Source organism: Cololabis saira, chromosome 15 (assembly GCF_033807715.1).
Source record: "Cololabis saira isolate AMF1-May2022 chromosome 15, fColSai1.1, whole genome shotgun sequence".
NCBI lineage: Eukaryota > Metazoa > Chordata > Actinopteri > Beloniformes > Belonidae > Cololabis > Cololabis saira.
In genome coordinates this window covers 43650097-43722185 of record NC_084601.1, presented here as the reverse complement: position 1 = coordinate 43722185, position 72089 = coordinate 43650097, and the positions used below count along the sequence as shown (strand labels likewise).

The following is a 72089-nucleotide window of genomic DNA, read 5'->3' as shown; positions in this document are numbered from 1 at the left end:
AAGATAAATAGATAAATAAATACCGGTTATTTTCTCTTGGTTCTGTCCCATTTTAATCAGCAAAGTTGCTGCCGTGTTAAAAGACACTGTTAGGAAAGATCTATTTAGGTACAAACATGTACATCATTTACAGTTCAAAATCCTTCTGTACATGTAGTAAATATATAATCTAACAACAGAAATATCTGCGGCTAAATATCTTTTTTTTTTTTTTAAATAGAGCGGATGCGGCTTATAGTCCAGAAAATACGGTAACTACAAAACACACACAAGGTTTAAGGTAAAAGGTGTGGCCGGTTGGGAGAGGAGGAGGATGAGAGTCTGCAGCCCCGCCGGCGGCCATCTTGGATCCTTATGTATCAGATGGTACCAGGTTTCAGCCAATCACCGCCCAGGGCATGGAACCTTCCCACCAATAGGGCTTGGTCGGCAAGTTGCATTCTGGGACGTGGCAGCCATTTTGGCAGCGTTGTGAGTGTAAACAAACAGCAGTGTAGTAGCACCAAGTGAACAGACGGAACGCAAAAAAAAAATGTTAAAATGCTGGAAAGCAACTGGAATTGACCGGGATACCTTAAACAAGGAAGCCAGGGAGCAGTATATGGAGAAAATAATGATTATTAACGATTTGGGTCCATATGAAATCCCTATCAAAGAATGGAGCTCCTCGTCAGAGCGCCACTCTTTAGCAGGGATTTACTGCCGCAGTTCTGCACAACAGACATCTCCGGCTACCTTGTTTAGGAGTGTTTGGCAGCTGCTTTGGTAAATGTTTGACTCGCCATGTGTTTCAATAAATTAGTATAATAGTACAACATACAGTACATGTTTTGTATCCCTCTTACTTCTCTTTTCTCTCTTTTTGACTGCTATATTATGCTGAAGAGGCTCCGAGGCGTGAGCAATATTTTTGTTTTCCTCGTGAGATGATTTTTTTCCTCTGCAGCTACAAATAAGAGTTAATATTTTTTCCTTAACAAACTAGTTTTATCTGCAGATTGGGGTTAATCGCAGCGCAGAGAGCTGGCCAGCAACTGCGTTTAGCTGGAGAAGTGGGGAATAAAACCCGTGTTTTGATCCGACCCCGGTCTGTGTGAGTGTTTGTGGTATAATGTGGAAGGTTATGTTTGGTCGTTACAGCCGCGATCCAACCGAGCCGACGACTCTTTCACTCTTTTACTCTGTTATATCAGATACTTGGCGTCTGTGGTTCTGCCTCCGAGCAGGAAAGCGGTGAAAAGTTAAACCATTATTGATCTTTTCCCCACGCCACGTCTGTTATGTGGAGCTGCTGCAGCTACAACGCAGCAACGGGTTACCATGGTTACAGAATAACGGAAAGTAACAATTACAAGTAGCCTAAGACACAACGAAGAGGGAGCACGTCTGTACACAGTGGTCTGAAGAGCAGCTAAGCTAGCAGCTCAGGTAGCTTCCAACCAGTGGCGTCAATTCAGTCAAAGCTAAGATACGGCAAGGTTACGAGTCACAGAACTGAACTAGAGTATCAATCAACACGCCCAAATACTCATCACAGAAGTTTATGTAGCTGATCTGTGTGGTCAAGAAAACTGGAACTTTTTCAAATGCAGTCTCGCTCACTGCAAAAACTCAAAATCTTACCAGGAATATTTGTCTTATTTCTAGTTAAAATGTCTCATTTTTAGTCAGAAAATCTCATTACACTTAAAACAAGAGTCATCACCAGAAAAATAACTTGTTATTTGACCATTTTCACCTGTTTCAAGTACATTTTCAATTGAAATAAGTAGAAAAATCGGCCAGTGGGACAAGATTTATCTTCTCATTACAAGCAAAAAAAAAAGTTCTACTTTTTTTAAGTGAAAAGCTACTTGAAACAGGTGAAAATTGTTGTTTTTTGAGTTTTTGAGTCTTGTCTTAAGTGTAATGAGATTTTTTTTACTAAAAATTAGACATTTTAACTAGAAATAAGACAAATATTCTTAAGATTTTGAGTTTTTGCAGTGTAAAATAACGTGAAATCGATCATGTTGTTTTGATTTGCATTTGTAGTTATTTCATATGTATTAAGTAATAGAATAATCAATACAAATAGACAGAGTAATTCCATAAATGTATTTAAAAAACAAACATTTACATTTTCCCTTGAAGCAAAGGCGTGGCGGCTGCCGTACCTTCATACCCAATTGACGCCCCTGCTTCCAACATGGCGGCTCCGCCAAGTGATGATGTCAAGACGACCAAGCCCAGTGACCGCACGGCTGCGGCACACACCTACCTGCATATTAAAACTGACACACACCTATCTGCATATTCAAACTGACACAAGAAAAGCACAGGGCAAACACACACACACCAGACAGGCTAGTAAATATGACCACAGTCATCACAGCGAGCTGGTCGGGTGATCGGGATCCAAACGTGACTGGAACAGGAAGTTCCAGGAACTCCCTCCTCACGGGGATCAGGGGGATCAGATTAGACTCCAGTCAGACTCCAGGTGGACCCGATCTGCAGATCAGAGTTAGTTCCTCGTGTTTCACTGGTTCCTGAACAACAGCGGTGACTGTGTGAATCCCATAATAACCTCCGTCAGCTGACGGATGTTCCTCACATGCCGACCCCGAGGAGTCAGCTGTTGTTACATAACTCAGGGAGGAGGAGAAGAAGTGCTGCCGTCATGTGCTGCTCAGACGGAGGAGACGGGAACGGAGAGAACAGAGAGGTCGTGACCTCGGAGGCCCCCGTGGGATCGGGGGGGGCGAGACGTCCAATCAGACGGCTTCGTTAGCCGTCTGGAGTCTGGTGGTTTCTGTTTAAATAAAGGAAGTTGAGAATGCAAACAGAAGGCTGGTTCACATCACACTTCTCTGGTCACACTCAGTTCATTCAACTAAAGCCCCTGAAATCCATCCCCTCCTCCGTCACTTCTGGTGTGCCCCAGGGCTCTGACCTGGGGCCCCTACTCTTCATCATCTACCTCCTTCCCCTCGGCAATATCTTCCGCAAATTCAACATTCATTTCCACTGCTATGCTGATGACACCCATCTCTACCTCACCACCAAACCCTCTCTCCCGCCCACCTCCCTTACTGACTGCATTTCTGAAATTAAAACCTCATTCACCCAAAACTTCCTTAAATTAAACAGTAATAAAACAGAGGTTCTCCTCATTGGCACCAAATCCACTTTATCCAAAACCGACAGCTTTTCTCTTACCGTCGAGACTAAGAATACGAGGAGCCGGCTTCGGAAGACTAAGAAAGGGAGAGGCCGGCTTCGGGAGACTAATAATACGAGGGGTCGGCTTCGGGGAGACACCGGCTCCTATGCACTGGCTGAGGGGGAACCCGGGACCATCACAGGAGCAGGAATAGGGGCTGATGCGTCCAGGACCACCGTCGGAACCAGAGACGATGTGCCCGGGACCACGGCCGGAACAGGAACAAGCTGGGGCTGGCGCCGACGCCGTCCCCCCTGGGCTCGAACACACCTGGCCCCCTCGAGCCAGGCGTGTTCCCCGGAAGGGGGGCTCCTCCTCCTCCTCGACCCAGCGCATGTTCTTCTCCGCCTCCCGGCAGAAGAATTCAAGAAGGGTGAGGTGCTTTCCTGCTGGGTCCATACTGGCTGGGCCGTTCTGTCACGGAGTGGTTTGTTGAGGACCCAAACGCAGGAGAGCAGGAGGCAGGAGTTCCAAAAAGCAGGATTTATTCAACACCCAAAAACCAAAAACGCTTCTGAGCAGGATCAAGAAACCAAACAGGAACATAAACAAGAAAAGTGGGTAGAACTGACGAGGAGAAAACGGAGGGAGGAAACAGTCCGGACCAGCGAGGAGCAGGGAAAGACAAGACTAGATATACAATGAGACACAGGTGACGACAATCAGGGCAGATGGAAACAGGAGGGACAGAACTGAAACTGGGGGAAATGTCAAATCCTGACAACGTCTGCATCCTGGATATTAACCCGTCAGGGGAATTCAGCCGTAGCTACTCGTCTCTACTCGTCTCTACTCATCTCTACTCGTCTGGAACTAGCCTGAAACTAGCCTGGAACTAGCCTGAAACCAGCCTTAAACTAGCTTGAAACTAGCCTGGAACTAGCCTGAAACCAGCCTTAAACTAGCCTGAAACTAGCCTGAAACCAGCCTTAAACTAGCCTGAAACTAGCCTGGAACTAGCCTGGAACTAGCCTGAAACCAGCCTTAAACTAGCCTGAAACTAGCCTGAAACCAGCCTTAAACTAGCCTGAAACTAGCCTGGAACTAGCCTGAAACCAGCCTGAAACTAGCCTGGAACTAGCCTGAAACCAGCCTTAAATTAGCCTGAAACTAGCCTGGAACTAGCCTGAAACCAGCCTTAAACTAGCCTGAAACTAGCCTGGAACTAGCCTGAAACCAGCCTTAAACTAGCCTGAAACTAGCCTGAAACTAGCCTTAAACTAGCCTGAAACTAGCCTGGAACTAGCCTGAAACCAGCCTTAAACTAGCCTGAAACTAGCCTGAAACCAGCCTTAAACTAGCCTGAAACTAGCCTGGAACTAGCCTGAAACCAGCCTGAAACTAGCCTGGAACTAGCCTGAAACCAGCCTTAGACTAGCCTGAAACTAGCCTGGAACTAGCCTGAAACCAGCCTTAAACTAGCCTGAAACTAGCCTGGAACTAGCCTGAAACCAGCCTTAAACTAGCCTGAAACTAGCCTGAAACTAGCCTGAAACCAGCCTTAAACTAGCCTGAAACTAGCCTGAAACTAGCCTGAAACCAGCCTTAAACTAGCCTGGAACTAGCCTGGAACTAGCCTAAAACCAGCCTGAAACTAGCCTGAAACTAGCCTGGATATTAACCCGTCTGGGGAATTCAGCTGTAGCTACTCGTCTCTACTTGTCTAGAACTTCGTCTGCGACATTTCACAAGTTCACAAAAGAACACGAGCACAGACAAGTACACGAACACGGAAACGGCTGCTAGCCTAAAACACAGCAAGGGGCGCCGCTATTTTAATTTAATTTCATTTCTCATTTATTTGTTATAGAGGGACAATGTACATTAATGAACATTTAAAAAATGTTAATGCACCCAATTGTAGCCAAAAGGCTCGTTTCCATTGGCAGTCCCCCTGCCAGAAGGAACACAAGGCGTAGCAGTAATTGGGCCAAAGTGGTATTACCTCCGTTAGCGAGCTATCCGTTAGCGATTATTGTTCCGTCGGCTATTTACCGATGCTGTTTTATTAAGCAATAACTATGTTTGTTTAGTTATTTAAGTTTTTAAATGATGAACGATAAGTGGATGATAAGTTTTCTGATGAACTCTCAACACTCAGAGTCTCAGAGTAATCAATCGCTGTGCAATTAGTAATAATAATAACCACAATCATATGCTGTAACAATGCACCTTTCAATAACCATATCTACGTCATACTGCTGCACCTTTCACTTTCTATCTTTTATTGTATATATGTTAATAAGAGCTGTCATTTGTCTATTTACTACGGTGGCCGAGACCCGCCATTGCGGAAAATTAAAGAAACGCTGCAAATAAAAAGAAACGCTGCTGCAAATAAAAGAAACGCTGCTGCAAATAAAATTAACGCTTTGCAAATAAAAAAAACGCTGAACATAAAAACAAACGCTGCTGCAAATAAAAGAAACACTGCAAATATAAAGAAACGCCGCTGCAAATAAAATAAAAAAACGACGCAAATAAAAAAGCCACAATGGAAGTGAATTACCGGGGACTATTTTTGCTGATGCACCGGTGTTTTTTACGTGAGAGGAGAAGAAGAAGACGAAGAGGACGTAAGTGAAAAGGAAGAAATAAGAAGAGCGAGGAATAAGAAGAACAACGAACGAGAAAATAAGTGAAAAGGTTAGTGTTCAACGTCGCTACGTGTCATTTTTAATGTGCAACACCGGTGCATCGACAAAAATAGTCCCCGGTAATTCACTTCCGTTGTAGCTTTTTTATTTGCGTCGTTTTTTTATTTTATTTGCAGCGGGGTTTGTTTCTGTTTGCAGTGTTTCTTTAATTTGCAGCAGCGTTTGTTTCTGTTTGCAGCGTTACTTTTATTTTCAGCAATGGCGGGTCTCGACCACCGTAATTTACTGTACAGTGAGCGAAAATAAACGGCATCAAATTCCCTGTTTGACCAAACTTGGCCAATAAACCAGATTCTGATTCTAAATAATTGTATGTAATGTTCTTTTATGGATTTTATTTCTTTATTTTTATCTGTTTTTTTGTTTTCCTGAGGTGTGGCTCTTTATCTCCTCTAAAATTACCAGACCTTTCAGGTTATAAATGATGCTGTAAAATGATACGACTGTTATTGTTTGTCAGAACAATAGTTTTTAAGGGAACATTAAACAATAGTTTTTAATTCCACATCTATAAAAGACAAATGTTTGCTGTTATCGACCTCTCTGTGCTCAAAATAGCTGCTTGTGTCAACATTTATTCGTTATTAATCGTTTCTTCGACGTTTCTTTGGGGTATTTTGTGTCTAATAGAGATAAAAATGTTGATGAAGGTTTTTCTGTAACGTTCCACCGACCCCTGCTGGAAACCCCGGGGCATCGTCCCGCCTGACGTCACATCCGGACAGGAAGCCTCGTCCTCGGCCAGTTTGACGGGGCAAGATGGCGACGCGAGGACGTGAGAGCTCGGCGCTCGTTTTAAATCCTTCTCCATCCTTCATCTATGATCAACATCTCACTTTTCTGACGCCCCGGGTCGTTGGTAAAGAAGGTGAGTTGTGTTTTAAAGTCGGTTTTGATGAGTTTCTGTTCGTTTTTAAGCAGTTTCTGCGGGTTTCAGCAGGAGTCACGTGACCTCCAGGTACTGATTATTCTAACGATTATTCTTCTGTTATTAGATGAATAAAAACCATAATGTATCAAATCATTATGAAAAAATCTTTAAAACATAATTAATTTAATTTTTGTTGCACAGAAAAATAGACGTATAGAATAAAATTGTACAAAATAACGGTCTAAACAAAACTAAACAAAGTTTCAAAAGATAAAAAATTAATTCAGTGCATCAAAACACAGCTGTGCACAATGTTTTGTAAGGCACTGCATGTTATCCAAATGTGTTAAAGAACGTGTCCAAATGTTGTTCAATTAATAAAAACCATGATGTATCAAATAAATATTTAAAAAATCTTTAATAGTTTATTAAACACCGTTTTGCACACAAAAAGTAAAAATATAGAATAAAATTATACAAAAATAAAAGCCCTGCTTGTTTTACTCTTACAGTCCAACAAAAATCTGTCCTGTAAAAAAAATTACAAAAGATTTTTAAAAAAATTCAGCGCAGCAAAGTAGCCGTGCACAATGTTTTGCAATACACTTAATTACATATTATTATTATTCCATTAAATAAGTTGAATCACCAAGGAAATTTTTTTATGGCGGGTGGAACTAAAAAAAAAGTTGTTTCGATAGGAATCATTTTCAGGTGGCACTTGCTAACCAATAAAAAAAAAAAAATCATGTTGGTACAAACTAATCTCAAGAGTAAATACGGTTTTGCACACAAAATATAGAATAAAATCATAAAAAAAATAAAAGGCCTGCTCGTTTTGCTCTTAAAGCCCAACAAAAATAAAAGTCAAAAAAGAAATACAAAAGATTTAAAAAAAGAAATGCTGTGCACAATGTTTTGCAATGCACTGCATGTTATCCAAATGTGTTAAAAAAATAATATATATTGGGATAAATCAGCACTGTTTCACAATTAATTGCATATTTTTATTCGATTAAATAAGTTGAATCACCAAGGAAAGTTTTTTTTTTATGGCGGGTGGAACTAAAAGACAGTTGTTTTTGGTAGGAATCATTTTCAGGTGGCACTTGCTAACCAGTAAAAAAAAAAAAAAATCTTGTTGGTACGAACTAATCTAAGGAGTAAATACAGTTTTGCAAAAAAAATATAGGATAAAATCATACAAAAATAAAAGGCCTGCTTGTTTTGCTCTTACACTCCAAAAAAAAATCTGTAAAAAAAAAATACAAAAGATAAAAAAAAAATGCTGTGCACAATGTTTTGCAATGCACTGCATGTTATCCAAATAATATATTTGGATAAATCAGCACTGTTTCACACTTAATTACATATTTTTATTCCATTAAATAAGTTGAATCACCAAGGAAAGTTTTTTTTATGGCAGGTGGAACTTAAAAAAAAGTTGTTTTTGGTAGGAATCATTTACCGGTGACAGTTAGCTTCTGCTAACCGATGGTACAAACTACTCTAAGGATTAATTGGACAATTTTCTAATGCTTATTTTTCTGATGTTCAATTAATAAAAACTATAATGTATCAAATAAAAATAATCTTTAATCATCAACTATAACTCTAACTCTAAAAGGTGTTTGGGTCTGAATTTAAAGGATTCACACACTTTTGATGACTTAGGGATGTTTTTTTGGGCCTTTTTGCAGGAGTTTGTTGCAGTGAGGAGATTCAGATGTAGATTAATTATTAAACTGTTCTGTTCTGTTTCAGATGTGGATTCATCACCAGTGCCGTGAGTTGAGCCGTCTGGGCGTTTTTGCGTCTCTGTCTCCCTGAAGCTCCAGCCTTCAGCGTGGTCACGTTAACGGTAATTTCCCTCCGTTTCCTTCCCTCACGTGTACGTGGCTGGACTGCAGAGCTCCAGCGAGGCCCAGCCTGCCGTGGCTCCGCCCTTTCCTGACGCTTCTGCTACAGAGACGGGGGCCGTTTGAGGCCCCGCTGTGGCCCCTCACGGCGGGGTTATAGGTTGGCCCCCGACAACACTACTCTATGGAGTAATGGACGATTATTCCAACGATTATTTTTCTGTTCGAATAATAAAAACCATAATGTATCAAATAAATATAAAATATCGTTAATAATATAGTTTATTAAACACAGTTTTGCACACACAAAATAAAAATGTAGAATAAAATTGTACAAAAATAAAAGAGTTGTTTATTATCAGCCCAACAAAATTTTCTCCTGTAAAAAAAAAAAATGCAGAAGATTTAAAAAACGCAGTGCACAATGTTTTGTAATGCACAGCATATTATCCAAATGTGTTAAAAATAACATATTTGGATAGAACAAGCCACTGTTTCAAACTAAATTACATATTTTTATTGCATAAAAAAGTCTAATAACAAAAGGAACCTTTTTTTGGCAGGTGGAACAAAAAAAAAAAGTTGTTTTCTGTAGGAATCATTTTCTGGTGGCACTTTAACTTCTGATAACCGGTTAAAAAAAAAAAAACAACGGTGCATCCGAAATGCCGTACTAAAAAGTATATATTAAAAAGTACACTTAAATTCGGCACACTTTTGAGTAAATATCAGTAGTGTGCATTAATTCAGACGTACTATTAAGAGCGCACACGCGTCACTTCCTGACGTTGGGAGGGGGAGTTGTTACCATGCAGGGCTCCAGACTAACTTTTTTCACTAGGAGCACAGTAGCCCCTAACTGAAAATTTTTAGGGGCACAATCAGAAATTTTAGGAGCGCACATCGTTTATCGACACGCTAACCAAATTTTTACATTTCTACTACATTTCAGTGTATTAGTAATACGTATTTCATAATAGATTAATGAACTCAGGGATTAAAGCAAAAAAAATATTTTTGACTGAAAAATTTTTTTCAGGCCAGTTCATATTCCCCCTCCATCTCTGCGCTGCACCACACTTTAAGAATGGCCCCTTTTTTGCCGTGCGGTCGTTTCCCAAAGGTTTCAAGTAAAAAAGTTAAATGCTGTATTAGCCCTTCTGTTTTCTGTTTTTTATCACCATTTGATTCGATCCTATCCGATATTAATGTGGGTTAGTGTTATTAAAAATGTTTTTTGAGCTGTTGCCTGAATTATACGACTGTAAAATAACTAGTGAAATAATAATTTCACAATAATTATTGTGAAATAACTAAAAAATAAATAACTCAAATGGGTCTTTCAATATCCATTTAAAGTGCAAAAAAGAAGGAAATATCAACAGCTCATGCAGTAAACAAATAATTTTAGCTTGTCTAATTTATTCTGTCACCAGACACACAGCTTGCCATGAAGCATCAGGGATTTTTCAGGTATTTCATGACAAACTGTGTGTCCAATAACAGAAAAAAACAAACAAGCTATGAACTTCATTGAATTTATATAACATTTTGAAATTTAAGCTGAAATATCCAAAACACTGAACACTGGTTTTGCACGGGTGGGGGTGTGTCTGAGTGTGTATGAGTGTGTATGTGTGTATGTGTATGAGTGTGTACTTGTCCGTGTGTAACGTGCCTGGCGATTCAATGATCTGCAAGTTTTGCCCGCACACAGTTGACTGGACACGAAAAGATACATGTGAAAAAATATCATGTAGCCTTTAACGGCGACGTCTGTAGGTGTAATAATCATAATTTTGTATTACAGTACGACGCGCTCTCCTCACGTGGAGCGCGAGAGCGGGGTCTGTTTCTTAACGCAGCTGGTTGTCTGTGTGAGCGGACGTTAACGCATATGGCAGCATAAACACAGGCTCAAACAGTAATTTCCAGCATTAACAGTGCTGCTCAGCCCGCTGCCTGTCTGTACGGAGTAAACTTTGGTTCTGTATTTTCTGCGCTGGTTTCTCAGGCGGCCGCTTCCACATGTTTGTTTTCTTCACGAGGGCAGCGGGGGCGGGCGGGGGAAAGAAGCGCAGTGTCCCCGGCTCTTAGCGACCCTTTTTTCAGCATTTTTTTCAAAAGAAAACTTAATTTAGTTTGAGTTTTAAAAACCAGCGCTTTGTTAACGCTACCGCTACTCTTTGACGCCGTGTTCATTGTTTGATAGTTTCACACCACGCACATATGTGAATTAAATGACGTGACTACTGGTCCCCCAGTCTCTGACAAGTCGTCTTCCCTGAGGGACGGGGGCGAACCCGCCCTCCTCCGTTTCTGATTGGCTGGTACCAAGGCTCGGGCAGCTTTATTGGTTTACAACAGCGTCAGTTTAATGTCCAACATGATTTAATTGGATAGTCTAACGGCTGATTTATGGTTCCGCGTTACACCAACGCAGAGCCTACGGCGTTGGTGTAACGCTGGCAAATTTACTGGTCGCACGTGTGCGAGTGGACATGAAATTCAGTCGCACATACTCAAATTTTGGTCGCAAAATGCGAGCATTTGGTCGCAGTCTGGAGCCCTGCCATGGTAACCTGTCACAGTAGCAGCTCCGCTATTTCCCGTTTATTCTGGCCGAAACAAGATGACATTATATAATATTATTATATACGAATATTACACTTAGGACATATACGTATCACTTAGCAACCAAACGCCGCTGCATTGCATTGTGGGAAGTTTCTGCTCGGCTAGTGTCCATCAATCCACACTAATACATTTCTCCAGAATGAGTATGGATAGAAATACTATTGAGTACGTACTAATGTTTCAGACGCACTAAAAAATCTCGCACACTCATTTTGCTGCTCATTAGGAGGAAGTGTGTGATTTTGGACGCAGCCCAACAGTTTTTCATGTTGGTACGAACTAATCTATGGAGTAATTGGATGATTTTTCTAACGATTATTCTTCTGTTCGATAAATAAAAACCATAATGTATCAAATAAATATAAAAATCTTTAATAATATAGTTTATTAAACACAGTTTTGCACACAAAAAATAAAGATATAGAATAAAATTATACTTGTTTTACTCTTGCAGTCCAATAAAAATCTCTCCTATAAAAAAAATAATAATTTACAAAAGATTCAGCGCAACAAAACACAATTGTGTTTTGCATTGCATGTTATCCAAATGTGTTAAAAAATAATATATTTGGATAAATCAGCACTGATTCACACTTAATTACATATTTTTATTCCATTAAATGAGTTGAATCACCAAGGAAAGTTTTTTTTATGGCGGATGGAACTAAAAAAAAGTTGTTTTTGGTAGGAATCATTTACCGGTGACAGTTAGCTTCTGCTAACCGCTTATTTTTCTGTTCAAATAATAAAGACCATAATGTATCAAATAAATATAAAAAATATATAATAATGCTACTGGTATCAACTCAAAAAGGTGTTTGTGTCTGAATTTAAAGGATTCACACACTTTTGACGACTTAGGGATGTTTTTTTGGGCCTTTTTGCAGAACTTTGTTGCAGTGAGGAGATTGAGATGTGGATTAATTATTAAACTGTTCTGTTTCAGATGTGGATTCATCACCAGTGCCGTGACTTGAGGCGTGTGGGCGTTTTTGCGTCTCTGTCTCCCTGAAGCTCCAGCCTTCAGCGTGGTCACGTTAACGGTAATTTCCCTCCGTTTCCTTCCCTCACGTGTACGTGGCTGGACTGCAGAGCTCCAGCGAGGCCCAGCCTGCCGTGGCTCCGCCCTTTCCTGACGCTTCTGCTACAGAGACGGGGGCCGTTTGAGGCCCCGCTGTGGCCCCTCACGGCGGGGTTATAGGTTGGCCCCCGACATTGACATTTGTAGCCGATATCAGTCCTGCTGTAATAAATAACCAGGATGAAGATTAGAACAAATCCTGAGGGCAGTTCAGAGTCATCTTGTTTACATTCCACCAGGGAGATTGTGACCAGGAGCGGTCGGCCCAAGACCGCTCTGTCAAGGGCAGATTATAGAATCAGCAATTATTTTGAAAACAGGCAGCCTCAGTAATTTTCTGTCAGCCTTTCAGTCTCTGGTTCATCAGCGGCGACTCCAATCAGACGAATTGTGATCAATTCTGGCCAAGCTGAGCTCCCAACTTCTCCAGGTTGTTATCAATCTTGTACCATGGAAACGGCTGCTACTGCTGCTGTTACCATGGAAACGGCTGCTACTGCTGCTGTTACCATGGAAACGGCTGCTACTGCTGCTGTTACCATGGAAACGGCTGCTACTGCTGCTGTTACCATGGAAACGGCTGCTACTGCTGCTGTTACCATGGAAACGGCTGCTACTGCTGCTGTTACCATGGAAACGGCTGCTACTGCTGCTGTTACCATGGAAACGGCTGCTACTGCTGCTGTGACACGTCACTTCCTCCCAACGGCAGGAAGTGACGTGTGCGCTCTTAATAGTACGTCCAAATTAATGCACACTACTGATATTTACTCAAAAGTGTGCCAAATTTAAGTATATTTTTCAGTATATACTTTTTAGTCTGGCATTTCGGCCGCACCGTAAAAGTTTTTCATGTTGGTACGAACTAATCTCAGAAAGAAAAGATGAAAACAGAATTTGGTTTCAGTTTGGGCCGGTAGAAAAGTAGTATTGTCATTTAGAAAGGTTTACAATGACCAGAGGGGGTGGGGCACCGCAGGCAGGTGGAAGCAGCAGGGGGGGAGTAATTGGACGATTTTTCAAACGTTTATTCTTCTGTTCAATTAATAAAAACCATAATGTATCAGATAAACATAAAACATCTTTAACAATAGTTTATAATATAATAATAATTGTAAAACATTTAAAAAATGCACTGCAAATTATCCAAATTTGTTTAATACATTAAAATAACATATTCAGATAAAACAGGAAACTGTTTTACACTAAATTATATATTTTTATTACATAAAGTTTAATCACAAAAGGAACCTTTCTATGGTGGAAGGAACTTTAAAAACACTTGTTTCTGGTAGGAATCATTTCCCGGTGACACATTAGCTTCTGCTAACGATTAAACCCAGTGTTTGTGTTTTCCAGGTTTTTGGTGGCGGTAAACGGAGTTGTAGCAGAAAAGACGTCTGGGCGTTTTTGCGTCTCTGTCTCCCTGGAGCTCCAGCCTTCAGCGTGGTCACGTTAACGGTAATTTCCCTCCGTTTCCTTCCCTCACGTGTACGTGGCTGGACTGCAGAGCTCCAGCGAGGCCCAGCCTGCCGTGGCTCCGCCCTTTCCTGACGCTTCTGCTACAGAGACGGGGGCCGTTTGAGGCCCCGCTGTGGCCCCTCACGGCGGGGTTATAGGTTGGCCCCCGACAACATCTTATCTAAGGAGTCATTGGACGATTATTCCAACAATTATTTTTCTGTTCGAATAATAAAAACCATAATGTATCAAATAAATCAGTGGTTCCCAACCTACTTGTGTCTAAGACCAGCCAGGCCCCCCGAGCCGAACGTACTAGCCCCAAAATAGTATTTAATTGAAAAAAATTAACATTAATTATGTTTTTTTGATACATTTCTCTTTGGTTTACTCTGTATACATATGACTGTTTTTCTCCAATGTCACCAATGTATAAAATACGCACAAAAGGACATAAAAGGACATAAAAATATTTCTGAAAAGTGTCTCTCTTAATATGAGACCAACATTTTTTTAACATTTTTCCTTTAACAACCTGTCGGAGTAAATTAAATGTTGAGTAATGATATAATAATAAGGAATGAAATCATTTCCTGTGTTTGTCACCAGTGTATAAAAAACAAAAAATATTCAAGACATTCCTAAATTATTCCTAACAATGTCTTATGAATGATTCATTCTCAAATATAATTTTTACAACTGCATAATTTCAAAGCAGACAAAGTTTCGCCCACCCAGAGATCTCTGCCCGGACCCCAGGGGGGGGAGGACCCCAGGTTGGGAGACACTGAAATAAATAATAAACTGTTATTAGAGATTTTTTATAAACATCCAGTTTTGCACAGCAAAATAAAAATATAGAGAAAATTATACAAAATTCAAAGGCTGATTTAACAGTGTTTTGTTGGACTGTATATTATCCAAATGTGTTTAAAATAATTTTAATTTAATTTTAAAATGTCATTTTCAAGGCCTGGAAAGGTTTTGGAAACATAAGTTCACCTCCAACAGTTATTACAGTTATATTAGATTACTATAAAACATATACTACAACATATTGCTGGTATATCAGTGTTAGTTTAAACATGTTTATTTTGTATAAAACCATCCACTGTAGTGACTTTTTTTTTTACACAGTTTTATTCCTATATTTCATTCATACATTGATGTTTTAGAGGTCGTGTATAGTCATGGAAACTTGTTGGTTAAAATGTGTCTGAACCCTGGTATTTATATTCCATAAAGAAGTCTAATCACAAAAGGAACCTTTCTACGGTGGGTGGAACTAAAAAAAAAAACAACTAGTTTTCTGTAGGAATCATTTTCTGGTGGCACTTTAGCTTCTGCTAACCAATTTTTTTTTTTTGAAAAGCAAACAAAAAACATGTTTTTCTGCTGGTAAATGGAGTTCTGACCAGAAAACATCAAATGTAGGTGTTGATACAATGCCAAGAGGGAAAGACATCAGTAGCAGTTGTTTTCATAATTTCTCTAATACTGGGACCGATTACTGTCCGGGTCTGGATTCTGGCGTCAGAAACCTGAAACGTGTGTTTGTTCTTCTGCAGGTGGAGGTGAGACCTCTGGTGGTCATGTGACCAGGGATCATGTGACCAGGGATCATGTGACCAGGGATCATGTGACCAGTGTCGGGTCGTACGTGGAGAGGAAAGGAGCGGCGTCTCCTTGGGTCCGATGATTTCCTGCAGGTTTCATCCTCCAGAAAGACTTGGAGGAAAATGTTGAAGCTTGTACACTGCATTTGAAAATAAAATTCAAGTTATTTCTCATCCGTGATATTACTGTCGTCTGTTGGAGAAGTTTATTATCCTTAGATGAAAGCAAGATCAACTCATGGAGGAGAAAGACGTGTCCAGGTGAATTCTGGGACAGATCTGTGGTCTGATGGACAGATGAGTGAAATAATCTCCATATTTAGACAAATCTGTTGCACCAACTACGCCAAAACGAATTACGGTAATTGCGTGTGCAGTAATGGACTTGGAAATAAACAGTTTTTTTTCACGTCTCAAAAGAGTAGAAAAAACAAAAATGCAAGTAAAATAAGTCTAGACATTGCTTGTTATTTGTTATTCTAATTGAATAATTCCTCTCCTTTTCTATGCTCCATTATGTGAATTTAAAATCTAAATTTTTTTGTTATTCATATGCACCTTTTAATTCTTAGAGTGCCTTGTTTTTGTGTTTTTTGTATTTCTTACAAGAATCCCCATTTTAATTTTTATTTTCCTTTTAACTTTGAGAGTTTGTATATCCAATACATTTTTATTTAAAAAAAAAAAAGCTGCTCCAACTTTGAAAAGCTAAAAAAAAAACATTACAAAAGTACAAACTCAAAGCCTTTTCTGTTGACCCTTAAAACTATTTTTTCACTCCATTAACTCCCCTCGACATCTAAGACTAATTCACGACCTCAAAGTGAATTATTTAAATACCTTTTCCTTTGCATGACCATAAATAAATGAAAAAATATATATAACATTTAAAAAATATATTTTTATATGTTTTATTTTATATTATTATATCTTATATATTTAAATATATAAAATTTATATTTAAATATAAATATACTTTTATTTCTCTAGTAGAGATTACAGAAACTGCAGGATAATCTGCAGACGGAACAAACGGTTCTGCTAAAATCCATATTTAGGTCATTTTGTTTTCTTGATATAAAAACAAAACATTTTATAAAAATAATACGTTTTAGTACCAAAAAAACATCTGATCCTAAGTAGAAAAGTTAAATATATTTTAACCCCACCGTTAATTTTATCACGTGCCGTAAAAAGCGTTTTATTTTGAAGTGGAAAAGCCGGATGTGACGTCACCGGTCTACGCTCCGTGTCGCAGCAGCGTAAAAACAAACGTGTTGAAGTTTTAGTTTGAAGTCAAGAAAAGTGATTAAACGGTAAGTTTATTATTGATATTTCTCTTTATGTTTGTTGACGTGGATCGTCTGGACATTTTAGTAAAATTTCGGAGAGTTTTCTTCAGATTTGTGGGTGATTTTTACCTGAAACCTGAAAGACTCACCTGAGTTTTACCTGCGACGCAGCTGGACCTTTGATCTGATTTATTTATTCTGTACTTGTAACAATTAAACCTTTTCTGTCCAGTTCGGTCCAGAAAACCAGTTTAACTCGTAGATAAAACGATCTGCTTCCAACTTTCACCTGCTTTTGCTGTTTTAAAATAAGTAAAATAAAGAAAGTTCAATCTCAGCAGCTAAAAGGTGATTAAAGTAGAACCAATATCAAAATAAAATAGAACAGAAGTGTAAAACTACGTTTTTATCGTCAAAGATGCTGAAACATAACAAAAGTAAGTTAATATGATCAGTTTGACAGAATCCTGCTGTTCTCGAGTTAAAACCTCCAACATTTAAACTAATAACTTCTGGACCTTTTTTTATTTTATTTATTTTATTTTTTATTTTTTTAATATTTATTATTGAAATATCCCAAACTACAGGTATCAGTAACAAACAGCACATTGTTGACATAAAAGTATATAAATTACATCAGGGGTATTTATATATATTAAATAAAGGAAAGTCATTACAAGAGATGGTTTAAGAAAATATAAAAATAAATAAATAAGTAATACATAAATCGAGAGTACAAAAAAAAAATGAATAAATCAAACAGGCGTTTCAGGAAAAAACTTTTCATAATGGCTCAATAAGGTAGAACTTTTTTTATTATTTAATAAAATCAGAGATTTAATCAGATTTAAGCAAAGAGTTAAGTTCCAGGAGAAAAGGAGCTTAACAATCTTAGCTTTGCATAAAGGATAACAAAGTTTATCAGGTGTTCAAGAGCATAATCTTTTAGTAATTTTGTTTTCTTATTTACATGTATTTATTATTGATTATTGATTATTATTTTCACTACTGTTTCATGTTCGAAACAAAGTTTCAATTCAATGATAAACTTCACCACAAATGACTGAAGTATCAAAGTATCAACGTTTTAGTTTGAGAATCCAGTTTAGAGATTATAGATCTGGTATCGGAGGTATCCATATTCAAGTATTGATCCTTATTTTAATTTATTTTTATTCTAATTAGTTTAGTTTATTAAGAATCCCCATTAGCTGGTTCCGTAGTAACCGACTAGTCTTCCTGGGGTCCACAAAGAACAACAACAAGAATATAAAACAATCAATCACATCATCCACAATATATCATACAATTATAAATACAATTATGAAATATCTGATATTAAAACACTTAAGACAAACATTTAATAATTATATGAACCTAAAATTCATTTGCACTAAAACACACAAGGGAACCATTCGACATACAGCCAAGTCAACATTATAATCTAAAATCTAAAATAAGATTTAAGTTTCTTTTTAAATACGTGTTTACTTTCTATAAGACAGAGATAGTGAGGCAGATTATTCCAAAGGGTTATTGCTCTATAGATAAAAGATCGCGATAAGGCATTTGTTCTTGGGTGAGGCACCTCCAGCTGACCTTTGATTAGTTGGTGTTTTGCCGATATTAAAATTTATTTTTATTGTAATTAGTTGGTGTTTTGCCGATATTAAAATTTATTTTTATTCTAATTAGTTGGTGTTTTGCCGATATTAAAATTTATTTTTATTCTAATTAGTTGGTGTTTTGCCGATATTTAAATTTATTTTTATTCTAATTAGTTGGTGTTTTGCCGATATTTAAATTTATTTTTATTCTAATTAGTTGGTGTTTTGCCGATTATTTAAATTTATTTTTATTCTAATTAGTTGGTGTTTTGCCGATATTTTAATTTATTTTTATTCTAATTAGTTGGTGTTTTGCCGATATTTTAATGTATTTAGCTCTCTTGTTTGTATTTATCTGTTTTATAGAAGTGAACTGCTTGTTTCTCTCAGGTCATTCACTCAGAAAGTGGGCGTGGCTTGATTGTGATTGACAGCTGGATGCCCCGCCCCTGTTGGTTCTTGCCGATGGCGGCCTGCTCGGAGCTCCGCCCCCCGGCCCCGCCCCCCCGGCAGGTAAATCGGTGCTGGTTCTGACCCGGATCTGACCCGGTTCTGTAGCCGGTGCTGGTTCCTGGTTCTGACCAGAGGTGTTTAGTAATGAAGTACATGTACTTCCTTACACTACTTAAGTAGTTTTTTTTTGAGGATTTGTACTTCACTACATTTAAAAGTAAAAAAATATACTTTTACTTCGTTACTTTGACTTTTGCCACCTTGTTATTCGTTACCAATTAAAATAATTAAGCAATTACAGTAAATTTAGCAAGAAAGACAGTTTATTTTTGGTGTTGTTTTCTAAACCACATTTAATTCACCTGAAAGTGAAATAAAAAACAAGGGAAGGAACATTTTTGGTTTTGTTGCTTCTTTTCATGCGTACTATAAAATACTTGCACTTTTACTTTTGATACTTGAGTATATTTTTTAACAAGATACTTTAGATACTTAAGTACATTTAACGTGAGCTACTTTAAGACTTTTACTCAACTCATTTTCTTACGGGTGACTTTAACTTTTACCAAAGTCTTTTTCAGTTTATGGTATTTCTACTTTTACTTAGTTACTTTTTTCAAGTACTTTATAAACCTCTGGTTCTGACCCGGTTCCGGTTAGGGTTTCCACCCGTCCCTTGAAATACGGAATTGTTCCGTAATTGGGAATTAAATGTTGCGTTCCGTATTGAACCAATACAGACATTTATTATGCTCTTATTTATTGATGTCATAATATACAGATGAAGGTTGGAACATTTGAATATATTGCAAAACGTCATTCGTAGTAAATTTAACTAAAGGTGAAACAAATATATTATTTCCCACTACATTCAAAGTGATATTTCAAGTCTTTATTTGTTATAATTTTGGTGATTATGACTCACAGTTTATGAAAACCCTAGATAAAAAATCCCCCAAAAATTTGAATATGTTATGAAATCAAACAATTCAATAATCAAAATTATAACAAATAAAGGTTTAACATATCTTGCTTTTCATGTAATAAGACTATGTAATATATTAGTTATATTAGTCTTTTAAATTGAACTTTTACACCAAATTCTAGTTGAATTATTGAATTAAATGAACTTTTACACCATATTCTAGTTGAATTATTGAAATAAATGAACTTTTACACCATATTCTAGTTGAATTATTGAAATAAATGAACTTTTACACCATATTCTAGTTGAATTATTGAAATAAATTAACTTTTACACCATATTCTAGTTGAATTATTGAAATAAATTAACTTTTACACCATATTCTAGTTGGATTATTGAAATAAATTAATTTTTACACCATATTCTAGTTGAATTATTGAAATAAATTAACTTTTACACCATATTCTAGTTGAATTATAGAAATAAATTAACTTTTACACCATATTCTAGTTGAATTATTGAAATAAATTAACTTTTACACCATATTCTAGTTGAATTATAGAAATAAATTAACTTTTACACCTTATTCTAGTTGAATTATTGAAATAAATTAACTTTTACACCATATTCTAGTTGAATTATAGAAATAAATTAACTTTTACACCATATTCTAGTTGAATTATTGAAATAAATTAATTTTTACACCATATTCTAGTTGAATTATTGAAATAAATTAACTTTTACACCATATTCTACTTGAATTATAGAAATAAATTAACTTTTACACCATATTCTAGTTGAATTATTGAAATAAATTAACTTTTACACCATATTCTAGTTGAATTATTGAAATAAATGAACTTTTACACCATATTCTAGTTGAATTATTGAAATAAATTAACTTTTACACCATATTCTAGTTGAATTATTGAAATAAATTAATTTTTACACCATATTCTAGTTGAATTATAGAAATAAATTAACTTTTACACCATATTCTAGTTGAATTATTGAAATAAATTAACTTTTACACCATATTCTAGTTGAATTATTGAAATAAATTAACTTTTACACCATATTCTAGTTGAATTATTGAAATAAATGAACTTTTACACCATATTCTAGTTGGATTATTGAAATAAATGAACTTTTACACCATATTCTAGTTGGATTATTGAAATAAATGAACTTTTACACCATATTCTAGTTGAATTATTGAAATAAATGAACTTTTACACCATATTCTAGTTGAATTATTGAAATAAATTAACTTTTACACCATATTCTAGTTGAATTATTGAAATAAATTAACTTTTACACCATATTCTAGTTGAATTATTGAAATAAATTAACTTTTACACCATATTCTAGTTGAATTATAGAAATAAATTAACTTTTACACCATATTCTAGTTGAATTATTGAAATAAATGAACTTTTACACCATATTCTAGTTGAATTATTGAAATAAATTAACTTTTACACCTTATTCTAGTTGAATTATTGAAATAAATTAACTTTTACACCATATTCTAGTTGAATTATTGAAATAAATTAACTTTTACACCATATTCTAGTTGAATTATTGAAATAAATTAACTTTTACACCATATTGTAGTTGAATTATTGAAATAAATTAACTTTTACACCATATTCTAGTTGAATTATTGAAATAAATTAACTTTTACACCATATTCTTCACCTGTATGTATATTATACATCTGGGCTGATGTGGACATACAGAGCATAGGAGGTTATTTCAGTTGCTAGCATGGTTGTCTGTCTGTACAGTCATGCAAGTTCAATGCTATTAAAGCACTTTAAAATTTAAATCAAAACATCTGGTGTAGAATAAAATACAACATCTAAATATAACAGACAGAGTTCATGTATCCAGATATCTGAACATCTTATAACTAGGTAAACATCAGGCCAGCCGGCCGTCACACATGTCTGGTGATAAAAAGACAAAAACAAAGGCACCTCTTAGTTTCAGGATGGCTAAATTTTAAAGTTTGTGCAAGGTTATATTTTTTTTTTAAAGATTTAACACATTTAAAAAAAAGACTTACTCATAAATTAGAGTTCAATTCCTTATATCCTTGACATGGACAAAGGACAAGTCCACCCATAGATAATCGACAATAGATAGAAATCATTATATAGAAGCAAAACATGCAAATGATCAATAGGTAGATCCCCCCCCATGTGAAACCAAAATCAAAACATGATTAACTACTGTATTGATCATATGCAGGTAACCAGGAATCCCCTAATGTAGGTAAAACAGAAAAAAGAATACAAACAGGATACAAAAAAATGATGCAGACAAATTACTGAAAACATAGATCCATCCTAGTCAAATATGTGACTCTGAATATGAAACTCTACAATCATGGAATTGATTAACTGGTCTCTCAGCACAATTGACCAAATTTTTGCGACCAGAAGTCAGGGGGTAAGGGAGCCCTCCTGCCCCGATGGGACGTTTTTTGCTGGATACACAATGGATTCCTACAAATACTGGAAGCCTTTGTGTCTCAAGATTCTGTCTGTCGAGGACGTTGAAGATGCTTCATAGTTGGATTTATGATAGCAGGATTTCTTCTAATCGGAGGCGGGGGATTCCTAGTCTACCGACAAACGCGTAAGACGTCGACAGCTGTTTTGGCTCTTTCAGAGCTGCTGGACGTGGCTGAGGGGACAAGCAAGGCGATCAAAGCTCTGACTTTAACGTTTGGGGAGCAAAGCCGTAAGCTGGATGTGATTCTTGAACAGAATCGCAGGCTGGCGGCGTCTTTGAGCTCATTGGAAAGATGGGGAGGACCTTGGAGAAGTTGGAAGCTTGGCTTGGTGGGAATTGATCACTAATTCATCTGTTTGGAGTCGCCATTGATGAACCAGAGACTAAAGGCAGGACGGAAAATTACTGAGGCTGCCTGTTTTTGCAATATAATTGTCGATTCTATAATGTGGCCTTGACAGGGCGGTTTTTGGCCGATCGCTCTGGTCACAATCTCCCTGGTGGAATGTAAACAAGTGACTCTGCCCCCACTAGCCCTCCCCTCTCAGGAACATCTGTGGACCTGTTTCAGAACTGACCGAGCCGCCTGATAACATCAAGGACATTGGCTGAGAGCAGCTCTGGGCGAAGTTTACGGACTCATCGCTCACACACACACTTGCTGATAACCACACCTCCCTCATTCTCAACGCCTTCCTCGGCCCCTCCTCTTATCAGCCCCCCCCCCCCCCAACAGTCTCCAGGTTTCGAGCGCCACGAAGTCGCAGCGATCACTTGGATGTACTGTGCCGGGACTCCCCGAGGTGTTTTTTTTACCTTGATACTGTGTATTATACTCAGTGTGAAGATGTCCCCCCCCCCCCATCCCAGTGTTACCTTTGGAAAAACAGGCGCACAATACCATCGTGTCGCGCCGGTGTATCCGAAGTCAAAAACAGTTTTCTAAGCTGACCTAATAAACCAGATTCTGATGTTGTGCAACTCAGGTAGCTAAGCTGATCAGTTATTGAAGGCTTATTAATAATTGTATTCAAGAATTATTAATAATTAATAAAGTAAACTATTTATCAAATTGAATGACCAACATGATAAATAAAATCCTCGGGGCACCACCCCGGGGCCTTAGTCCAGGGAAAATGATAACTTAACAGCAGAATATCAGTCTCAAAGTAATTACTATACCCAGTTATTATGTTATGAAGGAGTGAAATCCGAACACTGGCTCTGCTCAAACAATCAAATGTGATCAAATTGCACGAAACAACAAAAAACCACTCATTAAAAATCAATCAGAATTTATTTACATACGGGTATCAAAACAGATGTAAATAAATACCCAATAAATCCTGATGGCACACTACATTATTATAAAACCATTAATTAACTAGAAAAACAACAATCAATAAAAATGAAATGAAAGTTAAATGCATGGAGTGAAAAAAAAGAATCAAATGTAATAATAAACATGGTATCAACGAACATCTACGGTTCAACAACGTGGGTGAAAGATGGCTGCAGTATTTAAAGATGGCGGGACTGTAACCACGCCAGGTGCCATTAGAACGGATGGTGATCCCGGTGTTTGACCGTGATCAACTGGCGAAACAGCGCTTTAAAACGTGAATGACTAGCAGAAAGTGGCGACGACAACATAATCGAACACAATAATGATAGCAATGATAGTGATGTATGCAGTAAACTCAGCTCTGAACACAGATTTAGCTCTGGAACGCTCTCAATTAAACTAGTACACTCAGACTCAAGACCTCACGCCTTCCGGTCGGGATCGGGAAGCTGCGGGTTCTGTCGGGGTTCCAGTCCGATGCGGCCTTGTTTCTCTCGGCTCCATCATGCGGCTCGGCTCGGCTCAGTCCTGTGGGACCTCACGGGCAGGACGATCCTGCAGGGGTTCCCCCAGCCGCTCAGCTTGCTCTCCACGTTCCTCCTTTGAAAAGAGATGCAGTCTTGCTGCGTCTCACAGCCGGGCAGGTCTCTCCGATCACGGAGCCTCTTGACGCGCCTCCAGGCGTGCGAGGACAGTCCACTGGAATCAGGGCCGTCGCCGTCTTTCACCAAGGCGCGGGCTCACGGACCTTGAAGAGTCTGGCTTCCGGGCTAAGGGAACTGAAGCAGAGAAAAGGTTAGGAGGAGCAGGAGGGACGGAGCGCTGCCTCGCTCCGAGACCGCAGCGGCTCTCCAGGCCAAGCTGGAGCGAGGGCATGCAGAGCATGGGCCGGCCGTGGAGCAACGCTCCGCGGGATCTTCTCTCCCCCCTCCCAGGGGGGGAGGAGGAGATGGGATCTTTGGCCCGCAGCCAAAGGTCCTGCTGCTCAGGAAGAGAGGTTGATCGGAAGAGAGCGAAGAAGGGGGCAACTGCAGGGTTTTGATCCTACGCGCGCTGCGGTGACGTCATCGGTGCCTCGTTTGTGATTGGATGCGCGCCGCTTGTAGGCGCCGCCCCCCCACGCAAGGCATGCTGGGATTGTAGTTCATGGCAAGGTGGCCATTTTAGGAGGCACATTAAAGCGGGTTTCAGGCTGGGGGGGGGGGGGGGGGTTGCTGGTATTTATAGGTTTTGGGTCTGTTCAAAGAGGCAGTACCCCCCTTTGAGGCCTGGTTTCCTGGGTTTTCGCTGTCCTGCTTTGATCTGGGCCATGCAGCAGGGGTCGTAAACGGACTATCTCGAGCCAGGCCGAGATAACCAGGAGGGCAGCAGGGGGTCATAAAACTGACTTCAGGAAGAAGGGCCAAAGTCTGGCTTTACTGGTCTTCATAATCCTGAAATTGTTCATATACATTTATAAGTTCAGAGTTCACATGGGCATATGGGCGACGCCCAACACTGATTCTGATGTGGAAGGGTAAATATCTGAAAAGCAAAATGTGCTGGAAACGTAACGACGGTTGATGCTAAATTCTAGAATGCTAGATTCTGCTTTTTGTTTTTAAATCACTGAATGGCTTGGCTCCCCAATACCTTACTGAACTTCTCCACTCTCACACACCAGCCAGAGCTCTGAGGTCGTCAAGTCAGTTGCTTTTAGACGTCCCGAAATCCAGGCTCAAAACTAGAGGTGACCGAGCTTTTGCGGTGGCCGGCCCTAAGCTGTGGATTTTATTGTTTCTACACTGTGTACTGTGTTTTTCTTTTGGTATTGTTTTATTTTCTTGTATGCTGTACAGCACTTTGGTCGACCTCGGTCGTTTTTAAATGTGCTATATAAATAAAATTGACATTGACATAAATAAATCTGCACTAGGAGATAAAGTCTCCTCTCTGGGTTTTCCTGGATCTCTGTTTTGAGACCAGAACCTGTTGAGATGTTGGACGTGTGTGACCTGTTTTACCCTCTGTTTCTGAAAGGTGGCAGTCCTAGTTCTGACCTGGTTCTGACCCGGTTCTGTTCTGTTTCCAGACAGATGTCCCGGTCGAGGCCACGGTTCACGTCCAGAACTTCCCCGACCCGGCGGCGGCGGTTCGACTCCTGCGGTCCCGCGGGTTTGAGGTGACTGAGTTGGACTGGGGTCTGGTCCGAGCCCCGGTCCTGGTCAGAGGTCACTTCCTGCAGCTGCGGGACGTGAAGGACGAGCTGGAGCAGCTGCTGCAAGCTCCGCCCCCCGACCTGCTTCCGCCCAACAAACGCATGTTCTTATTTATATTTTTGTTTATTTTGTTTTCTTATTTACATGTATGAATTATTAGGGCCCGAGCACTTGCAGTGCGAAGGCCCTATTGTATCTGTAGGAATTCTTCGCGTTATTATTATTTTTCTGACAAAAGGAAGGCCTTTTTGCCCCCCTAAACGTGCCCAAAAAGTCACCAAATTTTGCATTCAAGTCAGGCCTGGCGAAAAATTTGATATTTAATGGTTTGAATTAATGGGCGTGGCCTAATGGCTCAACAGCGCCCCCTAGAAAACTTTGTGTGTCACAAAGCATTACTTTTCTCTTTCAAAAGTGTTACCGTGGCGACGCTAGACGCGAAAAAGCGCGCGTCCCCTTCATCTGATTGGTCCATATTTGATAGTTCTCCAAAAGTCACCAAATTTTGCATGCAAGCCAGACTTGGCGATAAATTTGATATTTCATGGTTTGCATTAATGGGCGTGGCCTAACGGCTCAACAGCGCCCCCTAGAATACTATTATCTGCCATAACTTTTGAATGGTTTGACATAAAGAGTCGTGGGTGGTGTCATCGGACTCGGTATAAAGTCCTTGACCATAATTGGTGAAAATTAGCCCCGCCCCCTCTTCTGATTGGTTGTCCCTATTTCCTGCTATAACATTTGAATGTTTTGACATAGAGAGTCGTGGGTGGTGTCATGGGACTCTGTAATGAGTCCTTGACCTTCATTGGCCTGAACTAGCCCCGCCTCTTCTTCTGATTGGTTGTCCCTTTTTTCTGCTATAACTTTTGAATGGTTTGACATAGGAAGTTGTGGGTGGTGTCTTTTCTGATATGCTTATGGGGGGCGGTGGCCGTGAGTGCGAGGGCCCGTTCATCGCTGCTTGCAGCTTTAATTATTATTATTATTTTCCTGACAAAAGGAAGGCCTTTTTGCCCCCCTAAACGTTCCCCAAAAGTCACCAAATTTTGCACCAAGCCAGGCCTGGTGATAAATTTGATATTTCATGGTTTGCATTAATGGGCGTGGCCTAATGGCTCAACAGCGCCCCTAGAAAACTTTGTGCCTCAAGCCCCACAATACGGTTTGACGTACATGAATGAAAATCGCTACACACCTGTATCATGGCACAACTTAAAGAAAAGTCTCTTGGTGCAATGGCGGAAACCGAACAGGAAGTCGGCCATTTTGAATTAATTGTGTAATTTTGGCACAATTTATGCCATTCCTTCGGCAGTTAATACAGCCCGAACCGTAACGTGCACCCAGGTGTGTTATACACCAAAATGTGCGTCTCCATCCTCCGACACCACGCATTACTTTTCGCTTTCAAAAGCGTTACCTTGGCGACGCTAGACGCCAAAAAGCGCGCCCACCCTTCATCTGATTGGTCCATATTTGATGGTTCCTATTTTCTGTCATAACTTTTGAACGGTTTGATATAGAGAGTCGTGGGTGGTGTCATCGGACTCAGTTTTGAGTCCTTGATCTTTATTGATGAAAGTTGCACAAGCGAGGGCCCGTTTATCACTGCTGCAGCTTTAATTTATTTTGCTCTTTTGTTTTTATTTATTTGTCCCCTCTGCTTGTTATTCTCAGGTAATTCCCGCCACTCAGGAAGTGGGCGTGGCCCCGACGGGCCCCTCCCCCTCCTCGTGGACTCTGAGGTGTTCCTTTACGCCTTGCGGGTCATGGCGGGGAAGCTTAATACCCTGATGATCCTGCACGGAGCCAGCATGAGCTGGAAGAAGGAGGGGGAGGAGACCACGGCCGTCACCGTGGCAACGCCGGAGGTCCAGCGGCGGCTGCAGGTCATCCTGCAGGACCTGAGCCGGTCCCTGCGGGTCCAGGACCTCCGTCTGGGGGACCTGGACCAGGACATGCTGGGAATCATCCGGATGAACGGGGGCGTTAACGGGTCGGTTCTGGTCCAGTTCCTGGGGGACCGGGTCCGCCTGGTCGGCCCGTCAGAGGAGAGCTGGAAGCTGAAGCAGTGGCTGCTGGGAAACCCGGCCCGGGCACTGGGACTCGGACCCAGGAGGGGACCGGTCCAACGGTTCTGGGGGGTCGTACGGAAAACCTTCACTTTAAAAAAAAAAAAAACCCAGACGTTTAAAAAGCGGTAGAAGTAAAAATCTGAGCCAAAAAGACGATCCAGGTTTCACTGCTGTCGTCGTCAAGGAGATGATTGACAGGCGCAGTGTGGTGGCAAAAATTGTTGTTCGTTGAAAAAAGTGTTCAAAAATTAATGTCAGGAGACAATCAGCTGTCTTTCTGGAGTTTTAATAAAAACATTCATGAATGGAGTCACACGGAGCAGCTGATCAGACGAGCAGTCAGCCATGAAATCAACCAGAGATGTTTAGGGACACGCTATCTTATACTTTCAGCCAGGCTGGGAAAAACTAGACAAAATATCACCCTGGCAACCATGCTAGACTCTGTGTCAAAGGAGCATGACCTCGGCAGCATGGGAGTGTTCACTTGAAAACAGGATTTGTAACAAAATATATATGTTATACCAAAATCTCCCATTACATTCCACCCTTTTTAGCATTTTTATACTAAACCATAATAAAATAGGACATTTTGCAATGACCTACCCCGTGACCTTTATGCTCTGTCCCGCACCAGCCAAACGCTAGCACAAACGCTAGCACAAACGCTAGCACAAACGCTAGCACAAACACTAGCACAAACCCTAGCACAAACGCTAGCACAAACGCTAGCACAAACGCTAGCACAAACGCTAGCACAAACGCTAGCACAAACGCTAGCACAAACGCTAGCACAAACTAGGGTCGCCATCCGTCCCGTAAAATACGGAATTGTCCTTTATTTGAGAAAAAAATGTTGCGTCCCGTATTGAACTAATACGGGACACGATTTGTACCGTATTTTCATTAACTTTTACACCATATTCTAGTTGAATTATTGAAATAAGTTAACTTTTACACCATATTCTAGTTGAATTATTGAAATAAATTAACTTTTACACCATATTCTAGTTGAAATAAATTAACTTTTACACCATATTCTAGTTGAATTATTGAAATAAATTAACCTTTACACCATATTCTAGTTGAATTATTGAAATAAATTAACTTTTACACCATATTCTAGTTGAATTATAGAAATAAATTAACTTTTACACCATATTCTAGTTGAATTATTGAAATAAATTAACTTTTACACCATATTCTAGTTGAATTATTGAAATAAATTAACCTTTACACCATATTCTAGTTGAATTATTGAAATAAATTAACTTTTACACCATATTCTAGTTGAATTATTGAAATAAATTAACTTTTACACCATATTCTTCACCTGTATATTCTACATCTGGGCTGATGTGGACATACATACATACATACATACATACATACATACATACATACATACATACATACATACATACATACATACATACATACATACATACATACATACATACATACATACATACATACATACATACATACATAGGAGGATATTTCAGTTGCTAGTATGGTTGTCTGTCTATACAGTCATGCAAGTTCAATGCTATTAAAGCACTTTAAAATTTAAATCAAAGCATTTTATTTTTTCATATAAAATAAACACATTTTTATTCAGTTTAGAAGTTTTGGGGCTTTTTTTTTGGCTCCTGCGCTGCTGAAATCAGGGCGTCCCTTATTTCTATTTCTGAAAGGTGGAAACCCTAGCACAAACCCTAGCACAAACGCTAGCACAAACGCTAGCACAAACGCTAGCACAAACCCTAGCACAAACCCTAGCACAAACCCTAGCACAAACGCTAGCACAAACGCTAGCACAAACGCTAGCACAAACGCTAGCACAAACGCTAGCACAAACCCTAGCACAAACGCTAGCACAAACGCTAGCACAAACCCTAGCACAAACACTAGCACAAACGCTAGCACAAACCCTAGCACAAACGCTAGCACAAACCCTAGCACAAACGCTAGCACAAACGCTAGCACACCCAGTCTCCAACTTGGGAGTTAAAGACCCCGGCAGAGGATCACAGGTCACGGGTGCAGAAGAGCCAAAACCCCTCCCTCCTTTGACAAGAGGAGGGTAAAAGACTCATCCATCTAGCTAAACTGAAACTAAAAATAAAAGGGAAAAACCCCAATATGACGAGGAAAAAAGTCCCATAATGAAATATAAACTAATCTACTTTAAACAATAACAAAACAAATCACATTTAGCACAATAGTCCATGAAGGAAACAGAAATCAAAAGCACTGTGTGACCAAGCAGTAAGGATAAAATGTGAGGAAAATCATAAAAAAAGAAGTGATAAAATTCTCCATACGAAGTTGCTCCAGATCAAAAAACGATAAACGGGAAACGAGTCGTTATCCGTTTTTTTTTTTCATTATTCATTTGAGCATGAAATCTAAAATAATCACCTGTCTGGGTCTTTATTGTTGTTAAACTTAAACTTTGACACTACAGAAGAAGAAAAAGCTGCTACCTGCGTTAGCGTTAGCGTTAGCGTTGACGTGACACGTGACCAGAGACGGAACAAGGCATAAGTGAACTAAAATAAAAAATGTTATTGTTTAACTTAATATTTGATTTTTAAACAATTTCTGGTACCTTTGTTCATTTACATCTGTTTGTTTGATTTTATTAATTTATTGTATTTAATAATGTCTGTTTCTGTAAATTTGAATGTATTATTATATGGAGAACATGTTGACGAGGTTCTGTTTCTCTAAGTGGTTTTAATTATAGTTCTAGTTTTTGTACTACTTTGTTGTTGCAGTTTATTTAAAACCAAAAATAAAGTAGATAATGTGTTTAAAGTAAATAGTTTATAAATGATCTATTTGATTATTTTGTTTCTTTTATTCGGCCTACACTGTAGACGACACTCTATTTAGTACTAAATCACTTTAAATATTAAATCAACCCCAGCTCTTGTAGATGAATCTGCCCGAGCCTCCAGGGGGCCCTAGGGGGCCCTCTATTACTGCCAATAATCCTGATTATTGATCATTCACACACCCACTATAAACGTATTTCATGTTCTTCCCTGTCGTTACAAATACACTTGTAAAACTAGATGGAAGAACTTTTTTTTGTTTTTTTTGTGTTTTTTTGTTGTAGTTAGATTGTAATCCACAGGGATTAAGACCATGGAAACAGACTCGTTTGTTTTTAAACACCCAGATCAGAAGTATGAGGTTGGAGAAGCTGCTGAGACGTATTTGATTGTGTATCTAAACGAAGAAGACAACAACACTAAAGATGTAGAACCTGGAGGAGATGGTAGATGTGCTGCTGGATCTGGGGCTTGTGTTCCATATCAAGTTAAAACATGAGAGAGTGAGAGAAGCTTCAAGCGGCTTAGGCCTTACCCTAACCCTAAAACAACAACAGACTCAGTGATACATGGGAGGAAATTTTACTCTTACCCTCAAAAATCTCAATATGCAATAGCCTCAGAGAAATGCAGTATAATATTCTACAGAATGTCTATATATCTCCATATATATACAGTAAATATACAGCAGGGGCCTCTCCAAACTGTCAAAAATGTAAAACTAGATTAGGAACAAGATTGCACTGTGTTTGGGAAGGTTTCTGGCGGACTGTATGTGTGGAGGTTAGTGTGATAATAATAGAACAACAATTACAGCCAAACCCACTACTATGTCTACTGGGAAGTGTCCCTAAATCACTATCACGGCATTATAACACTTTACAAGTGGGTGGGAGAAGAACCTCAACCTCAGCACAGTTATGGAAGTCGTTGATAGCCGACTATATTTCACTGGAAAGACTGAGATTTGGAATTAAAGGTCAGAGGAGCCTTTTTGGAGCAACATTTGGGAAAGTGTTGGAGTACCTGGGAACTGCCTGAAATATTGGACTCACTGAGGACCTTGGGAATCTTTACTTTGTATGTATTCTGGATCTGCTACATATTTTAATTTTAAATTTATTTGTATATATACTGCACTGGACATGTATAATTTTGAAAATGTATAATAAAAAGAATGTTAAAAAAAAATAAATATATATAACATTTTAAAAATATATATATATTTTTTTTATTTAATATTTTTAATATTTAAATATATACAATTTTTATTTAAATATAAATATCCTTTTATTTCTCCCGTACTGTTTACAGAAGCTGCAGATCATCCGGATAATCTGCAGACGGAACAAACGGTTCTGCTTAAATCCATATATATTTTGTTTTCTTGAGATATAAAAACAAAACATTTTATAAAAAAAGACTTTTATTGAAAAGTTAAATATATTTTAACCCCACCATTAATTTTGCAAACTTGCAGTAAAAAGCGTTTTATTTTTAAGTGGAAAAGCCGGATGTGACGTCACCGCTCTCCGCTCCGTGTCGCAGCAGAGCAAAAACAAAAGTGTTGAAGTTTTAGTTTGAAGTCAAGAAAAGTGATTAAACGGTAAGTTATCATTTATATTTCTCTTTATGTTAGTTGACGTGGATATTCTGGACATTTTAATAAAGTTTCGGAGGGTTTTTCTCCAAGTTTGTGGCTGATTTTCACCTGAAACCTGAAAGACTCACCTGAGTTTTACCTGCGACGCAGCTGGACCTTTGATCTGATTTATTTATTCTGTACTTGTAAAAGACAATTAAACCTTTTCTGTCCGGTTTAACCAGTTTAACTCGTAGATAAAACGATCTGCTTCCAACTTTCACCTGCTTTTGCTGTTTTAAAATAAGTAAAATAAAGAAAGTTCATTCTCAGCAGATAGAATGTGATTAAAGTAGAACCGGTATTAAAATAAAATAGAACACAACTGTAAAACTAGGTTTTTATCGTCAAAGATGCTGAAACATAACAAAAGTAAATTAATATGATCAGTTTGACAGAATCCTGCTGTTCTCGAGTTAAAACCTCCAACATTTAAACTAATAACGTCTGGACCTTTTTTTTTAAAATATATTTATTATTGAAATCTACAAAACTACAGGTATCAGTAACAAACAGCACATTGTTGACATAAAAGTATATAAATTACATCAGGGGTATTTATATATATTAAATAAAAGTAAGTCATTACAAGAGATAGTTTAAGAAAATATAAAAATAAATAAATAAGTAATACATAAATCGAGAGTACAAAAAATAAATAAATAGATCAAACAGGCGTTTCAGGAAAAAACTTTTCATAATGGCTCAATAAGGTAGTACTTTTTTATTATTTAATAAAATCAGAGATTTAAGCAGAGTTAAGTTCCAGGAGAAAAGGAGCTTAACAATCTTAGCTAGTGATTTTGCAAATTTTTGTTTGTGAATAAAAAATGTTGATATAGGATAACAAAGTTTATCAGGTGTTCAAGAGCATAATCTTTTAGTAATTTAGTTTATTTTGTTTTCTTATTTACATTTATGTATCATTGATTATTATTTTGTTTTGTTTTCACTACTGTTTCATGTTCGAAACAAAGTTTCAATTCAATGATAAACTTCACCACAAATGACTGAAGTATCAAAGTATCAACGTTTTACTTTGAGAATCCAGTTTAGAGATTATAGATCTGGTATCGGAGGTATCCATATTCAAGTATTGATCCTTATTTTAATTTATTTTTATTCTAATTAATTGGTGTTTTGCTGATATTTTAATTTATTTTTATTTTAATTAGTTGGTGTTTTGCCGATATTTAAATTTATTTTTATTCTAATTAGTTGGTGTTTTGCCGATATTTTAATGTATTTATCTCTCTTGTTTGTATTCATCTGTTTTATAGAAGTGAACTGCTTGTTTCTCTCAGCTCATTCACTCAGAAAGTGGGCGTGGCTTGAGTGTGATTGACAGCTGGATGCCCCGCCCCCTGAAGGTTCCAGGTGATGGCGGCCTGCTCGGAGCTCCGCCCCCCAGCCCCGCCCCGCCGGCAGGTAAATCGGTGCTGGTTCCCAGCAGTGTTGTTTTTGGCAGCCATTTTGGATTTAGATTTATGCTGCGTCCGAACTTCCTCCCTAATGAGCAGCAAAATGAGTGTGCGAGATTTTTTAGTGTGTCCGAAACATTAGTACATACTCAATAGTATGTACTATCCATACTCAATCCGGATAAATGTATTAGTGTGGATTGATGGACACTAGCTAAGCAGAAACTTCCCACAATGCAATGCAGCGGCATTTGCTAAGTGATACATATGTCATAAGTATAATAATATTATTATATAATATTAATATTATAATATTGGTATATAATAATATCATATAATGTCATCTTGTTTTGGCCAGAATAAACGGGAAAGAGCGGTGCTGCTACGCTGCTGTGACAGGTTACCATGGTAACAACTCCCCCTCCCAACGACAGGAAGTGCCGTGTAGCTCTTAATAGTACGTCTGAATTATTGCACACTACTGATATTTACTCAAAAGTGTGCCGAACTTAAGTATACTTTTTAGTAGTGATGCACCGATTGTTCGGTAACCGAAATTGTTCGGCCGAAAATGGCAAAAAAACACTTTGGGTGTTCGGTGGAATAAGTGGGTAAAAAAAAACGAACAATTAATAACGGCGTTGTAAAATAAGGAAATAGACTGGCCGCTCCGTAACGGTTGCACCACAAACATAAATCGTTGGCCAACCAAAAACTAAACACATAAGAATTTTACCAACATTCACCAGGAGGTGGAACCAAAACAACAGAATGCTGGGAAATTAAAACATGTTCAGTTTTTTATGTTCAATAAATATTTTCTACCTTGTAATTTTGTAAAAGATTTTTTTCTTTGAAAAGCCTAAATCAAATTTATTTGATTTATGCAATGGTGAAAAAATTGGCAAAATAAATGAAAAACTGCAAAGAACTTTTTCTTTTCGGTGCATCACTACTTTTTAGTACGGGATTTCGGACGCACCGTTAGTCTTTTGGACGAAAATGCTTATTAGTTTTAGTCACATTTTAGTAATTTCTATATGTGATAGTTTTAGTCAAGTTTTAGTCGACGAAAACTCAAACAGGTTTTAGTCCAGTTTTAGTCAGTTATAGTTAAAACAAGAAAGTATTTTCACCAATATTTACAATAACAAATGTATATTGTGTTTTAGCCTAAAGCTAGCAGACTCTACGTATGATAAAGGTGCACAAATAACTGACCAGTTTAACATATCAATGTGCTGAAAGAACAAACACACACAGTGGACACACCGTCACTCGATGTAAACATGGTTAAACATGCTAACGCTAACGTTACAAAAACAGCCACGTGTGCTGTTCATTTAGACACGTGGGGAACAGCAACACGTCTCAAATGCTATACTTTCGTCTACGTTTCAGTCACTCAAACATGGGTCAATATGAACTTATTACCGTATTGGCCCGAATATAAGACGGCCCTGATTATAAGACGACCCTCTTTTTCAAGACTCAAGTTTGAAAAAAGACTTTTTGAACACCAAATTCAATTTTCATACAGAAAATAATTACAGTACATCTGAAACAAATGATTATAACAACATATTGGAGAGAAAAATCATGCCTTTTTTTTTTTTTTGCCTCATTCAAATCCTCATGTTGAAGTTTGCATCCTAACTTCTCAGCTGCCGGTTCACTTGCCGATCTTCCACCCACTTTTCTTGTTTCTCCATCTTCTGTTATCTCTAGGGATGGGAATTGATAAGATTTTTTCGATTCCGATTCCATTTTCGATTCTGCTTAACGATTCGATTCTTTATCGATTCTCTTATCGATTCTCATTTGGAAAAAAGGAGAAGAAACTATTTTAGTATCAACTTTGTTTTAATAAAACAAAGTTGATACTAAAATTGTTTCAAAGATATAAAACTTTTATATCTTTTGAACAAAAAAATATAATGAGGTCTTAAGATGCCCCCAGCCTTGGACTCCTCGATGGTGCCAGGGGGTCCCCACAAAATGATTTGTAATATACAGTAAAATATGTATTTAACAGTGGCGATTTTGGTCTGTAAATTTTGGTGGGGCCATGCTGGAAAATCTTATGCAATCAGTATCAAGTGAGAGAAGGGACCACAGCACCTTTGACCACAAAATTGCAGCTGAATAATGCCATCATCACACAAACAGTGCCAATCTAACAACATATATTATCATATCAATAGCGCTACTGTTTTGCCCTTAAATAGGGAAAAGTAGTGAGGGAAGAGGAATAAACGACAGACACAGCTCTCGCCTTCACTCGATTGTATTCAGTGAGGAAGAGGAGCGCTATTCCCCCTACTGGAACCCTGAGGTATTACCACTGGATTGACGCACAATTACCACAAACAATTACACTTTAAATGTATTTTCTACACAGTTATAACCGGAGCAACTTAGCAGAAATAACAAAAAAACGTATATTTTACAATACTCTGAAAAGGAATTAAATTATATTTTCTAAAAAAACGAAATAATTTGTTTTAATACTAAATACTCTCATCTGGCACACTACCAAATGGGCAGTTTCAACAGCTCATATCAAATACTCAAGATCGAAACAGCAACGTGACAACAATAAAAACACAATGCACAAGCACGACCGTGCACGAGCATGGCGTGTACGGCGCACATGCAATACACAGCAATTAATAAAGCCACCACACAGAGTATACCACAGCCAAACAGCCATTTCAGCACCACAGACAGGTAAACAGCTCCATCAGCGTCGGGGAGCCCACGTGAGCTTGTGTCCCCCCACACCCACACCCACACATGTATCGCCAGTTGCGCATTACACAAAGTCCACTATAATTCAAAGAATATAAGTACATGGTCAGTTCCACTATAAAAATCTGTTAGACTCACCATTGACGATCACTTCTTGAAGAGGAAGGATGCTCTGCGGTCCTTCATATGTGCAAACTTTTCCGTGACCTTGCTGTTAAAATCCAACAGTCCATGGATGAATTCATTTTCAATAGAAAGCATCGCCAAGGCGTTTAGTCTCTGCTGTCCCATTGTATTCCGTGTAAAAGTTTTTATTCTTTTGAGAGTGGATAAGTTTCTCTCAGATTCAGCGCTTGTCATCGGTGTGGTAATGATGATTTGCAGAAGTGACACTGTTTCGGACAAGACCTCCTGGAGGTTGTTTTCATGAATGGACTTCAGTAAAGAAAGTGCTGTATTGTTGTCATTGCTGAGCTCACTGTGCTGGTAGAGGGACTTCAACTCGGTTTTCAGCTTCACCTTGTTGGTTATTGGCCACAGTTTGAAAGCACATTCCAGTTCAGCCTCTGGAAAGGATTGCACAAATTTATGGAAAAGTGTGCAGTCAATGACTTTTGCTGCAATCAAATGGTCACTTTTAGTGAATCTGTCCTCCACTTGACTTAAGGCGATGTCACAGGCCTCTTTCATGACTGCAGCCGGGTTGGTTGTTTTCCTCCTTTTTTTCCCCTCCTCGCCACTTTCTTGCGCGATCACATCAGCTTGTTCCCTGAGTCGCCCCACGTTCTTCTGAAAGGCGTCCATGGCCCGGTTGATGCCAGCTGCGTCGATGTCTCTTTTTTGCAGGACGCTGTATAATATGTCCACTTCTGGCATGAGCTCAGAAAAAAACTCCAAGAAGCGCAGAAATCTCGGTTCCTGCAGGTGCATGGACAGACCATAGGCCTCGCTGATGGTCACCCTGTCCCATCCCTCTTGTGTGCGAATGTTGTTCAAACACTCCTTTATCTCCTGACGGCGTTCCCACACAGCATTGACTGTCCTGCTTTTGAAATTCCATCGCGTGGCCGGAGGTCTGGGGATGCGCCGATCTGACGTCTCGGCAAGAGCAGCTGTTCTCTTTGGTGAGTTGGAGAAAAATGTGGCGAATGCAGACAAATCAGCAAAAAATACCTTGAGCTCAGATATTCTTGCTGAGCAGATCTGCTGAAGTATGAGGTTCAGCTGATGTGCGTAACAGTGCACAAAATGCGCATTTGGATAGCGCTCCTTGACCAGAGTCTGAACCCCGCGCACACTTCCACTCATAACTGCCGCTCCATCATACGTTTGTGCGATGAGCTTGTTACCCAGGTTCAGGGGCTCAAGAGATGCTTTTATAGCATTTGATAAACCAGCAGCCGTTTTGTCCTTCACCTCAATAAACTCCCAAAATCTCTCTGTCACGGAGTTGTTTACCATGTAGCGCAGCACGATGACCATCTGTGACTTGCAGGACACATCCGTGGTCTCATCAGCCTGCACGGCGACAAAAGGTGCATTAGCCAACTGTTGAGCGATCTCATCTTTGTAGACACTGTACATGCAATCCAAAAGTTCATTTTGTATAATTGCTGAAGTCCCCTTGAAATACGGTTGAGCATCGTAGTGGTTCCTCAGCCTAGAGTCTCCCTCACACATCGTGTCAAAAATGCACCTGAAGATGCCGGGGTTTAAGGAGCCAGCAGACTCATCATGTCCACGTAGGGCAATTTCGCACTTGCCGCAAAGTTTAATACAGGTGATAATTCTCCCAAGAACATACCTGTTTTCTTCCGTCTGTGTGTTGTGCTGCTCAATGCCACGTCGGTATGCACTGTCAAGCTGAGATGCAATATTGGACTTCCCTAAAAGACCCAGCTTGATGGCATTATCCACATGAGATGCACAGCTTTCGTGTTTTACCAGCCTTTCTGATAGATGTTTCAGATCGCTAAATCCTGTGGTTGTCCAGACGGTTTCCCCTCCGAAGAGCAGACAAGGAAAGCAGTAGAGCGCCTTTTTTGACGAGCTCCCGGTTAACCAGAGTTTCCTTTTGAACCATTCCTTATTAAAAGTCCTCGTTTTGTCTTTTCCGGCTTGACAAATGGTTAAATCATCCGGTCGATGTGGTCCCAAACGTTTTATTTCTAACTTGATCTCAATTGCTAAAGTGCTAAATCGCACACTCACCAAATAGTCAACTTCATTCATTTTGAATGAATGAAACGTCACCTATCAATCAAAGTACGTAGCCGGCGTACGGCGCGCCGTGGGTTACGTAACCTACGCCGTAGGTTCTGCGTTGGTGTAACGCAGAACCATAAATCAGCCTTTATTCTGGCGCGGTTTGAAAAAGACAAGCGAGTGATTATGTACATTCACTGAGTGAATATTATGAAAGTAAAATATTTATTTCTCGCTAGAAATGCTTTTTTTTTTATTCAGTCCGCAAATGACGGCGAAAAGCATTCTGGGAAATTCTGGGAACAGCCAATCACAGAGTGAGCTGTTTGACCGCCGTCTGCTTCAGTTCAGAGCAGCCAATGAGAGGCTCTGGGGCCCTGAGCTCCCGGCCCCACGGTCGAAGCTAATGTGTGCGCTGTACACGCGCACGCGTGCGCAGCAGTTCACCAGTTAACATTACAGGCAGAGGGGACATCTCCGCCGTGCCCCACCGAGCGGAAACAGAGGAGGCTGGATCAGGCAGGGCGAACTATTTACACACAGTTACACTACAAAAAGTGTCAGCAGATGAAATTAAGTTGCATCAAATGAAACATTTCATTGGAGACAAATTTATTATGAACTTATGTTTAATGACACATAATCTTCCCCTGCGCAGCAGCGCACTCTGGTGCACTTTGTTGAAATGTCCACATTGCAAGAATTGTCGCCCTGTTGTCGTCCTTTTTGGTAAAATGTAACCAAACTTGCGAGCGTTTATGCCGCTTTGTCCCCGTGTTTTCCTGCTGGGCGCGAATGCGCACGTTGCGCAACGTGCTTGGTGACGTCATTCACGCCCACTGGAATCGATAAGGGAATCGTTTGCGAAAAAGGCAAACGATTCCAAGGAATTGAAACACTGGGAACCGGTTCTCAACAAGACCCGGTTCTGGATTCCCATCCCTAGTTATCTCATCTCTTATTTTCTTCTCTTTTCTTTCTTATACTATTTTTATTTTTCTTCTTGGTGACAGGGGTTGGCTTTGTCCTGGGGACTTAAGTTCAGCATTTACAGATATCTGGCTCCCTCTAGTGGTGTGATGGTATAACGTCTAGACCCTGAATGGAAGATGACCAACACTTTTTCAGTCTTATTTCAATGCAGAAAACCCTGTCTTATATTCAGGCTGATACTTATTACACTTGCAGTCCGACCAAAACCCCTTCATGTAGCTACTACACACAGGCTACCAGTAACACACACACAAGCTACTTTAGCTAAACTAAACTAACTTTAGCCTGGGTTAGCAGCGCAACCAAGCTAATTCTAGACTGAAGTCAGTAATTGATCACATGAAATTGATCACAAGCCGATTGTTGAGTAACATTGTAGCTATGATAGCTATGAAGTTATTTCCACCGACATTTATCTCCGTCTCCCTCTACGATGCATTCTGTTTTCTTTCTGCTTGATTATATTGAAAATATGTCCATATATCATCTGGTCGTTTCCAAACAAGGATAGATTGCAGCTGATATTTTTAAATTTTTTACAGACGTGTCAAATGCAGAAATGTTCTGCATTTTGAACGTCTGACCAGAGTTGGTAGTAACGAGTTACTTTTACTCCGTTACATTTACTTGAGTAAGTTTTGGGAAATGTTGTACTTTTAGGAGTAGTTTTGAATCACTATACTTTTACTTTTACTAGAGTAGATTTGTGAAGAAGAAACTGTTCCTCTTACTCCGCTACATTAGGCTACGTTGAGCTGTTACTTTTCTTTTATCCCTTTTATCCACGTACGTGTCAATCTCTCTCTCTCAGAGAGAGGGGCGCATTTATCGTCATGGAAAAAAGGTGTTTCAACGAAATAATTCGTCATCGTTGATGAAAACAACACTGGTTCTCAGGCCCGGTTCTGACCTGGTTCTGACCCGGTTCTGTTCTGCTGTTTCCAGACAGACATCCAGGTCGAGGCCACGGTCCACCTGCAGATCTTCCCCGACCCGGCGGCGGTGGTTCGAGTCCTGCGGTCCCGCGGGTTTGAGGTGACGGAGCTGGACGGGGGTCCGGTCCGGGTCAGAGGTCACTTCCTGCAGCTCCGGGACGTGAAGGACGAGCTGGAGCAGCTGCTTGAGGCGCCAGCGCCGCCCCGCCCCGGCGGGACCCTACGTGAGCATGTTAATTATGATGATGCATGTTTTTATTTATATTTCTGTTTATTAATGTATCTGTAGGAAATATTTTTCTCATTTTTCTTCCGATGAAAGGAGGGCCTTTTTTCCCCCTAAACGTTCCCCAAAAGTCACCAAATTTTGCACCAAGTCAGTCCTGGCGAAAAATTTGATATTTAATGGTTTGCATTAATGGGCGTGGCCTAACGGCTCAACAGCGCCCCCTAGAAAACTTTGTGTCTCAAGCCCCACAATACGGTTTGACGTACATGCACGAAAATCGGTACACACCTGTATCATGTCACAACTTAAAGAAAAGTCTCTTGGAGCCATGGCCCAAACCCAACAGGAAGTCGGCCATTTTGAATTAATTGTGTAATTTTGCCGCAATTTATGCCATTCCTTCGACCATTAATACGGCCCGAACCGTAACGTGCACCCAGGTGTGTTATACATCAAAATATGCGTCTCCATCCTGCGACAATGCGCATTACTTTTCTCAGTCAAAAGTGTTACCGTGGCGACACTAGACGCCAAAAAGCCCCTTCATCTGATTGGTCCATATTTGATAGTTCCTACTTTCTGCCATAACTTTTGAATGGTTTGACATAGAGAGTCGTGGGTGGAGTCATCGGACTTAGTTTTGAGTACTTGATCTTTATTGGTGAAAATTGCACGCGCGAGGGCCCGTTCATCGCTGCTTGCAGCTTTAATTATTAATATTATTATTGCCACGGGGCATGCGCCACGAGGCACTCCTCCTCCATAGCTGTGCAGCAATGGAGAGGAGTGAAGCCCCGAGGCATCTATTGTTATCCTGCATGTTTTTATTATCATTTTTTTTCATTTTCCAGACAGATTTCGGTTCGCTACTCCTCCTACAGATTTCAGACGACCGAGGCGCATCATATATCAAAACGTGCGGCTCGATCGGGAATAGTGTGCTATGACTTTTGGTGTTGAAATTCCCATTTTTCCCAAAGTTATTCCCAAAAAAACGGCCAAAAAAACCCATTCAAAGCGGATGGGAGGACGTAAAAAAAACCCGGAAAATTCACATTTCTTTCTGAGTCACCTAACTTTCTCATACTTGCACCTAGAAATGTCATTCAAACTTCAAAACGGAGGAAAACTTCTCTTCTCTCCAAACCCCAAACTGTTTTTTCCTAAGATGTACACTTTTCAAAATATGAGCACTCCAGCAAGGAAATCACTTTTTTGTCAAATCTAGAGTGCGGGTATCAGTAGGTAGAGTGTGAGAAACAGTAAAAAAATAACCCAAATTTTTATTTGTAACTTGAGATCACGGCCAAACCGTAAAAGCTTGACAAATAATTTTTTGTCAGAATGTAGACATAGGTGTTTGGATTCATAAAATGTGACTTTGACAGACGGGGTATGCACAAAATTTATACGGGGGGGGGGGGGGGGCTAAAGCGGCGCCAATACCGGTCTCAGTCCCCATTGACTGCAATGTAATTAAAAGTTGTCTTCAAAAGAATCTCACTCTGTCTTCGCACTGCCATTACTCACTCATTTTAAGGAATATCTGAATAAAATAAAGATTGTCAGAATCTGCCGGTTTCTGTGTCTCTCACGATGTTTTCGTTTTTTGCCTACGAGCTACGGTTTTCTCACAAATCGGAGTGATTTCAGAAGCCAAAATCTGGGTTTTTCTCACAGCCAAACCGGAAGGTTCTGAAGAGAGGTTCTTGTTGCCGGGGCAACCAGAATTCAGCTGCTGACTCATTCACTCTCTCCTCTGCTTGTTATTCTCAGGTCATTCACACCACTCAGGAAATGGGCGTGGCCCCGGTGGGCCCCTCCCCCTCCTGGTGGACTCTGACGTGTTCCTTTACGCCCGGCGGGTCAAGGGGGCGGAGCTTAAGGCGCTGATGACCCGGCACGGCTCCGCCCTCACCTGGGAGGAGGAGGGGGAGGAGACCACGGCCGTTACCGTGGCAACGACCGCCGTCGCCACGGCAACGCCGGCCCCCACGGAGGCCCGGCGCCGGCTGCAGGTTTTCCTGCAGGACCTGAGCCGGTCCCTGCGGGTCCAGGACCTCCGTCTGGGAGACCTGGACCAGAACCAGAACCAAGACCTGCTGGGAACCATCCGGAGGAACGGGGACGTGTCCGGGTCGGTTCTGGTCCGGTTCCCGGGGGACGGGAGGATCCGGCTGGTCGGCCCGTCAGAGGAGAGCTGGGAGCTGAAGCAGTGGCTGCTGGGAAACCCGGCTCCCTGGGGGGCGGGGCTTAGCGGGGGACCGGCCCACCGGGGGGCGGGGCTTAGCGGGGGACCGGGCCACCGGGGGGCGGGGCTTAGCGGGGGACCGGCCCGGGGGGCGGGGCTTAGCGGGGGACCGGCCCGGGGGGCGTGGCTTAGCGGGGGCCCGGCCCATCGGGGGGCGGGGCTTAGCGGGGGGCCGGCCCACCGGGCCTCCAGGGGGAGGAGCCGGGCTCTGCCGCCGCCCAGCAGGGACCCGGGACGAGGGGGCGGAGCTACGGTGGGCGGGGCCACTGGGGGCGGAGCTACGGGTGACGGACAGCAGGGCGGTTCCGCCGGTCTGGATGGGGGCGGGGCTCACCAGGTCCGGGACCAGACCCGGTCCGGGAAGGTTCTGCAGAGAAAGAAGAAGAAGAAGAAGCGCTGGCCGTGGTTGGAATTCGTACTGAAAATATTTAAAAAGTAAAAAACGGAGACAAAAACACGATCCAGGTTTTTCCAGGAGATGATAAAGATGTAGAACCTGGAGGAGATGATAGATAGATATATAGATGATAGATGTGCTGCTGGATCTGGGGCTCGTGTTCCATAAATTAAAAATGAGAGATAAAGAAGCTTCAAGAGGCGAGGATATTTTTGCAGTGCAGACGTCTGACCACACGAGGGCGACGCTGCAACACAAAGCTCTGGTGTCTCCTCCTCTCCTCTCTATTGAGATGATCCTGATTCTTCTACAGATGATCCTGATCTCCATCAGTTCCTGGATCTCTCTCCTCTACCAAGAGATAATAGGTGTGTCCTAATTCAGGGGCTGGTCCTTCTGAGGACCCGGTTTTCGTAGGCCACGAAGAAATGAAGTTTTTTTTTTTTGTTTTTTTAGTTTTTAATTTTGTTGGAGGAGGAAGAGAGGCGTGTCCGCCGCGCCGGTGGAAATAATATATTTTTCTGAAAAAATTTGAATCTGAAAATATTTTTCTGGAAATAAATATTTTTCTGACTGTAATGAATGTTGGGATATGGTGGTGGAGGAAACAACGATGGATCCTTCAAACAGCGGGAAAAGAAGCTGCATTTGGAGGACCTTCCAAATGCAGCCTTCGGCACTGTGACGTAATCGGCTTCAAATCCAGCAGTGGAAGGATGCAGCCCTGAACTGGGACACAGCTTGAGAGTCTACAGAGGTTACCTTACCCTAACCCTAACCCTTACAGAGCTAGGAACCTTCTAGAACCTTCTGTTCCTGCTGCTGAACCAGCTAGGTGATGACGTCACTCTGAGGGGGCGGGGCCAGTGCTGGAGGGGGCGGGGCCAGGGACAGGGAGGAGAAAAAAATATCAAGAAAAATACAGGGAAAAGTACGGAGCCCTGGAGGTGACATGGAAATTATTATTTTTATCTCGTGCGCACGACTTTTACTTACTGAAAAGTCGTGCGCACGACTTTTCAGTCAGTGAGAACAGAACAGTGGGATTGAATAGGAAGGAAGGCCGAAAGGAAACCCCCAGAAGTGACATATCCGCTCACTTCAACATATACAGCTATTGATGCCAAGCATTTATCTAGTCGTCGAAGTCCGATCTCGGGAAACTGGCTTCACAAACAACGTTTTAAAAGTGGAACTATTTCCAGAGGCGGAGTTGACACAAAATGTTATTATTATTGTAATAACATGTTATGTTATTATTGCAGGTTTAACATAGGTTTTGAGCATATGGGTATTATATTCCCATCATTAGGGAGAACCCCCTATTTCTAAAGACAGAATCATCACTGTCTAATGTTCTATCTAATGACAGAATTATCACTGTTTCAGCAGGTCTCTTAGGTTTATAATTCAGATTAATTTTCGTTTACATATAACATTGTTTGTAGTCATTTTAGTGCAATTTTAAAGCTTATTCCTACAAATAAAATCAGCACTGTAGGCAGCGATCTTGGACCAGCGGCCACTCTGATTGGTCCAGCACGCTCACGTGACAATGTCGAAGCACTTTGTGACAACTCCGCCTCTGGAAATAGTTCCACTTTTATAACGTCGTTTGTGAAGCCAGTTTCCCCAGATCGGACTTCGATGACTAGATAAATGCTTGGCATCAATAGCTGTATATATACAACATATACTTCAACATATATGTTGAAGTGAGCGGATATGTCACTTCTGGGGGTTTCCTTTCGGCCTTCCTTCCTATTCAATCCCACTGTTCTGTTCTCACTGACTAAAAAGTCGTGCGCACGACTTTTTATGTCGTGCGCACGAGATAAAAAGTCGTGCGCACGACTTTTTATGTCGTGCGCACGACATAAAAAGTCGTGCGCACGACTTTTTATGTCGTGCGCACGAGATAAAAAGTCGTGCGCACGAGATAAAAAGTCGTGCGCACGAGATAAAAAGTCGTGCGCACGAGATAAAAAGTCGTGCGCACGACATAAAAAGTCGTGCGCACGAGATAAAAATAATAATTTCCATGTCACCTCCAGGGCTCCGTAGAAAAGAGAACAAAAAAAGAAGAAAAAAAGGGGAAAAAGAGGGAAAAACGAGAAAAAAAGGAAAAAAGAGGGAAAAAAGGGAAAGAAAGAGGGGAAAAAAGAGAAAAAGAGGGAAAAAGGGAAATAAAGAGGGAAAAAAGGCGAAAAAAGGCGAAAAAAGGCGAAAAGAGGGAAAAATTTCAAAAAAAGGGAAAAAAAAGAGGGAAAAAAGGAAAAAAAGAGAGAGGGAAAAAGGGAAATAAAGAGGGGAAAAAAGGCAAAAAAAGGGGGAAAAGGCGAAAAGAGGGAAAAAAGTCAAAAAAAGAAAAAAAGGAGAAAAAAAGAGGGGAAAAGGGGAAAGAAAGAGGGGGAAAAAGGTGAAAAGAGGGAAAAAAGGAAAAAAAAGAGAAAAAAAGGAGAAAAAAAAGGCATCCCCTGAATTGGGACACAGCTATTGTTGATGTTGATCATCATCAGTTCCTGGAAACCGCTGGAACTGAACTAAACAGCAAACCCTTGGGATTAATGCCGCGCAGTAATATAATATATTAACTTATTCTACTGTAAATAATCGTTTTAGCAAAGATTTCACACTTCAGGAGAATATTTCACTAAATTGTTATTAAAGATGTTGTTTATTTTAGATGTAATGAAGTTATTTAAGATGTTTATCATCATCATGGTATTAAGTATTTGTCATTCAGGTAAATTAATGTTGGTATGAGGTGCAATATTCTACTTTGATGCAGTTTTTTTCCAATATTGATGTTTTTATTAGAAAGAATTACAGAATGATGATGATGATGATGAAGGTTTATTTCAGTCCTCCGTCTTGACGTTAAAACTCTAAACTCTAATCTTCCTCTGAACTTTGAAACTTGAGTTTTGGAGGAAAAATTTAATGAAGGAGAAAGTTGTTAATTTCAGAAACTTGTTTTTATGTGTTAATTAAAATATGAATGAGTGAAAAACTCACATGAGTAAATAATGAAGAATAAAACTATTTCTGTAAAAACGACTTCAATTAAAGTTTCTTTAGTAAATTTATACATCAATTATTACATAAACAATGGCAGGTAAAAAATAACTCCCCTTTAGGAGGGAAGAGACCAGGACCTGGACCTGGACCTGGTCCTGGTTTAACCCCCTGGTGGTCGCTACAGGAACTGCAGGTTCTGGTTCTGGCCTCGGTGGTTCCGTGAGACCAGAACTTTCTCCTGGTTCAGCTGAAGTTTCTCCGTGTTTGTGACCCAGATGGAGCAGAAACACGGAGGAGGAAGAGGAAGTTCTGGAGATGCCACAGCAGAGAAGTGGACCAGTCCTGGTCCGGGTTCGGGGGGTTCAGGTCCAGCAGGTCCAGTAGGAACCTGGTACCAGGTTCCTACTGGACCTGCTGGACCTGAACCCCCCGAACCTGGTACCAGGTTCGGGGGGTTCAGGTCCATCCTGGTAAAGTCCCTCCTCCTCCACTTCCAGTCAGAGTTGGTGTAAACGACGTCACTGATGAATCAGACTGTAGCGGCTAAGCCTAAAACTTAAAGCCACTGAGGGGCTGCATAGACACGCTTGCTGCTCTACTGAACTTTGTGTCTGATGAAACAAATGACCTTTAGGATTCACTTCTTTAGTGATGTTCATTTATTGATCACCTTTTCACCACTACCAAACAGAGTGGAGCGTAGCGTAGCGGTCAAAAAACTATATGCTCCTCCGCAGAGGTGTCAAGTAATGTTAACGTTACCTTACTTAAGTATAAATTTTGGTCATCTATACTTCACTGGAGTAATTATTTTTCAGACGACTTTTTACTTTTACTCCTTACATTTTCAGGCAATTATCTGTACTTTTTACTCCTTACATTTTAAAAACAGCCTCGTTACTCTATTAAATAAAAACTATCCAGTTAAATTGCTCCATCCGGATAGAGTGAATTTGGTTGTGGTTGTTTCAGATGTTCTTGTCCAGTTTTGTTCTTACATCCGTTCCCTCAGATTCCTGCAACTAAACTTGGATGTACATTCCAATAAAGGTTAGGATAAATGATAACATGAACATGAACGTTTGACTTTTTGCACCATTACAATACTTATAGACAACTAGTCATCATATCTGCTGCTCTCTGAAACACATGTTAATGCTCAATAGTACACATATATGCTTCTTTAATATATTTATATTAACACATGTTAATGCTCAATAGTACACATATATGCTTCTTTAATATATTTATATTAACACATGTTAATGCTCAATAGTACACATATATGCTTCTTTAATATATTTGCATTATATTAAGATACATTCATTTTCAATGGCTTTTTTCCCCCTTACATTACTTTTACTTTTATACTTTAAGTAGTTTTGAAACCAGTACTTTTATACTTTTACTTGAGTAAAAAACTTGAGTAGATACTTCAACTTCTACAGGAGTATCTTTAAACTCTAGTATCTATACTTCTACCTGAGTAACTGATGAGAATACTGAAGACACCTCTGATCCTCCGTCTAGCAACACCTGCCAGCTGATTGCAAGCTCTCACCTTTATACTAATTACAATTGAGACAGTGAGGACACCTACTGGCCCAATTTGGTATCATACAAAACACACCCCCACATAGAAATGGCTCCTACACAAACCTTCATGTTGATTAAAGTAGATGAAATTAGTTTAATGAGACGTGTTTCTGCAGATTTCAGGTCTGCCCCCCCCCCTGGTTCTGGTCCCGGTTCACGTCCTCGTCTCCTCAGAAAACTGTAAATGATGCATAAAATAACAAACTCAAATAAATGAAAACTCACCAAACTCACGTCTCAAATTGCATCTTGAAACTCAACTCAGGGACAGTTTCTTCCCCAAACCTGTGAACTTTCTGAACCAATAAGCTCCTCATACTGTACAATACTCTTTACTCATTTATGTGCATTATTATTCTCTCATTCACTCATTTTCATAGTGTATATATTTGTTTCCTGTTTCTCATTTTGTTGTTTCCAGTCTTTGTTTCCAGAGTCTTTGCATGTGTGCACTTTTACGGAGCTGCTGCCTGATCTGATTGTACCAGTAGAATGATAATAAAGGCTTTCTATTTCTATTCCACGTCTTCAGAACAGCTTTTAATGTGTGATTTGTTTCTTATCCTTGATCTTATCTTTTATGTCTTATCTTTTTATCCTGTGGTTTTTAATTTTCTTGAACTCTATGTTTTATCTTTGTGTCTGTGAAGCGTCTTTGAGATTTTTTAAAAGCGCTCTATAAATAAAATTGATTTTTTTTTAAGAAAGCTTATAGCTAAATATATTTTTTATATGCTCTGTTTTTAAATATATAAAAAAATGTTCATGTTTTATTTTTCTGCTCTGTAGCACTTTGAGATTACTATTATTATTATTATTATTATTATTATTATTATTATTATTATTATTATTATTATTATCATTATTATCATTATTATTATTATTATTATTATTATTATTAAATAACATAAATATGTCCCACATGTCCAACACATCCTCAACATTACACCAGTAAAAATACTCTTTCCATTCATTGTATATAAATCCCAGTGAAAAACTACATTTCCCATGATGCTTTGCCCGGGGCGGCTCGGTGGCGGCGCTTCAAAGGAACGGTTGAAAACGATGCGACGCAAAACTTTTCAGGTAAAAACGTCTTTTTAGAACTTTTAGACAAACTTTTAGAAGCTAGATAAGATAGAATTATGAGATAGAAAGTCATAACTATGAGATAAAAAATCGAAATCATGACTTTCTATCTCATAATTTCGACTTTCTATCTCATAATTCATTTTCTTTTTATGTCATAATTATGACTTACCATGGGGATATTTTTATTTTTAAGGCTAAGATTTCATCTTATTTTTTTTTTTTACTGGCGGAAATGAGCTTCCATAGTTTTTTTTAGTGTAAGAGCTGAAGTGAGACGTTTCACCAGAGTTTCACTCAGGAAACTTTCCCGTTGCTCATCATGAGAAGAAGCAGAAAAGTGCTGAGTCACGCCGGCGCTGAGTCATGCTCCGAGCTATCAACCCTTGCTCCCGGTGATCCATAAATCAGCCTTCGCTGATTTATGGATCCGCGTGACACCAACGCAGAACCTACGGCGTCGTTTTAACGCAGAACCATAAATCAAGCGAAGCTGCAGTCTGTCAGCGGTGACACTGACACATCGGGTCGGAGAGGATTTGGTCATGATGTTTAACCTGTGTTTTGTGATTAATGCCGCGTTCCATTTGTCCTCGGAAGTGGGGATTTCCCAGTTCCCAGTTGGATTTTTCAACTGGAACGCCCCTCGAAGTGGGATTTCCCACTGGGAAAGTGGGAGAGTCTTCACCACCCCCGAGTTCACATTCCAAGATGGCTGCCCCGGTTGTAAACAGTAGAAGAGAGCTCTGTAAAAATCCGTAGCACTTCATTCTAGTTTTGGTCACACTAAATCAGTCGTATACAAGTATTGTTCGGCATATATATGCTGCTATAGTGTAATTTACATTTTTCATGTGGTATATGCGAACTACAAACTTGTTTACCTACTTTGTAACTGGAACGCTGATAACTCGGCTGTGACGTCATTCCCAGTTCCCAGTTCCCACTTCCGAGGTAAATGGAACGCAGCATAATAAACACGGTTTTTAATGATTTTGCGTTGGATCAATGTAGCAAATAAAATTGTTGGAACCATACAGCTCCTCAACCATCAGATACATGATCAGTTCAGGTAAAAACGGCAGTTAAATCAGCAAAAATGTCATTTTGCTGGATGAAATATATTAATTCCTGATAAAATAAGTGTGTTAGTGACAGCTCTGCTCCTGTACGCATGTGAATGAGTGAAAGTTTGTACATAAAAGTACAATCTGCATTGAGGCTTCAGGAATCCCGGTCTATGATTGGACGCTGCCTCGGCGTCACCGCTGCTCATTTGCATAAACTTGAGATTTTTCAACTTCAAATTGACGCTCTGGACGTCTCCAACGCCTCCGTGGCCTCTCGGGCTCAACAGTTTCACCCTCGGGGGCCGTTTCTTTAAAACCCCAGAGAAAGGAGGAAGAGGAGGAAGAGGAGGAAGTTCTGCGGTTGCTCAAGCAGCAGCAGCAGAGAAGACGAGAGGAAATGTTGTCACTGTTGAGGTTTTGTTTCCCTGTTCGGGGGAAAAACGTCCCCGACGTTTCTGACGAGAACCTGACAGATAATTAACCGAAGATAAAAACCAGACGGATAATTAACCCAAGATAAAAACCTGACGGATAATTAACCGAAGCTAAAAACCTGACGGATAATTAACCGAAGATAAAAACCAGACGGAACATAATCGTGTTTATTTGAGAGAAACTGTGACTCAGTGTGTTTACATGGGAGGTTTAATTCCTCTTTAATTCAGAAATTAAAATTAAATCCGATTTAAAATGAGTAAAAATTACCATGTAAACATAATTCTGAATGAAAATGACCGTTCTGAATTAAACTTAAATCCGAAATGGCTGGTTTATTCTGATTTTAAATCCAAATAGAATAATTCCATGGTCATGTATACACTCATTCAAAAAAAGAAAAATAAATAAATACAAATTAAACAAAAGAAAAAATAAATAAAAGAAAATAAAAAAGAAGAAAAGAAAAATAAATGAAAAAAATAAATAGATAAATAAAAAAAAGAAAATGAAAAATAAAATAAATTAAAAAAATAAATAAAAAGAACAAAATAAAATTAATAAAAAAGAAAATAAATAAATAAAAAATAAAAGAAAAAAATGTATAAACTCATTCAAAAAAGAAAAATAAATAAAAATTAAACAAAAGAAAAAATAAATAAAAGAAAGGAAAAAAGAAGACAAGAATATAAATTCAAAAAATAAATAGATAAATAAAAAAAAGTAAAAATGAAAAATAAAATAAATTAAAAAAAAATAAATAAAAAGAACAAAATAAAATTAATAAAAAAGAAAATAAATTAATAAAGAATAAAAGAAAAAAAATGTATACACTCATTCCGCTTTAAATTAATTCCGGTTTCTTTTGTTTCCTTTTTTCTCCTTTTTTATGTTTATTGTGATTCTATTAGCCTATTGATTTTAAATGGAAATATTAAGTGAATGTATTGTTATTAGGGTATTTTGAAATATTGATATTTTTATACAATACTGTGATTTTGATGTTATATTGTTATTGTTTATGTTGTCATTTGTATTGGTTTAACACCGGGACGATCAGCCGACTCACAATTCCGTTTTTTTATTTCTTCTTTCAGAATGAATGATTTTCTAAAATACGTCACCCTATGAGTCAATTATGAGTCAGCTCAGCTCTGTGGGCGGAACATATTTTAAAATGCCAGGAAAAGTGACGACATCCAGGTATTGGTCGTCCCAGCTGTCAATCAAAAAGTCTGTGCTTTTATTATGAATGTATTATGCTTTTAACATGAATTTAAACATGAATTTTAATATGAATTTGGGTCTTTGTACAATTTTATCCGATGAGGTGCAAAAAAAAAAGTTCCCCGGTACAGTTGTCATGGTTACGACGTGATTGACAGGAGGTGGGCGTGGCCCCGTCTAAGTGACGACATCCAGCTATTGGTCGTCCCAGCTGTCAATCAAAGTTCTGTGCTTTTATTAGGATTTTAACATGAGTCTAAATTGTCCAGCTCTTCTTACACAGTCCGGGTCCGTTATATTCCTGCTGGGTCCAAATGAGAGGAAATGCCAGGATCCCCGGTGGAGATAACGGTCGTTTCTCTGGCCCTCGTGGGCGTTGGTTGAACCCTGGGCGGTTTCCACGGCAACGGTAATGTTTAAACCCCCAAAAAAAGGCAAGGCAAGTTTATCTGTAAAGCACAATTAAACACAAGGTCATTCAAAGTGTTTTACATCAACATTAAAAGCAGCAAGACACAATTAAAACATAAATAACCAATAAAATGATGAGAAAAGAGGTAAATTAATAGAAAGCAGCAGTAGAAAAATCTGCCAGTGGAACAAGATTTATCTTCTTATTACAAGCAAAAAAAAATCTTGTTCCACTGGCAGATTTTTCTACTTATTTTAAGTGAAAATCTACTTGAAACTGGTGAAAATTGTTGTTTTTTCCAGTGATGAGTCTTGTTTTAAGTGTAATGAGATTTTTTTTTACTAAAATGAGACATTTTAACTAGAAATAAGACAAATATTCCTGTTAAGATTTTGAGTTTTTGCAGTGTATTTCCATAACTTAGCGCGGTTTTCGCACAACTGATGAGAATTACGTTTGTATTCGGTCAAAACGTACAAAGACCGGGTCAAATACAGGATTAGAAAGTATTTAATTTAAGAGAGCGCTTAAATAACAAATAAAATGATAAGAAAAGAGGTAAAATAATAAAAAGCACAAGTTGTTAGACGCGAAGATTTTATTTTATTGTGCACTTCGAAAAAAAAGTCGAAATGTCAAGAAATGGTCGAAATGTGGAGATTAATGCTGAAATACAATTTTGAGAATGAAGTCAAAATTATAGAATAAAGTAGAAAATTCGAGAATAATGTTGAAATACAATTTCGTGAATAAACGCAAAATTTCGAGAATAAAGATAAGATAATATAAGATAAGATAAGATAAGATAAGATAAACCTTTAATAGTCCCACAGAGGGGAAATTTGCAGTTTACAGCAGCAAAGAGGACAGTGCAAAAACAATAGGCATCAATAGAAATAGTAATAACACACTATAAACAGTAAACTGGTATATACAATAATAATAATAATAATAACAATAATAATAATAATAATAATAACAATAATAATAATAATAATGATAATGATAATAATAATAATAATAATAATAATAATAATAATAATAATAATAATAATAATAATAATAAGAAAAATAAATAATAAGAAATACTAGTATATAAAGTCGAAATTTCGTGAAGAGATTTTTTTTTACTAAAAATGAGTCATTTTAACTAGAAATCTCAGTGTATTTCCATAACTTTAATTCACCGATTCCTGCGGTGAATTAAATTGAAGAATTTAATTTAAGAGAACGCTTAAATAACAAATAAAATGATAAGAAAAGAGGTAAAATAATAAAAAGCACAAGTTGTAAGAAGAAGTTACTTCTTGTAAGAAGTTACAAGAAGTAAGGGCAGTAGAGTCCAGCGAGTAAGTATTTAATTTAGGAGTAAAAAGAGGATGCAGCTCCGGTTTGAGTGGCAGCAGCAGCTCGGGGTGGAGGATGAGGAAGTGGTTCTGGTTCTGGTTCTGAGATAATTCTCAGCTCTTTATACGTTGGGGGTGAAGGGTTTGAGGATGAGGAAGTGGTTCTGGTTCTGAGATAATTCTCTTCCTACGGAGGCGGTGCTGCAGTGACAGGGCTGACGTGCTGCAGCCTGCAAACCACAAACAATCTGCTGCAACATCAGGCCGCGCCCCCGAGAGTCACACAGGGCCGGCGTCGGCTTCACTTCTTCTTCTCCTTCTTCTTCTTCTGGTGTCGGTGCCGGCGGCGGCGGCGGGGAAGGATGGCGGAGCTGGAGGGTTTGGAGTTCGGCAAGTCGGACTTCGTTCTGCTGGACGAGGTGACGATGGAGCAGTTCATGGAGAACCTGAAGCTGAGGTGAGGCCCTGCTGGGGGGGGCTGGGGGGGCCCCGGGGCCCCGGGGGGGCCGCGGCTCCTACCGGAGGAGCAGAAGAAGAAGAAGTTACTCCCAGGGGCTGATTAACGGCTGCCGGGCCTCGGAGGAGACATGAGAGGAAGAGAGAAGCGTTTCCCGCCCAGATCTCAGTTCCTGACTCGCTCGTCTCTGGACACGCCCACGTTTCCGTGGTAACGCCCACGTCTCCGTGGTAACGCCCACGTCTCCGTGGTAACGCCCACGTCTCCGTGGTTACGGGGGGGGCTGGACCGGGTCCCGGGTCCCAGACTCGTCTGGGCGAGCTCGTACCTGCCCTGATCCTGGTGATGTCACACCTGCACCCGGAGGAGACGGCTCCAGGTTCCAGGTCAGGTCAGGTCAGGTGAGCCGGCGGACGGATCTGATTGGCCGTCAGGATTCCACTGAGGTGTCAATCAAGCTCACCTGTCAGGTCGTTGCTAGGATACGTCCTCGTAGATCCAAACAAACCAAAACAGACACATTTGAAAGAAAGAAATAAGTTTAGTGAGACATGAAAGTGATTCTTCTTCTTGGTGTCTGGCCGTCCTCTATTCCATGTACTTCCAGTGGGGGGCGCAGGCGAGTGCAGCGGCGTTGGGTTCGGCCAGGTACAGGTACCTGGTACAGGTACCTGGTACCAGGTACCTGTACCAGCGTGCGTTTTGCGTGCGTTTTGCGTGCGTTTTGCGTGCGAGCGTGTGTTTTGCGTGCAAGCGTGTGTTTTGCGTGCGTTTTGCGTGCGTTTTGCGTCGTTTTGCGTGCGTTTTGCGTGCGAGCGTGTGTTTTGCGTGCGTTTTGCGTGTGTTTTGCGTCGTTTTGCGTGCGTTTTGCGTGCGAGCGTGTGTTTTGCGTGCGTTTTGCGTGTGTTTTGCGTCGTTTTGCGTGCGTTTTGCGTGCGAGCGTGTGTTTTGCGTGCGTTTTGCGTGCAAGCGTTTTGCGTGCGTTTTGCGTGCGTTTTGCGTGCGTTTTGCGTGCGTTTTGCGTGCGTTTTGCGTGCGTTTTGCGTGCGTTTTGCGTGCGTTTTGCGTGCGTTTTGCGTGCGAGCGTGTGTTTTGCGTGCAAGCGTGTGTTTTGCGTGCGTTTTGCGTGTGTTTTGCGTCGTTTTGCGTCGTTTTGCATGCGTTTTGCGTGCGAGCGTGTGTTTTGCGTGCAAGCGTTTTGCGTGCGTTTTGTGTGCGTTTTGCGTGCGTTTTGCGTGCGTTTTGCGTGCGTTTTGCGTGCGAGCGTGCGTTTTTTCCTGCGTTTTCGCCATTTCGACTTTTTCTCAAAATTTCAACTTTTTTCTCGACTTTTTTCTCAAAAATTTGACTTTTTCATCAAAAATTTCAACTTTTTTCTCTAAATTTCAACTTTTCTCTCAACTTTTTTATCAAAATTTAAACTTTTTCATCCAAATTTAACTTTTTTATCAAAACTTCAACTTTTTCATCCAAATTTCAACTTTTTCATCCAAATTTAACTTTTTTCTCAAAATTTCACCTTTTTCTCAAAATTTCAACTTTTTCATCAAAATTTCAACATTTTTCTCAAAATTTCAACTTTTTCATCAAAAACTAAACTTTTTTCTCAAAATTTTGACTTTTTTCTCAACATTTCAACTATTTCATCAAAATTTCGACTTTTTCTCGACATTTTGACATTTCTCAGTTCTGGAGTGGTCCCCAGTTCTGCTGCTTCTGGACGTGAGCCGTTTCTGGGGGTGAGGTGTTGGTGCAGTGAGTGCCGGTTGTCGTGGGCCTGCTTGCTGCTCTGCTCTGGCCCTGACTGCTCTGCGGATGTCCGGGGGTGCGATGCCTGAGAGAGGGCGTAGAGGCAGAGGTGGAGGTGTTGGGGGTGGTTGTGATTCAGAGGTGGAGGTGTGTGTGGATCTAGATCCAGATCCTAGTGAACTAGATCTGGATCTGGACCTGGTCCTGGTCTCTAAGACTCTAAGAGGGACCCGAACAGAAACCGTTAACAACAGAAACCTCGTCAGGTTTCAGGTTTCAGGTTTCAGCCCAAAACCCCCGGAGTAACGAGAAACTGCGACGCCTCCAACCACAAGTTTCATTTCCTGCCGGGGTGTCACTTCCTGCTCGTGTCACTTCCTGCCGGGTCCTCGTGTCGTCATTCTGTTACTGAAACCTGCAGGTTTGGGCGGTTCCTCGGGGGCCCGGGGACCCGGGGAACCGGGGGGGCCCAGATTCTGATTACTGGAAGACCTGATTATTACTGGTACCCCTTTTCCCTCAAACCGGTTCCAGGCTGGTCCAGGTCCAGGTCCAGGTCCAGCTGATCCAGAATGCAGCAGCACGAGTGCTGACAGGAATCAGCAGGAGAGACCACGTCTCTCCAGTGTTGGCGTCGCTCCATTGGCTACCTGTAAAATTCAGAATTCAATTTAAAGTTTTATTACTTGCATATAAAGCCCAAAACGGCTTAGCTCTGCATTATTTGCAAGACCTGATAGAGCCTTATGTTCCTGGCAGAGCTCTCCGCTCTCAGAGTGCAGGTTTACTCGTAGTTCCTAGAGTAGTGGGGCCACTCCCACCTCATGTGAATCACGTCGTAACCATGACAGAAGAAGAAGAGGCGGGGCTAATTTGTGGTGACACCACCCACGAGTCTTTATACCAAACCATTCAAAAGTTATGGCAGGAAATAGGAACTATCAAATATGGACCAATCAGATGAAGGGGGGGGCGCGCTTTTTGGCGTCTATCGTAACGGTAACGCTTTTGACTGAGAAAAGTAATGCGGAGCGTCTCAGGATGGAGACACACATTTTGATGTATAACACACCTGGGTGCACGTTACGGTTCTGGCCGTATTAACTGCCGAAGAAATGGCATAAATTGAGCCAAAATGACACGATTAATTCAAAATGTCTGACTTCCTGTTCGGTTTCGGCCATGGCTCCAAGAGACTTTTCTTTAAGTTGCGACATGATACAGGTGTGTACCGATTTTCGTGCATGTACCTCAAACCGTATTGTGGGGCTTGAGGCACAAAGTTTTCCGGGGGGCGCTGTTGAGCCGTTAGGCCACGCCCATTAATTTAACCATTAAATATCAAATTTATCACCAGGCCTGGCTTGGTGATAAATTTGGTGACTTTTGGGGCACGTTTTTTGCAAGACCTGATAGTGCCTTATGTTCCTGGCAGAGCTCTCCGCTCTCAGAGTGCAGAGTAGTTAGTGTTTAGTAAACCTCTAGCTGGTGTTGGTAAATCTCTAGGTAGTGTAAACTCTAGTGTGTTAGAGTCAGTAGTCATAGTTGCAGCTATAGAACAAGACTATAATAGTTAGTCTCAAATATAGCTTGGTGGTAGATATGCTGCTATAGGCTTATGCTGCAGGGGGCACCGACATGATCCGCTGGGCGGTGCCTCTCACCCTTCTTCTCCTCTCCTCTTCCCTGCCTCTCTTCTCCATTACCATTTTATTTATTATAAATGTCTCATAGCTATCGTTTTTGTCCATCGTTCCTGTAGTTTCTTGTGCCGGCCCCCCTTTTCTTCTTCTCTTTTTTCTCTTTTGTACATGGTGCACAACACCGGATCCTGCAGCGTGGGAGTTCATGTCAGTTCTTGTCATGTAGAGTTCACAGGGGCCCGTGTGTCTAACAGGGTCTCTTGTCCCCCAGGTTCGAGAAGGGGCGGATCTACACGTACATCGGGGAGGTGGTGGTCTCCGTGAACCCGTACCGGGAGATGGACATCTACGGGGGCCCCGCCATCGAGGCGTACCGGGGCCGCGAGCTGTACGAGAACCCGCCGCACCTTTACGCCGTCTCCGACGCCGCCTACAAGGCCATGAAGAGACGCAGCAAGGACACCTGCATCGTCATCTCAGGTGAGTGTCCGCGGGGCCGCAGGGGGACTCTGGGGGCCCCTGTACATGGCCCTAGAGGCCCTTGGGGGCCCGGGAAAAGGGTCTGGAGACCCTGGGGGCCCCTGGACACGGCCCTAGAGGCCCTTGGGGGCCCGGGAAAAGGGTCTGGAGACCCTGGGGGTCCGTGGATACGGCTCTACAGGCCCCTGGGGGCCCGCTGGGTCCCTAGACAAGGCCCTCGTGTCCCCCGGGGGCCCTGAACATGGGTCTGGGGGCCCCTGGACCCCCTCGTCACCAGGTGCCTCTGTTGCAGGTGAGAGCGGCGCGGGGAAGACGGAGGCCAGTAAATACATCATGCAGTACATCGCCGCCATCACCAACCCGGGCCAGAGGGCCGAGGTGGAGAGGTGAGTCCTGCGTCCTGGTGGGGGCCCCTGGTGGCCCCAGGGCCCCCCGAGTCTCACTGTCAAGTACAACTTTGAGAAAAAAGTCGAAATGTCAAGAAAAAAGTAAAGATTTCGTGAATAAAGTTGAAATGTTTAGAAAAAGCCCCAGGGGCCCCCGAGTCTGACTGTCCTCTCCTCCCCATGTGGGGCCCCTGGGGGCCCCCAGCGTGAAGAACGTGCTGCTGCAGTCCAACTGCGTCCTGGAATCCTTCGGAAACGCCAAGACGAACCGCAACGACAACAGTAGCCGCTTCGGCAAATACATGGACATCAACTTCAACTTCAACGGGGAGCCGACCGGGGGCCACATCAACAACTACCTGCTGGAGAAGGTGAGGGGCCCCCAGGGGCCCGGGGAGAGGGGGGGGTCCCCAGGGGCCCGGGGAGAGGGGGGGGTCCCCAGGGGCCACATCAATAACTACCTGCTGGAGAAGGTGAGGGGCCCCCAGGGGGGCCCAGGGCTCAAGACTGCGACCAATTGGTCGCATTTTGCAACCTTTTCTGGAGGCCGTGCAACATATTTTTTAACTAGGAGTACCAGCGCGACTTGCAAATCCACCTCTCCATCATTTTCTTTTTTTTCATAATTTGGTGGAGTGGAAGCAAGTGTCTCTGTGTGTGTGTATGTGCCTGTCATGTGTGTGTGTGTGTGTGTGTGTGCAGCTCTTTTCCTGGTGTCATGCAGCTCTTTGCCCGGTGTAATACGGCTCTTTTCCTGGTGTCATGCAGCTCTTTTCCTGGTGTCATGCGGCTCTTTTCCTGGTGTCATGCGGCTCTTTGCCCGGTGTCATGCGGCTCTTTTCCTGGTGCCATGCAGCTCTTTGCCTGGTGTCATACGGCTCTTTTCCTGGTGTCATGCAGCTCTTTGCCTGGTGTCATGCGACTCTTTTCCTGGTGTCATGCAGCTCTTTTCCTGGTGTCATGCAGCTCTTTTCCTGGTGTCATGCAGCTCTTTTCCTGGTGTCATACGGCTCTTTTCCTGGTGTCATGTGGCTCTTTTCCTGGTGTCATGCAGCTCTTTTCCTGGTGTCATGCAGCTCTTTTCCTGGTGTCATGTGGCTCTTTTCCTGGTGTCATGCAGCTCTTTTCCTGGTGTCATGTGACTCTTTTCCTGGTGTCATGCAGCTCTTTTCCTGGTGTCATACAGCTCTTTTCCTGGTGTCATGCGGCTCTTTTCCTGGTGTCATGCGGCTCTTTTCCTGGTGTCATGCAGCTCTTTTCCTGGTGTCATGCCGCTCTTTGCCCGGTGTCATGCTGCTCTTTTCCTGGTGTCATGCAGCTCTTTTCCTGGTGTCATGCAGCTCTTTTCCTGGTGTCATGCGGCTCTTTTCCTGGTGTCATGCAGCTCTTTTCCTGGTGTCATACAGCTCTTTTCCTGGTGTCATGCTGCTCTTTTCCTGGTGTCATGCAGCTCTTTTCCTGGTGTCATGCTGCTCTTTTCCTGGTGTCATGCAGCTCTTTTCCTGGTGTCATGCAGCTCTTTTCCTGGTGTCATGCTGCTCTTTTCCTGGTGTCATGCAGCTCTTTTCCTGGTGTCATGTGGCTCTTTTCCTGGTGTCATGTGGCTCTTTTCCTGGTGTCATGCAGCTCTTTTCCTGGTGTCATGCAGCTCTTTTCCTGGTGTCATGCAGCTCTTTTCCTGGTGTCATGCTGCTCTTTTCCTGGTGTCATACAGCTCTTTTCCTGGTGTCATGTGGCTCTTTTCCTGGTGTCATACAGCTCTTTTCCTGGTGTCATGTGGCTCTTTTCCTGGTGTCATACGGCTCTTTTCCTGGTGTCATACAGCTCTTTTCCTGGTGTCATGTGGCTCTTTTCCTGGTGTCATGCGGCTCTTTTCCTGGTGTCATGCTGCTCTTTTCCTGGTGTCATGCAGCTCTTTTCCTGGTGTCATGCTGCTCTTTTCCTGGTGTCATGCAGCTCTTTTCCTGGTGTCATGCAGCTCTTTGCGGCTCTTTTCCTGGTGTCATGCAGCTCTTTTCCTGGTGTCATGCAGCTCTTTTCCTGGTGTCATGCAGCTCTTTTCCTGGTGTCATGCGGCTCTTTGCAGCTCTTTTCCTGGTGTCATGCGGCTCTTTTCCTGGTGTCATGCGGCTCTTTTCCTGGTGTCATGCGGCTCTTTTCCTGGTGTCATGCGGCTCTTTTCCTGGTGTCATACGGCTCTTTTCCTGGTGTCATACAGCTCTTTTCCTGGTGTCATGTGGCTCTTTTCCTGGTGTCATACAGCTCTTTTCCTGGTGTCATGTGGCTCTTTTCCTGGTGTCATACAGCTCTTTTCCTGGTGTCATGTGGCTCTTTTCCTGGTGTCATGCGGCTCTTTTCCTGGTGTCATGCGGCTCTTTTCCTGGTGTCATACAGCTCTTTTCCTGGTGTCATACGGCTCTTTTCCTGGTGTCATGCAGCTCTTTTCCTGGTGTCATACAGCTCTTTTCCTGGTGTCATGCAGCTCTTTTCCTGGTGTCATGCGGCTCTTTTCCTGGTGTCATACGGCTCTTTTCCTGGTGTCATGCAGCTCTTTTCCTGGTGTCATACAGCTCTTTTCCTGGTGTCATGCAGCTCTTTGCCTGGTGTCATACGGCTCTTTTCCTGGTGTCATGCAGCTCTTTTCCTGGTGTCATACAGCTCTTTTCCTGGTGTCATGCAGCTCTTTTCCTGGTGTCATACGGCTCTTTTCCTGGTGTCATGCAGCTCTTTTCCTGGTGTCATACAGCTCTTTTCCTGGTGTCATGCAGCTCTTTTCCTGGTGTCATGTGGCTCTTTTCCTGGTGTCATGCAGCTCTTTTCCTGGTGTCATACGGCTCTTTTCCTGGTGTCATGTGGCTCTTTTCCTGGTGTCATGCAGCTCTTTTCCTGGTGTCATACGGCTCTTTTCCTGGTGTCATACAGCTCTTTTCCTGGTGTCATACAGCTCTTTTCCTGGTGTCATGTGGCTCTTTTCCTGGTGTCATGCGGCTCTTTTCCTGGTGTCATGCTGCTCTTTTCCTGGTGTCATGCAGCTCTTTTCCTGGTGTCATGCGGCTCTTTTCCTGGTGTCATGCAGCTCTTTGCGGCTCTTTTCCTGGTGTCATGCAGCTCTTTTCCTGGTGTCATGCAGCTCTTTTCCTGGTGTCATGCAGCTCTTTTCCTGGTGTCATGCGGCTCTTTGCAGCTCTTTTCCTGGTGTCATGCGGCTCTTTTCCTGGTGTCATGCGGCTCTTTTCCTGGTGTCATGCGGCTCTTTTCCTGGTGTCATGCGGCTCTTTTCCTGGTGTCATACGGCTCTTTTCCTGGTGTCATACAGCTCTTTTCCTGGTGTCATGTGGCTCTTTTCCTGGTGTCATACGGCTCTTTTCCTGGTGTCATACAGCTCTTTTCCTGGTGTCATGTGGCTCTTTTCCTGGTGTCATGCGGCTCTTTTCCTGGTGTCATGCGGCTCTTTTCCTGGTGTCATACAGCTCTTTTCCTGGTGTCATGTGGCTCTTTTCCTGGTGTCATGCGGCTCTTTTCCTGGTGTCATGCGGCTCTTTTCCTGGTGTCATACGGCTCTTTTCCTGGTGTCATGCAGCTCTTTTCCTGGTGTCATACAGCTCTTTTCCTGGTGTCATGCAGCTCTTTTCCTGGTGTCATGCGGCTCTTTTCCTGGTGTCATACGGCTCTTTTCCTGGTGTCATACAGCTCTTTTCCTGGTGTCATGTGGCTCTTTTCCTGGTGTCATACGGCTCTTTTCCTGGTGTCATACAGCTCTTTTCCTGGTGTCATACAGCTCTTTTCCTGGTGTCATGTGGCTCTTTTCCTGGTGTCATACGGCTCTTTTCCTGGTGTCATACAGCTCTTTTCCTGGTGTCATACAGCTCTTTTCCTGGTGTCATGCGGCTCTTTGCCCAGTGTCATGCGGCTCTTTTCCTGGTGTCATGTGGCTCTTTTCCTGGTGTCATGCAGCTCTTTTCCTGGTGTCATGCGGCTCTTTTCCTGGTGTCATACGGCTCTTTTCCTGGTGTCATGCAGCTCTTTTCCTGGTGTCATACAGCTCTTTTCCTGGTGTCATACAGCTCTTTTCCTGGTGTCATGCAGCTCTTTTCCTGGTGTCATGCGGCTCTTTTCCTGGTGTCATACGGCTCTTTTCCTGGTGTCATACAGCTCTTTTCCTGGTGTCATACGGCTCTTTTCCTGGTGTCATGCAGCTCTTTTCCTGGTGTCATACGGCTCTTTTCCTGGTGTCATACAGCTCTTTTCCTGGTGTCATGCAGCTCTTTTCCTGGTGTCATGCGGCTCTTTTCCTGGTGTCATGCGGCTCTTTTCCTGGTGTCATACAGCTCTTTTCCTGGTGTCATACGGCTCTTTTCCTGGTGTCATGCAGCTCTTTTCCTGGTGTCATACAGCTCTTTTCCTGGTGTCATGCAGCTCTTTTCCTGGTGTCATGCGGCTCTTTTCCTGGTGTCATACGGCTCTTTTCCTGGTGTCATGCAGCTCTTTTCCTGGTGTCATACAGCTCTTTTCCTGGTGTCATGCAGCTCTTTGCCTGGTGTCATACGGCTCTTTTCCTGGTGTCATGCAGCTCTTTTCCTGGTGTCATACAGCTCTTTTCCTGGTGTCATGCAGCTCTTTTCCTGGTGTCATACGGCTCTTTTCCTGGTGTCATGCAGCTCTTTTCCTGGTGTCATACAGCTCTTTTCCTGGTGTCATGCAGCTCTTTTCCTGGTGTCATGTGGCTCTTTTCCTGGTGTCATGCAGCTCTTTTCCTGGTGTCATACGGCTCTTTTCCTGGTGTCATGTGGCTCTTTTCCTGGTGTCATGCAGCTCTTTTCCTGGTGTCATACGGCTCTTTTCCTGGTGTCATACAGCTCTTTTCCTGGTGTCATACAGCTCTTTTCCTGGTGTCATGTGGCTCTTTTCCTGGTGTCATGCGGCTCTTTTCCTGGTGTCATGCTGCTCTTTTCCTGGTGTCATGCAGCTCTTTTCCTGGTGTCATGCGGCTCTTTTCCTGGTGTCATGCAGCTCTTTGCGGCTCTTTTCCTGGTGTCATGCAGCTCTTTTCCTGGTGTCATGCAGCTCTTTTCCTGGTGTCATGCAGCTCTTTTCCTGGTGTCATGCGGCTCTTTGCAGCTCTTTTCCTGGTGTCATGCGGCTCTTTTCCTGGTGTCATGCGGCTCTTTTCCTGGTGTCATGCGGCTCTTTTCCTGGTGTCATGCGGCTCTTTTCCTGGTGTCATACGGCTCTTTTCCTGGTGTCATACAGCTCTTTTCCTGGTGTCATGTGGCTCTTTTCCTGGTGTCATACGGCTCTTTTCCTGGTGTCATACAGCTCTTTTCCTGGTGTCATGTGGCTCTTTTCCTGGTGTCATGCGGCTCTTTTCCTGGTGTCATGCGGCTCTTTTCCTGGTGTCATACAGCTCTTTTCCTGGTGTCATGTGGCTCTTTTCCTGGTGTCATGCGGCTCTTTTCCTGGTGTCATGCGGCTCTTTTCCTGGTGTCATACGGCTCTTTTCCTGGTGTCATGCAGCTCTTTTCCTGGTGTCATACAGCTCTTTTCCTGGTGTCATGCAGCTCTTTTCCTGGTGTCATGCGGCTCTTTTCCTGGTGTCATACGGCTCTTTTCCTGGTGTCATACAGCTCTTTTCCTGGTGTCATGTGGCTCTTTTCCTGGTGTCATACGGCTCTTTTCCTGGTGTCATACAGCTCTTTTCCTGGTGTCATACAGCTCTTTTCCTGGTGTCATGTGGCTCTTTTCCTGGTGTCATACGGCTCTTTTCCTGGTGTCATACAGCTCTTTTCCTGGTGTCATACAGCTCTTTTCCTGGTGTCATGCGGCTCTTTGCCCAGTGTCATGCGGCTCTTTTCCTGGTGTCATGTGGCTCTTTTCCTGGTGTCATGCAGCTCTTTTCCTGGTGTCATGCGGCTCTTTTCCTGGTGTCATACGGCTCTTTTCCTGGTGTCATGCAGCTCTTTTCCTGGTGTCATACAGCTCTTTTCCTGGTGTCATACAGCTCTTTTCCTGGTGTCATGCAGCTCTTTTCCTGGTGTCATGCGGCTCTTTTCCTGGTGTCATACGGCTCTTTTCCTGGTGTCATACAGCTCTTTTCCTGGTGTCATACGGCTCTTTTCCTGGTGTCATGCAGCTCTTTTCCTGGTGTCATGCAGCTCTTTTCCTGGTGTCATACGGCTCTTTTCCTGGTGTCATACGGCTCTTTTCCTGGTGTCATACAGCTCTTTTCCTGGTGTCATGCAGCTCTTTTCCTGGTGTCATGCGGCTCTTTTCCTGGTGTCATGTGGCTCTTTTCCTGGTGTCATGCAGCTCTTTTCCTGGTGTCATGCGGCTCTTTTCCTGGTGTCATGCAGCTCTTTTCCTGGTGTCATGCAGCTCTTTTCCTGGTGTCATGCAGCTCTTTTCCTGGTGTCATACGGCTCTTTTACCGGTGTCATGCGGCTCTTTTCCTGGTGTCATACAGCTCTTTTCCTGGTGTCATGTGGCTCTTTTCCTGGTGTCATGCGGCTCTTTTCCTGGTGTCATGCGGCTCTTTTCCTGGTGTCATACGGCTCTTTTCCTGGTGTCATGCAGCTCTTTTCCTGGTGTCATACAGCTCTTTTCCTGGTGTCATGCAGCTCTTTTCCTGGTGTCATGCGGCTCTTTTCCTGGTGTCATACGGCTCTTTTCCTGGTGTCATACAGCTCTTTTCCTGGTGTCATGTGGCTCTTTTCCTGGTGTCATACGGCTCTTTTCCTGGTGTCATACAGCTCTTTTCCTGGTGTCATACAGCTCTTTTCCTGGTGTCATGTGGCTCTTTTCCTGGTGTCATACGGCTCTTTTCCTGGTGTCATACAGCTCTTTTCCTGGTGTCATACAGCTCTTTTCCTGGTGTCATGCGGCTCTTTGCCCAGTGTCATGCGGCTCTTTTCCTGGTGTCATGTGGCTCTTTTCCTGGTGTCATGCAGCTCTTTTCCTGGTGTCATGCGGCTCTTTTCCTGGTGTCATACGGCTCTTTTCCTGGTGTCATACGGCTCTTTTCCTGGTGTCATACAGCTCTTTTCCTGGTGTCATGCAGCTCTTTTCCTGGTGTCATGCGGCTCTTTTCCTGGTGTCATGTGGCTCTTTTCCTGGTGTCATGCAGCTCTTTTCCTGGTGTCATGCAGCTCTTTTCCTGGTGTCATGCGGCTCTTTTCCTGGTGTCATGCAGCTCTTTTCCTGGTGTCATGCAGCTCTTTTCCTGGTGTCATGCAGCTCTTTGCTATTGATAGACCTGATTACTGATAGACCTGATTATTGACAAACCTGATTATTGATAGATATTGATTATTGATAAACCTGATTACTAATAAACCTGATTATTGATAGACCTGATTATTGATAGATATTGATTATTGATAAACCTGATTACTAATAAACCTGATTATTGATAGACCTGATTATTGATAAACCTGATTACTGATAGACCTGATTATTGACAAACCTGATTATTGATAGATATTGATTATTGATAAACCTGATTACTAATAAACCTGATTATTGATAGACCTGATTATTGATAAACCTGATTACTGATAGACCTGATTATTGATACACCTGATTATGGATAAACCTGATTACTGATAGACCTGATTATTGACAAACCTGATTATTGATAGATATTGATTATTGATAAACCTGATTACTAATAAACCTGATTATTGATAGACCTGATTATTGATAAACCTGATTATTGATAGACCTGATTACTGATCAGGTTCTGATCAGGTTCTGTTTTCTGTTCAAGTCCAGGGTGGTCCAGCAGCAGGAGGGAGAGAGGAGCTTCCACTCCTTCTACCAGGTAAACGATCCAGATCCAGACCTGCAGGACCTCTACAGACCACTAGGGTCCAGATCCAGACCTGCAGGACCTTTTTTTCCTTTTTTTTCTTCATTTTTTCCTCTTTTTTCCTCTTTTTTTCCCTTTTTCCTCTTTTTTTCCTATTTTGTCCCTTTTTTCCTTCTTTTTTTCCTTTTTCTCCTCTTTTTCCTTTTTTTCTTGTTTTTTCCTCTTTTTTCCTCTTTTTTTCTATTTTTTTCCTCTTTTCTTCCTTTTTTTTCTCTTTTTTTCCCCCTATTTTGTCCTTTTTTTCCTCTTTTTTTCTTATTTTTTTTTCTTCTTTTCCTCTTTCTCCCCCTTTTTCCTCTTTTTTCCTCTTTTTTCTATTTTCTTCCTCTTTTTTTCTCCTTTTTTCCTTTTTTCTTCTTTTTCTTCCTTTTTTCCCCTTTTTTCCCTTTTTTTCCTCTTTTTTTCTATTTTTTTCCTCTTTTTTCTCGACATTTCTACAGACCACTAGGGTCCAGATCCAGCGGCCGAGTAGATAAAATATTAATAACATAAATATGTTTCCTCAGCTGCTGCGTGGAGGATCGGAGGAGACGCTGCAGTTGCTGCACCTGCAGAACGACCCGAGTCTGTACGTCTACACCAGGGAGGGAGCTGCCGCCGCGGTGAGTGGACCGGTTCTAGAGGGGTGGGACGTAGGTTGGGGTCATTTCGGAGGTACAACTGAGTGTCGAGACACCGTGTCGACTGATGACACGACCCAATAAAGAGCAGAGGTCCTAGGGCAGATCCCTGGGGGACACCACACGTAACAGGGGCTGAAAGTGGATCTGGTTCCAGAGTGGACCAGGTTAGAGACCAAAGGACGCTAGCTGACCCCCCTGGTCCCCCTTGTCCCCCCAGACCTCCACCAACGACCGCTCCAGCCACCGGGAGGTTCTCAGGGCCCTGGAGGTGATCGGGTTCTCTGCCCCGGAGGTGAAATCCGTGTTCCGGATCCTGGCGTCCATCCTGCACCTGGTAGGTTCCTGCTGTTGGTCCTCCTCCCCACCGGGGGGCGACACCGAGCCTCACGGTTCCTGTAGTTGTTGGTCCTCCTCCCCACCGGGGGGCGACACCGAGCCTCACGGTTCCTGTTGTTGGTCCTCCTCTCCACCGGGGGGCGACACCGAGCCTCACGGTTCCTGTTGTTGTTGGTCCTCCTCCCCACCGGGGGGCGACACCGAGCCTCACGGTTCCTGTTGTTGCTGTTGGTCCTCCTCCCCACCGGGGGGCGACACCGAGCCTCACGGTTCCTGTAGTTGTTGGTCCTCCTCCCCACCGGGGGGCGACACCGAGCCTCACGGTTCCTGTTGTTGGTCCTCCTCCCCACCGGGGGGCGACACCGAGGCTCACGGTTCCTGTAGTTGTTGTTGGTCCTCCTCCCCACCGGGGGGCGACACCGAGCCTCACGGTTCCTGTAGTTGTTGGTCCTCCTCCCCACCGGGGGGCGACACCGAGCCTCACGGTTCCTGTTGTTGGTCCAGTTCTCCACCGGGGGGCGACACCGAGCCTCACGGTTCCTGTAGTTGTTGGTCCTCCTCCCCACCGGGGGGCGACACCAAGCCTCACGGTTCCTGTTGTTGTTGTTGGTCCAGTTCTCCACCGGGGGGCGACACCGAGCCTCACGGTTCCTGTTGTTGGTCCAGTTCTCCACCGGGGGGCGACACCGAGCCTCACGGTTCCTGTTGTTGGTCCAGTTCTCCACCGGGGGGCGACACCGAGCCTCACGGTTCCTGTAGTTGGTCCAGTTCTCCACCGGGGGGTAGGAACGGGAGATATTTCACCGTTCACGATAAACCGTGAAAAAAAAAAAAATTTGTATCTCACGGTAAAAACGATAAATTCCTGTTGATGAAGTTTTTGTGTAAAACTGATTTATGGAAGGAAGGAAGGAAGGAAGGAAGGAAGGAAGGAAGGAAGGAAGGAAGGAAGGAAGGAAGGAAGGAAGGAAGGAAGGAAGGAAGGAAGGAAGGAAGGAAGGAAGGAAGGAAGGAAGGAAGGAAGGAAGGGAAAAAGGAAGGAAGGAAGGAAGGAAGGGAAAAAGGAAGGAAGGAAGGAAGGAAGGAAGGAAGGAAGGAAGGAAGGAAGGAAGGAAGGGAAAAAGGAAGGGAGGAAGGAAGGAAGGAAGGGAAAAAGGAAGGAAGGAAGGAAGGAAGGAAGGGAAAAAGGAAGGAAGGAAGGAAGGAAGGGAAAAAGGAAGGAAGGAAGGAAGGGAAAAAGGAAGGAAGGAAGGAAGGGAAAAAGGAAGGAAGGAAGGAAGGGAAAAAGGAAGGAAGGAAGGGAAAAAAGAAGGAAGGAAAGAAGGAAGGAAGGAAGGAAGAAAGAAAGAAAGAAAGAAAGAAAGAAAGAAAGAAAGAAAGAAAGAAAGAAAGAAAGAAAGAAAGAAAGAAAGAAAGAAAGAAAGAAAGAAAGAAAGAAAGAAAGAATTTATTATTCTTTTAGAGCAGTGATTTGGCTCCAAAGACTGAATGTGGTGATAAATTTATAGTTACAAAGATGGAGTTGAATTGGTATTTTTTTATCGTCATTTTTATCGTTATCGGGATAAATGCCAGAAATTATCGCCGCCCATCCCCACCGGGGGGCGACACCGAGCCTCACGGTTCCTGTAGTTGTTGGTCCTCCTCCCCACCGGGGGGCGACACCGAGGCTCACGGTTCCTGTAGTTGTTGTTGGTCCTCCTCCCCACCGGGGGGCGACACCGAGCCTCACGGTTCCTGTAGTTGTTGGTCCTCCTCCCCACCGGGGGGCGACACCGAGCCTCACGGTTCCTGTAGTTGTTGGTCCTCCTCCCCACCGGGGGGCGACACCGAGCCTCACGGTTCCTGTTGTTGGTCCTCCTCCCCACCGGGGGGCGACACCGAGGCTCACGGTTCCTGTTGTTGTTGTTGGTCCTCCTCCCCACCGGGGGGCGACACCGAGCCTCACGGTTCCTGTAGTTGTTGGTCCAGTTCTCCACCGGGGGGCGACACCGAGGCTCACGGTTCCTGTTGTTGTTGTTGTTGTTGGTCCTCCTCCCCACCGGGGGGCGACACCGAGCCTCACGGTTCCTGTAGTTGTTGGTCCTCCTCCCCACCGGGGGGCGACACCGAGCCTCACGGTTCCTGTAGTTGTTGTTGGTCCTCCTCCCCACCGGGGGGCGACACCGAGCCTCACGGTTCCTGTTCTCCCAGGGGAACCTGCGGTTCGAGGGCGACGGCGAGGCCGTCCAGGTGCTGGACCCCGGGACCGTGGACCACATCGCGGAGCTGACGGCCACCGAGCCGGACCAGGTCCAGAAGAGCCTGCTGTTCCGCACCGTGGCCACCGGGGGGGGCGACGTCATCGAGAAGGAGCACACGGAGCAGGAGGGACGATTCGGCAGGGACGCCTTCGCCAAGGTACCGGTGTTTTAGACTCCAAGATGGCCGACCGCCATGATGGATGGATGATTGATGGCTCTGTACGATATTTATCCTAATTTAGCGTGTTTTTCCAGGCGCTGTACGATATTTATCCTAATTTAGGGTGTTTTTTCCAGGCTCTGTACGATATTTATCCTAATTTAGCGTGTTTTTCCAGGCGTTGTACGATATTTATCCTAATTTAGCATGTTTTTCCAGGCTCTGTACGATATTTATCCTAATTTAGCGTGTTTTTCCAGGCCCTGTACGATATTTATCCTAATTTAGCGTGTTTTTCCAGGCGTTGTACGTTATTTATCCTAATTTAGCGTGTTTTTTCCAGGCGCTGTACGATATTTATCCTAATTTAGGGTGTTTTTTCCAGGCTCTGTACGATATTTATCCTAATTTAGCGTGTTTTTTCCAGGCGCTGTACGATATTTATCCTAATTAACGTGTTTTTTCCAGGCTCTGTACGATATTTATCCTAATTTAGCGTGTTTTTTCCAGGCTCTGTACGATATTTATCCTAATTTAGCATGTTTTTTCCAGGCTCTGTACGATATTTAGTAGCCTATAATTTAGCGTGTTTTTTCCAGGCTCTGTACGATATTTATCCTAATTTAGCGTGTTTTTTCCAGGCGCTGTACGATATTTATCCTAATTAACGTGTTTTTTCCAGGCTCTGTACGATATTTATCCTAATTTAGCGTGTTTTTTCCAGGCTCTGTACGATATTTATCCTAATTTAGCATGTTTTTCCAGGCTCTGTACGATATTTATCCTAATTTAGCGTGTTTTTTCCAGGCTCTGTACAATATTTATCCTAATTTAGCGTGTTTTTTCCAGGCGCTGTACGATATTTATCCTAATTTAGCATGTTTTTCCAGGCTCTGTACGATATTTATCCTAATTTAGCGTGTTTTTTCCAGGCGCTGTACGATATTTATCCTAATTTAGCGTGTTTTTTCCAGGCCCTGTACGATATTTATCCTAATTTAGCGTGTTTTTTCCAGGCTTTGTACGATATTTATCCTAATTTAGCGTGTTTTTTCCAGGCCCTGTACGATATTTATCCTGATTTAGCGTGTTTTTTCCAGGCTCTGTACGATATTTATCCTAATTTAGCGTGTTTTTTCCAGGCCCTGTACGATATTTATCCTAATTAACGTGTTTTTTCCAGGCTCTGTACGATATTTCGTATAATTTAGCGTGTTTTTTCCAGGGTCTGTACGATATTTCGTATAATTTAGCGTGTTTTTTCCAGGCCCTGTACGATATTTAGTATAATTTAGCGTGTTTTTTCAGGCTCTGTACGATATTTAGTATAATTTAGCGTGTTTTTTCCAGGCGCTGTACGATATTTATCCTAATTTAGCGTGTTTTTTCCAGGCTCTGTACAATATTTATCCTAATTTAGCGTGTTTTTTCCAGGCTCTATACGATATTTATCCTAATTTAACTTTTTTTTTCCAGGCTCTGTACGATATTTATCCTAATTTAGCGTGTTTTTTCCAGGCCCTGTACGATATTTATCCTGATTTAGGGTGTTTTTTCCAGGCTCTGTACGATATTTATCCTAATTTAGCGTGTTTTTTCCAGGCGCTGTACGATATTTATCCTAATTAACGTGTTTTTTCCAGGCTCTGTACGATATTTATCCTAATTTAGCGTGTTTTTTCCAGGCTCTGTACGATATTTATCCTAATTTAGCATGTTTTTTCCAGGCTCTGTACGATATTTAGTAGCCTATAATTTAGCGTGTTTTTTCCAGGCTCTGTACGATATTTATCCTAATTTAGCGTGTTTTTTCCAGGCGCTGTACGATATTTATCCTAATTAACGTGTTTTTTCCAGGCTCTGTACGATATTTATCCTAATTTAGCGTGTTTTTTCCAGGCTCTGTACGATATTTATCCTAATTTAGCATGTTTTTCCAGGCTCTGTACGATATTTATCCTAATTTAGCGTGTTTTTTCCAGGCTCTGTACAATATTTATCCTAATTTAGCGTGTTTTTTCCAGGCGCTGTACGATATTTATCCTAATTTAGCATGTTTTTCCAGGCTCTGTACGATATTTATCCTAATTTAGCGTGTTTTTTCCAGGCGCTGTACGATATTTATCCTAATTTAGCGTGTTTTTTCCAGGCCCTGTACGATATTTATCCTAATTTAGCGTGTTTTTTCCAGGCTTTGTACGATATTTATCCTAATTTAGCGTGTTTTTTCCAGGCCCTGTACGATATTTATCCTGATTTAGCGTGTTTTTTCCAGGCTCTGTACGATATTTATCCTAATTTAGCGTGTTTTTTCCAGGCCCTGTACGATATTTATCCTAATTAACGTGTTTTTTCCAGGCTCTGTACGATATTTCGTATAATTTAGCGTGTTTTTTCCAGGGTCTGTACGATATTTCGTATAATTTAGCGTGTTTTTTCCAGGCCCTGTACGATATTTAGTATAATTTAGCGTG

At 41.8% G+C, this 72089-nt stretch overlaps 1 protein-coding gene, 1 long non-coding RNA gene and 3 other non-coding genes across 5 annotated transcripts in view; all 5 read left to right on the top strand.

The window, feature by feature from the left end:
* Nucleotides 1-8637: 8637 nt before the first annotated feature.
* On the top strand, nt 8638-8769 carry LOC133461663 (small nucleolar RNA SNORA9). The gene has a single exon (XR_009784221.1). It is a non-coding gene; the product is annotated as a small nucleolar RNA SNORA9 (small nucleolar RNA).
* Nucleotides 8770-12315: 3546 nt separating this feature from the next.
* On the top strand, nt 12316-12447 carry LOC133461660 (small nucleolar RNA SNORA9). Its single transcript, XR_009784218.1, has one exon. It is a non-coding gene; the product is annotated as a small nucleolar RNA SNORA9 (small nucleolar RNA).
* A 1367-nt stretch (nt 12448-13814) lies between these two features.
* Nucleotides 13815-13946, top strand: LOC133461662 (small nucleolar RNA SNORA9). Its single transcript, XR_009784220.1, has one exon. It is a non-coding gene; the product is annotated as a small nucleolar RNA SNORA9 (small nucleolar RNA).
* Nucleotides 13947-32190: 18244 nt separating this feature from the next.
* Nucleotides 32191-40721, top strand: LOC133460503 (uncharacterized). The gene is made up of 3 exons (XR_009784131.1): nt 32191-32260; nt 33601-33724; nt 40612-40721. It is a non-coding gene; the product is annotated as an uncharacterized LOC133460503 (long non-coding RNA).
* Nucleotides 40722-54009: 13288 nt separating this feature from the next.
* LOC133461362 (unconventional myosin-Ig-like) overlaps nt 54010-72089 on the top strand; it is a 45806-nt gene continuing 27726 nt past the window's right edge. Inside the window, exons 1-8 of the mRNA XM_061742249.1 lie at nt 54010-54131; nt 57795-58003; nt 58296-58389; nt 58595-58760; nt 66152-66205; nt 66760-66867; nt 67094-67210; nt 69406-69612. Of these exons, the coding sequence (XP_061598233.1) occupies nt 54037-54131; nt 57795-58003; nt 58296-58389; nt 58595-58760; nt 66152-66205; nt 66760-66867; nt 67094-67210; nt 69406-69612 (1050 nt within the window). The 5' untranslated portion in view covers nt 54010-54036. The remainder of the gene's footprint in view (nt 54132-57794; nt 58004-58295; nt 58390-58594; nt 58761-66151; nt 66206-66759; nt 66868-67093; nt 67211-69405; nt 69613-72089) is intronic.